We start from the raw sequence: 72,089 nt of genomic DNA, 5'->3' as shown, positions 1-72,089 counted from the left end.
ATTCAATTATGTTTAAGAAATTTTAAAGTACCATAAGCGAATTTAATTGGTAACTTTAAAAACATGTATTCAATTTTAATTGATCCCTGTTGAATAAAATGATTCCAAGATCCTTTATTTGTGCAATAATTGACCGGACTTTGGCCCTACCATCAACCATTACATTTTCAAGGTGAGTAAACTCTTTACTGATTACAACTCTTGTAACTCTTGGTTGAATAATTACCCATCACATGTTTAATTATTACCCTTAGCTTCAAGGTTCTAAACTCTTTAGGTAACCTTGTTGAGTATAACCAATTAAAATAGTAAAATTTTATTTACCCCCACTCCCTAAAGATATAATATGACATCTAGCTTTGGCATGACCCGTCATAAATATCAAAGGTTTCATCGGGTTTTTAATTGGAAAAGCTACCTCAATATTACTGGTACCTAGATTCATTATGTTGTGATTAAATAGTGAACTCTAGCGCATCATCATAAAAAATCTAACATGCATAATAAACTGAATGCAAACAAGACATAGCATGGCCCCTAATCCTAAGGAAACTAATAAAGTAAATGGCTCCCACTTGAATATTCATGGATCTCATCCATATTGCTCCTTTGGGCCTTCACTTCATGGGCTTCTTGGATTTACTGCAACCTGTAATTTTACTCTATTCTATCTACTACTTAAATAAAATGAAATAAAATTACAAAAATACTTTATCGGTACGTAGACAGTACTAAGATTACAAAAATACATCACGATGCGGAGATCGTATTTAGTAATCTACTAGGCCATACTAGTCATTATATAGCAATAAACAACATCATATATTATAAAATTGCCACATAATAAATCACTCATCATGATTTCATAAACTACAACATCGAATGTTCACAATTAAGGAAACATGGCATCTAAATATCTCATATTTTAATTAATGCAATTATATAATATCATATATTATTCATGATTATCAATAAAATATCGTATATTTTAAATTAATCATGAGATAGAATCAAATCTTGTTTTAATCTTAAAAAAGATAAATCATATTTATCCTCATAGATTAACTTAACAAAATTAGGAAATTTTATCCTAATTACTAGCCAATCACAAAATTTTAAATCAATTGTATCCAAAATTAGTTGTGGGATAATCACATTATTTAAATCAATTATTATCCTTTTGGAATATGCTCAGAATATACTAATCAATCTTATCCAAAATTAACCACTTTAATTATGGATAATTACCAAAATAACAACTTTAAATATGGATAATATCAAATATAACAACTTTTGAATATTTGATTTTATCCTAAAATAAAAGATTTTATCCAAATAAAACCGATTTTATCTTTCAAAATAAAAGATCATATTTCAAAATATTTTATCTCATCCAAAATAAATCATATTCATCTTGAAATATTTTTAAAATAAAATAATAATAATATTTTTTTTTTTTTGAAAAAATGTGCACCACCACACCGGCCACTGTGGTTGGCCAGCCGAAGCTAACCACGGTGGTTGGCTGCCAATATCAGCCACTGCCGCAAGGGCAGCAGCGTGACAGCAGCACTGGCAGCCGTAGCAGCAGCCGTGCAACGCTTGCACGCTGCTGCCCACAGCCACCTTGGACCACCGCCCTCCCCTCCCTCCCTCCCTCTTAGACTGCCACTAGGTCAGCAGTCGCCGTGGCTACGCCACCCAGCCGCGGCTGCCGGCCTCAAAACTATTTTTTTTCAATTTAATTAAAATAATATTTGTTAAAATTAAATCAAATCAGTCCAAAAATTAAAATCTAATCAACATTCAATCTTAAAATTAGGGTTCATCATAAAATTAATCCCAATTTAATTTTAACTTTTAAAATTAAATCGATGATCATGCACAAAACATTTTTATGCATAACTCAATCCGATTAAAATTATGAAACATAAACAAATCGAATTAAATCAAAATCAAGCATAAAAATCACATTTTATGGCTAGGAATTTTCGAAATAATTCGAAATTAGGGTTAGGGTTTTGGAAAATCCGAAACTAGGGTTCTAGGGTTCAAAATTTTTGAATGATCTAGGGCTTAATTTGGTCCTCTTCATGGCTATTTTGAGCATTATTAAATCACATTTAATCAATTCCAAGAGTTAAATAACATTTAATATAATAATTGACCCATAATTAAATTTTCTCCCTCCTAATTGAATTAAAATTGTGGATTATCAAAGAATTATTGTCAATATGCGTAAATGCAATAAGCTAACTGATACCACTGTAGGAGTTTATAGGTACTAATTGCGAAATAAACATGAATCATATTCATACAGTACCTAATCCAAAGATCTAATGCATAACACATAAAGAACATATAATTGTACCTTTGAAGTGTGATTCCACGTGCGATCGAGCAAGAACAATGGGAGATAAAGAACCCCAAGCGTGATTCCTCTACTTGGTCCACGGGCACAGATTAAGACCTCCACTAATGCTAGTTAGTTGCAATTGAACCCTTCGATTGACCTTCTACGGAGAAGAGCGAGCAACGAACGACCACGAACCACCACACGCGCCACCAAGGGTGGCCGGCCGTACGGACGAGGGGAGGAGAGAGATAGCCGTGAGATAGAGAGAGGAATTAGGGTTTTGGGATTGGTTTCCTTGATGTCAAAATACACTATGTGTGAATTATGACTGATTTTATGCAACCCTAGGCATGGATCTTATTTATAGATCTCATCTCTAAATAAGAGCCCATATCAAAAGCCCAAACCTAATTCTAATCTAACTATGCTAGCCCAATCCATTTCATGATCAATTAATTACTCATGAGGCCCATTAATGGGCCTCTAACTTGCTTAATTAACCCAATACCCTTGTGTGTGACCTCATAGGATCCATTATAGGGGGCTTTGGACTATTTGACTAGTCCAAAGATCATCTCTCATAGACTAGCAACAGATGAAGACGCCCCAAGAGAATGAACTTATTATCTCCATAATAGTGATCCTTGTTATATCTGGTATTTGCACTTATCGAAGACACAACTCCTTCACTATACACTAAAAGAAAACTTTTTTGGAAGGAATAGTGGGAGATTGAAAGGAATAGTGACCTTCGAACAAGTGTATTATTCCGATAGTGGGTTTAGAATTATTATAAAGCTAATATATTCACTAACGTCAAGTGATCGGAATGCATGGGTGGAGGCCGCTTTCGATCAGTAATATTAATGGATAATTAATATTATAGCTTAATCTTGGCTGAATCCTTTGGGTCACAACCAAGCAACCAACGAGCCGAAGCGAAGAATTAATTTGGAAGGAATTAATGAGTCGACCGAGTAATTAAAATTTAAACGTCGAATATTCAAGCTTAGAGCGTCGAAACCGGGCGTCGAAAATTGAGTCAAAAATAGTAAAAGACGAGATGTGTAAATAGTAATAAATCAACGTATTTCCAAAAATACCTCTAGCATCGGAATACCCGGAGCAAACCGAGTGCTAGGAGCACAACGTAGGATGGTGGCTAGCATGCGCACAAAGCCAAGCCTTGGCTGGCTGGTGCGTGCTAACGCACCAATGCTAGCAGCCAAGTGCACGCACGAAGCAGCAAACCTTAGCACTAGGTCTCGGCAGCAGCCCGCACTAAAGGTACGCGAATTACTGGCCGAGAACAGCAGCAGCCCGCACTATGTGGTGCGGGGATGGCTGGGCCGAGGCAATGGGGCAGCAGCAAATGAGAAGCCCACTTGGGTGCCTTGGTGCGCAAGTGGGAGTTGCCATGTGGCGCAAGGTGAGGGAGAGAGTGGGGAGCAAGTTTGGTCCCCCCTCTCCAAGTGGTCCTCACTTACTCTCTCATGTATAGTTGACACTTGTTGATTTATTACTAGCTTGCTTAAATAATTTTATTTTAGCTTTAAAATAAAATGTGAAAATCTCATTGTCCCACATTTATGGGAGAGATAATCATACTCTCATCATTTCCTATAAATACCCAAGTTGGGGCATTGGAAATGATGCTTGAGTAAGAGTTGGAAAAGGGATCACTAGTTGTGAAAACCTTTAAACTCAAGAGTTGAAAAAGGTATCACCTTTGTGAAAGCCTTCGAACTCAATTACTCGGGTTTTTTCGGTCGGTTCTTGCTAACCCCAAGACATTGGACCTAGTCGGTGAGCGTGTTGCGGGTGGATCATCATTGGAGGCGTTCGTAATTTCGAGGCTAGATTTCAAGTAAGAGTCCTAGTGGTCAGGCGAAGCACGCGTCAAAGGTATATTTATTATCTTAATCTTGTCGGTAAGTTAATTATGTTTATGGTTTTATTTATTGCGAGTGCGGTCTTGTTTTTGGGTTTGTTTCCGCGGTGAGTCAGACTCACCAAACCCCAACAGCAGTATCGGAGCCTCGCTCGTTTATTTTTAAAATCGTATATTTTTCAAGGTGTTTTTATGGCTTATTTTTCTGGTTTTAAGTTGCTAATTAGATTAGTAGTTTGTTTTATCTATTTTAACCTTTTGGTAGAGCTGACTTCAACTCACGAACCCAGATTTTGACCTAAAAATAGTGAATTTTTGGTGGAAAAGGCGTACTAGAAATGGTTTTACCCTTTTTAGAACTCGGTTTTTAGCCCAAAAACGACAAGAATTGCACGTTTCGAGTGGTGTTTCGTTTTTACGTACGAAAAATTTTAAGTCTTTCTATCCTTGAAAATTAATTGCATATTTATGGTGGTTATGTAATTGGTTCAATACATATTTTATATGCAATTTTAAACCTCTTTAGGCATGATTACTTGGTGGTAATTTGTATTTGAAAGTTTGGTTTTATTTTTCACATAATTGCAAATTAATTGCATTAAGTGTGAAATTGTTGTTAGTTCTTTGAGTCTTCTGAGTACTAAAAATCAATCTTTAATTATGTTAAGTGATTGAAACTTTAAGTTACTAAATTCCATGAATTTTTGTTGAACTTTGTTGATTTAATCATTTTTAAGTTGATTAGAATCATAAAGTTTGAAACTTGTTATAGAAAATTGTTTATCTTCATATTGGAAGATATTATTTTTCAAGGATTCACAAGGATTAAAATTGGAATCTTTATTGAACTTATGTTCATTTTTCCAACTCCCTTTTACTTTGTCAGAATCTTAAGATTAATTTAAATTAATAGTAAGTAATTGCCCTCTTATTTTTGTCGCACCAAGTTAAACCAATTTTACTAAAGAATGGTTCTTGGAATAATATTTGGTTTTATGCACTTGGATGAATTTATTTAAGTTGGACTTGTTATATTTTCATATTTCCTCAAAATTAATTGATTCTAAAATTAATTTAGAGTGTGTTAAATATGTCACACAAAATCAAGAATTTTCCAGAGGCATGAGCACCAAATCAATACCTAAAAGCCCCAAGCATGCTCTCGGCCAGCCGGGTTGCTCACACAACCAACATGGGGCTGCCGAGGCTGCTGGACGCCTCGAAGTGGTGCGTGTGTGCGGGGGAGCTGTTGTATGGCACCATGGCTCACCATGGCGTCCGCCTTATGGTTGGTTGTGCGTGGGGCTTGCATTGAGTGTGTATGTGTGCGTAGCTTGGTACAAAGGTAAGGGTAATATGCGTAGACATTGCTTGTAAAGCAATGTGCTGCAATGAGATTGTGCGAGTTGTGAGCACTCCAAATCTTAGTGCTATGCACTTGGATATTTTGGATTACGTAATTTTTTGCTTATTTTGCCGTTTTAATTATTTTATTAATTTAATTTAATTTTGTTTAATTATTTTAATAAATTTTGGAGGCTAGGCCTCGGTTTTATGAGCGGCATTTACGAATTTATTTTGGCAAATAATTGGGTTTTACCGACTTAATTAAGTTGGATGCGGAATTTAGTAGGAGAATCAAATATTAATTGCGCTAGTTTACATAATCGGTTATAACAACTTTGACTACTTTTAATTAGGCGTGTTAATTGGATAAACCACCTAGATAAGTTACTAGTTATCGCGTGTTTATGCATTGTTACTTGTTTTATCCTGTTAAAATGCATGGGTCATTCACAAATAGTGAATGGATGAATGGAATGTATATTCTCTCACGGGATTTATAAAAATGGAAACTAGTGGGCCCGATTAGGATAGAAAATACGTACTGCGATCCGTGATGTATTTTTGTAAATCTAAATACGGTCTGCGTACCGTTGAGTATTTCTATACCTTAATATTTAGATTAGTCCTAATCGTAGATACTAGTAGTTTAATAATTTTGGTCAAGTCTTGAAGACGGAGGTTCTTGGAAGACAAAGCCATGAAGTTGCAAAAGAAGACCTTTTGATGACTTGAAGAATTCAAGGGGTCATGCTAGTTGCCAATATGCATCAAAATGCTTATGCTTTACATATGTATGATCATTTATATATGAATTATATGTTAGATGCATGTTTAGGATTTCAAATGTTGCGATGATTAATGAAGTTCACTTAAATCAACCAACATAGAAACCCTAGGTCCCTAAATATTGAGTAAAATTGTCATTCCAAAACAACACTTATCGGCCTATTGAGAGTAGTGATGGGCTACGCCAAAGAAAGGCATCACCACTACTCCCTAGACTTATAAGGCATACCGTTTATGCAAGTTGGTTTTTGTTGTACTCAACGATATGAGTGATGGAGTCCTAACATGTCGTGGCAAAGTCAATAAATTGTTTGAGAGAGTATAAGATGCGACGATTTATTCATTCAAGAGTGGCTTGGAGCAATTAGCAAAGCGTTGCTTACCTTAGGAGATTGAGTGTTAAGAAAGCCAAACCATGCTTAAACATTCTTTGTTTCTTTGGATCTTGGAATCGACTTATACTCGCCAAATGAGAACAAATTTAATGTGTGGATAAGACGTTTAATAAGATTGAAAATTTGCATGAATACCTTTTAATTTTCAAACTTAATATGTTATTTACTTGATAAATGGTTATACTTTGCACTTATATTTGTAGAAATCAAAATCAAATTGTATTGTTTTCAATGATTGGTAAAAGAAATCTTTGAGAATGGTTCTCAAAGAAAAGTAAAGCATTTCTAAAATACAATTCTCATAAATGATTTTTATAACAAAGACCGAAAGGACGGTTGGACATCATGTATTCAAAATACTACGTAGTTTTGATAAAACATGAAGTATTGAGTTGCAAACTTAAATTGTCAATATTTACAACCAACATATCATTTCACTTAATACATAGATGAGTAGGACTCACTGATGTAGTAATTCAAGCGTGAATTAAAGGAAAAGATGGAACTTTTTTTTACGACGCATTAGATGCTTAATTATGCCTAACAAAGTATAAAAGTTAAAGACTCTAAAAGAACTGGTTCTTAATGATTATGAGATAAAGTATGATAAGAAATATAGGAAACGAGGAACAAAAAAAGGAATGAGATTCCATTTTACTAAAGAATTCATGCTATTGAAGTTAACTTAGCAACTCATTATCTTCACAAAGTATCGGATACTGTTTGATTGTTCCACTTTGAAAGTGACCTCAAACTGTAGAAGATAAGCTAAGTTATCGACTCAAAAGCATAGAATGAAGAAAGTGGTTCTACATCAGTTGTAAGGTCGTATGCTTTATTTAAAGACCTTTAAGCTAAGGCTGGAACAAATAAATGGTTATTATGTTCCATAATCAGCAATTGATCCGTTTACACACGGAAAGACTCACATTCAAAGTAATGAGCAATAGTTGTAATTTTTTTTGAATAGCATGGTTATCTAAGCCATGAGTCAAGAATTCTTGATTATAAACAAACATTTCCTTAACATGATAAACTGGCAAAAGCTTAAAGTCATAAGCATGATTTGCGTTCAGAACATCTTTAGCTATGTCACATTGAAAAGAACGTACTCAAGGCTCTATTAGATAGGCTCTTAATAGTTGATCGATTTAGAGTCGTTCTAAGACAAGCAAGTCTTACTTGTTGAAACCTACAAAGTAAAGAGCTATTGTTCTTGGTATAGACAATTGACTCTGAAAGCTAAAGAGGATTCATTTACTTCAACGTTTCACAAAGAATTTGAAAGAATATGGCTATGTTCATCAAATGTGAAAAAAATTTACCTTGAATAGTTCAAGAGTTTAGTGAAGTACAGAATCGACTTGGCAAGATATCAAAATGTCTAGATTAGATCGAGCGATGTTTTCTTGAGCCAACCGCGATCAACACAAAGTTATGAAATTAAAATTTTCATAAATAACTCCACAAAGAACATAGTGTGTCTTTACGGAGACCTCGATGCCATTAAAAAATGACTCAAACAATGATGGATCACTTCCCTTCCTATAAAGTTCTTAAAGATTTGCACAAATGACTAATGTTACACTAAACAAAATGCCGAAGATAAGAAAGGACGCCATATTCAGTTAAGGGTAAAAATAACTTCTAAACGTCTTTTAAAGTATATGTCTAAGGCTCTTTGTCTCAGTGGGAGCTCACTGGCTCAGTGGGAGCTAAGTGACTCAATGGTAGTTCATCGGCTAAGTGAAGCTAGGTGGCTCAGTGGGAGCTTAATGGATTATTAAAGGCTAAGATAGCTCAAGTAGGAGCTAACTGTTTGTTTCACAACGAACTTTTAAAAAAGACAATACACATGACTCTTTGTAAGTATTCAAGTGAGACTACGGGCATTGCCTCCACAACCTAATTGAGAACATACAGTTTGTTGCTCTAAGTGGTGTCTTTCTAGAAATTAGCACATTTCCAAAACGAAGAATGGGAGGAAAATGAACTCGATGACAACCTATCTTAGCAACAAACTAGAATTGAGAATCTCATAAGACCTTAAAAGGGCTTCGTGAGAATACTTGATCAAGAATACTCAAAAGGACTTTACAAGTGCCTTAAAAGAGAATTCATTTCTCACATAACTTTTGAAAAGTTGGAGTAAGATCAAGAAAATCAAAGGGCTTTGGAATCGCCTTGAAACTCAGTGTTTGATGCAATAACCCCTTATAGGTATAGAATTCACCAAAGGCTTGGATTGAATCCTATAAATTTTCTATTAATTTAGAAATAAACCTAAGACTTACAAGCATACTATTAACTATTATATAGCAAGGGAATAATGTCTTGTAAAATAGCTACAAAAAATCTAAATTCTGAATAATGGTTAGAGGCCATAAAAATCCAAAATAGACTCCATGTTTAAAAATCATGTTTTGAAACTTGATTAATTTGCATAAAGGGTGAAAGACCCATCGATTGCAAATAAGTTTTGAAGGAGAAAACTAACAAATGTGGAAATGTATATGTATACATAGCTAGATTGGTTGAAAAATATACAATTAAATTCACGGAGTTGATTTTAATAAGAACCTATTCGCCAATCGGAATGCTAAAATCTATTCGTGATTGTTCTAGCAAAATTGCACATATGAAATATGACAAAATAGATACCAAAACCGCCTTCCTAAAATAGGATTTTGGAAGTGACTATGAAAATAGTTGTAGACACCCATTTGTGTCTCCCCAAAACCAAACCCAGTGATGAGTACCTTTCACGTCGAATCATAATCGAATGAAGTGAAAGTGTGGAAAGTTTAGTGTTGCGGATAGTTTTAATTTCTTTTCTCTTCTCTCTGTTTTTGAAAACTTATTTTAAGAAAACAGTCAATCTAGTTTGGTTTGTCCATGATATGGGTCCAATATTAATGTAGTTGGATGGGGCTTGACAAGAGCTTTCCAACGATATATTATAAGTCCAATTCTGATGAATATTGAGGAAGTTATGGCCAATTTACTAAATTGGGCCCGTTTTGAGCCTTATATGCGGCCCAATGATCTAGATGAGGGCCTAATATAGATTTATCATTCCTAATGCAATTAGGAATGGTTTTAGTCTTCTAGATTCTTCTAGAAGGTTCTTTTCATTCCTAATTCTATTAGCATTGATAAATTGACTTTTGTTGACTTTTCAGAGTTTTAATTAAAATCAAAGAGCATTTTTGAGGAAAATACGATTTTATCCTCCTGTACGGCAATTTTTATCTGATTTTAGGAAAACACGTAAATTTCCAGGTCAGCGCCAAACGCCAGCTGTAGCGCCTGGCGCTAGCCTTGGCGCCTAGCGCCAAGGTCAGCGTTGGCGCCAACCTTGTTTCATGTGCGCCAGACTCTGTCTTGATATTTTATCTTTTTGGCTGATTTTCTTTATAAATAACGTCGTAAAACTTCGTTTTGATTCACCTACAATCAGTTTTCATTCACAATCATCAATTCTCTCTCATACTCTTCAATAATCATTCACCAACTCTCATCAAGATTCCCTTGATTATTCTCTTATTTTCTAAACTAGCTTCTCTCAAATACAGAATTCCGCATTCATTAGATCTAGAAACACCTAGCATAGTTTGAAGTTGCCTTCGCCTTAGGCGTGAAAGGTTTAATTTCTGAGGGTTTGGTCCCAAATCTCTCTTTCCATTATTTAATTTAATTGTTTTGATTATTATTTTCCTTAAAGTTACTAAAGTGTGTATTTTGTTATTAGAAAGAGGTACGAGGCATCAAAGTAATTACTTTAATGGTTTTTATTGATGTTATTATGTAGAAATCATGTTTAGATTGTTATTTTGATTCCTAGTATCATGTCTAGGGTAATTTTAATATCAAGTATGTTTAAAAGTATGATGCTTCCTATGTTCTTCCTAATATTTATAATTGTTAGTATCATGTTAGGGTTAAAGATTTGATTTTTATTGCTTAGTGACATGCTAGGGTTTGTTATTAATCTTGTTAGTATCATGCCTAGGATCTTGCTATGCTTTAACATGATTATTAATATGATTATTATTTTTATAATTTATTATGTTGCTTGATATTCATTGTTATTGCTTGATCACGCCTTTTATGCATGTTTAAAGGGAATTTTGGTACTTGTAATTTAATAATCTTATTTAGGGTTAATATGGTTATAATTCAAGTGATCGCCAATAATAGTTTTGTTTGTGCATTAATATTCAACCAACATAGATAAACAGGTTTAGGGTTAATCCTATTGATTGCATGTTAATCAGAAAGCGCACATGAATACGATCAAAATAAAGTAGAGGGCTATTATTAGGGCAGGTTCAATCTCTTTTAGGTTGGATTTGTACCTTCATCCCCGAACCCTTATTTGGTTCAAGACCGTATGGAGTTGACGATCTCTTAGATCGTTAAGGGGTGTAACCTTCACCCTGTGAACGGTTTACAAGTTCCTAAAACTTGTTGGCGACTCTTTTGCTCTATCTTGTTCCCTTTTGGACGCCACTGTACTTTAGTGTATGATCACAGTGGGGTTCAAGCTGGGGGATTAACGCTTGAAAATATTCCCTACAGTTTTTTGGCGACTCCATAGGGGAGGATTTCTATTTTAATTTCTTAATTTGTTTCGGCAATGATTTAGAACGAGTGGATGAGACTCGAAACGTTCTAAGTATTTCATGTGCGTAATTTTGATTAACATTATTGTCATATGCGTAAAAAAGATCTCATTAGAAAGACCATCCGTAATGAGTTAAAAACATAGGATTTTTTACGTAGGAAATTTGAGAAATATCTTTCACAACTAGGACCGAAATAACACTGCGCGAAACTGTAAAATTTTATCGAGCACAGAAAGCTGCTGAGGCATGTAGGAATTAACGCCAGAGGCCAGAGCATTGGCGCCAGAATTTTAACTGTGGCGTCAGATGCCAGCATTGGCGCCAGGCGCTACAGCTAAAACCTGGCGCCAGTGTCTATTTGCTGGCGCCAAATTCTTCCAATACCGAGTCAGAAATATGCGTTCTAATTTCGACCAGTTTTTCGTATTGTTTGCTCGATCCTACTTCCTGATTGAATTCACCAAACCATGGAAGCGAGTTTTTTCTAAAACTCGCGGTGTCCCATCCACTCGCGCCAACCCTTCACGTTTAGGCTTCCGCGCGGTGCATCCGGACAATTAACCATGGACCCTTTATTGACTAAACCATATCCCGAACTTTAGAGAACTAGAGCCATGGTTAGGTTGCAAACTCATTGCATCATATTGTGCCTACTTGACTAATTGCGCATTATTTGTTGTGCATATATTATATGTTTTCTTAACCGTTTGTTTGACTTGTGTTGAGATTAAATAAATTAATGACTTAAAGAACTTTGCCTAATTAATTAATTGATTAATTAATTTGAGTCAACAAAGTCTAATATTTTAATCAGAATTGACTTAGTACGACTTTAGGCATACCCCTGTTGATTAATAACACCGAAAACAGTCCCAGATTGAAGCTCCAGCATTGGCGCCAAAATCTGAACTGTAGCGCCACTCTGTGGAGTGTGGCGCCTGGCGACAGCTCTGTCGCCTGGTGCTACGCTACACAGTGCGACGCCAGTCTTGGCGTTTTGCCGACAGTTTGGATTATTGGTTGAGTCATCACCTAGTGTCTAATCAACCAGTTTGCTAATTAATTCAGTTAATTTTCGTTGTCGATAACACTTTGTTAAGTCATTAATTAAGTCTAGTCACATAGTCTAGCCACATGGTCTTACACAAGAGTCCAAACATATCACCCACACTCACTAGTCTTAGCATACATTTCGAGTATGTATCACCATGACCGTGTCTTAGGTTCATACATGAGTTAGTTTTTTCCGTCATTTGAGTTAGGGGTACATTCTACTCCTAATTCTTCACATCCCTCCATCTACATCATTCTTCTTCACATTTTATTCCATCTTTCTTCACTTCCTCCATCCATTGCATGTTGAATAAAGTTTGAGTCAAATAATTAACAATGAATATCCCCAAATGCCTTTTCCACAGTACTTGGTCGAGGAGAGAAGGGTGATTAATCAAGGACAACCTCTTTATTCAAGTCTCACTTTTTGATAAACCGATTCGTCAAAAGAGGAAGGCTAAAAAGATAATGGCAAGTCAAGAATAAGTCAATGAGCTTAGGAACCAACTGGTTACCGTGACTGAAACACTGAAGCTCTTCACACTTAAGATCGATGATCCCGTGAAACAACAACAAATGAACCTCGTGCAAGAAAGTTTGAGAAAGTTGTCTAGTGACTATAAATTTCAGGGCATGAGTTCAAAAGGGGTCTCGCTGGACAAGGAACTTCTTCCGCATAAGTTCAATGCCACTGACATCCCAAAATTCAAGGCAACAGATAATCCTTATTTTCATTTAAGAGCATTCGAAACTATAATGAACATTAAGGGTGTCGATAAGAAGGTTTTACCCTCTCTGCTCTCTCTATCTCTTGAAACCGTTTGCCAACAATGGTTCTTCTCCCTTGACAAAGAGAAAACCTCTACCTGGGAATCGATAGTTTACGCTTTTGTTGATAGGTACAAGTGCAATATTCAAGTTGAAACCGACTATAGACAACTTGAGATGCTAAGACAAAAAGATAATGAAGGATTTACTTCTTTCTTTAATAAATGGAGGGAAGCTTCCGCTAAGATGATTGAGGCGCCCACTGAAAAAGAATCTGTGAGAATGCTTATCAAGAATCTCCAAGAGAAGTATTCGAAGCATCTAAAGTATCAACACAATCTGAATACTTTCAAGGCCGTGTATGACATCGGAATTGAAATCGAAGATGACCTCGCAAAACAAAAAGCTACTAACAATAGCAACCACAATGACTAGAAAGGAAAGAAGAACGACAATCCTTCTTCTTCCGAAAACGCCCACTCTAGTAATAATGTTAGTACCTTTGACCATAATGGTATCTTAGCCATGGACAATCAAGGATCTAAAAGGAAACCCAGGAGAGAACTCACACCCATTGGAATGACCTACGATGCTGCTTTTGATCGTCTCTATGACCAAGGATTAATCAAACCTATTGGCCCTACTGAGGATCCAACGCCAGAAAATCGAACTTCGAGATGGAATCCCAACTCTTATTGCAAGTACCATCGAGGAAATGGTCATACCACTGATGAATGATACAGGTTTCAAAATCTCATTCAAGATCTCATAGAAGCAAACAAGATCCCATTGCCTCAAGCTAGCGAGAAGACTGGGTGATGATGAAGCGAATGACACAAGACAAGAGGCGAGCTTCAACGACAAGATTTCATGACCTCTTTTTTCTATTTCTTTTCATTTTTTCCTTTCCCCGATAAGTCTAGCATAGGCACCTTTCTTTTCTCTTTAGATTTATTTTGTAGGATCATTATTTATTTTCCCTTTTAATAAAATGAGCATTTATTTCCTTGCATATGACCATCGTATTGCATTGCATTAAAAAAATTTTAAAAAAAATCCATGTCAAACTAAGCACAAGGTATACCGATGATTTGAGGCACCCCTTGTAGCCACATCATAATACCTTTCACCCTTCAAATATACGATCCTTTCTTGATACACAACTTTGAGCCTCGTCTAACGATAGAACTTTCTTTTTTCAACCTACATCTACCTAACCTTGGGATGGGATGGTGTGTAACTTATGCAATTCTGAAAAAAGCTTGAGTGATTTCAAAATATCAAAATAAACAATAAAAAAATAATAAATAAATAAAAGTGTACAAAAGGGTAAGTGTTCCAATATCTTTGATATGAAAATGTCTTTGATAAGAACACGTCTCAGATTGCGTCTCTTATCGAGTGCTCGATACCGTGCCTGAGAAACATGAATGCCAAGTGAGTGATAGACTGCATGATCGGGATTGCCCACACTTATAAAAATAAAATAAATTCTAAAGCAAAAAAGAGAGCAAAAAAACAAAACAAAAAAAAAAAAAAAAAAAAAAAAAAAAAAAAGCTAAAAAAGAGTAGAAAGCCTCAAGCATAAAAACATAAAGATTCAAAAGCAAGGTTGCACACCTTGGGGGCTTATTTGGGGTCTTGAGCCTTTATTCCCTTTCTTCTATAACCTTTAGCCTAACCACATTACAACCCTTAAAAAGACCTTTTTGAGGTATACATATACTTGTGTGAGGTTCGGCTAAAGCTACGTTCGGCCTGATTCCTAACGGATACATATGCAACCTCACATCGAGGTGCGGCTGTAATAAAAATGCATTCATATTCATATTCACACACTTACACCATGATCATATCAAGGGATCCCCTGTGCATCTCTATTCATTTAGAACTAGACTTGGGGGCTTGATCCTTACATCATTAGCTTACCTAGCCTAAGAGTCACCATCATTTGACTCTTCTTGAAATAATATTTTTTTCCACACACTTAGCCCTTGCGGTCTAACTTTAGTGTCACTTTCACACACATCACAAATACATGACCAAATATACTTCTCTTAGGAACCCTTTGTCATGAAATCTTAACACAACGTTGAAGCATGCTTTGTCTCATCAATCATAATCATCATTGCATCACAAAGTATGAAGTACTTAGCCTCCGCGCCTAAGTTACCTAAATACTTTCGTTATCAAGTCAACTAGGATAGTTTAAGATGTTACAATCCTTGTACTGTGAGAGACAACGTTAACGGATTAAGCTCATTCAACATGCATCTTCAACAAAAACTTCACTTCGATTCTTTTTCGTGTCTTTTCTTTTTCGGGAGAAAGTCGGTACCCTCCACAAAAAATGACGGAAAATTTTTGCATTTTCGAGTCGCACAATCATAATACAATGCACACACGGGTCACGAGTCACACGTGTCATTTCGCTTCGAGTCGAGTCAACCTTGAGTTAATCACAGAGAGTCAAATTTATACCTTGAGTCGTGTCAAGTCAATGAGTCAAGCGACATTAAACCTTAGGTCAACCCTAAGATGATTAAATATTGGCAAAGTTCTATAGTCAAAAATAAATACAGGTGCAGCAGAATAGGGAAAACCCTACTGCAGCGCCAGACGACAACATCTAGCATATGGAAATAGTTTTAGCGCTTGGCGCTAGATCTCAGTGTCTGGCGGCAGAGTCAATTCTTGGCGCCAGCGATATTCCAGCAGCAACACAGCTCGAAGCCTCTCAGAATGGTTATTTCGACCTCGTACAACAATTTTGGGTTCCTTGGTATGCCAGTTAGCCCCTATAAGCAATTTGACATGATTAAGTAGTCAGTTTGATTAAAATCATAATAAGTGATCGACCTGACGAAAGATCGTCTCACTTAGCTTAAGCGCCTAAAAAACTGGCTCATTACAATCGGTTTAAAAGCAAGCACTTAAACGACAATATTTCCAAATATGGATTGTCGCGCGTTCTTATTATACGACAAATTTTTCCAAAAATTGGATTGTCATCCCCAACTGACAATATTTCCAAAAAATGGATTGTCGTGCATCTTTTTCAACGACAATTTTTCCAAGATTGGATCGTCATCTCTAGCAAGGTTTCCAAGCGTGGATTGTCGTGCTCCTACTTTGTTTGGCAAGTTTTTCCAAGTATTGATTGTCATACGTTCATCGACTCATTGGCAAGTTTTCCGAGATTAGATTGTCATACACCCAGTTCCCTATGGCAAAATTTCCCAAAGGATTGTTGTAGGTATCTATTCATCATAAATTTCGGCAAAGGTTCCTCAAACGTGGATTGTCATTCATTTCAGTAAGTGGCAAATTTCAACTCTTTTTGGCAAATGTTCCGAGATGCAGATTGTCAATTGTGGCAATATTTTCCTAAAAGGATTGTCGCATAGCGTTGGCAAATTTCCAAAGTGGATTGCTTTCAAAAGTTATATTCTGAGATGTGGATTGTCGATCGTAGCAAAGTTCTTATGAAAGATTGTTACGAAGCATTGGCAACTTTTTCCCAAAATTGGATTTTGGCAAATTTTCCGAAATACGGATTGTCGCTTCATCATGGCAACATTTCCAAGGATGGATTGTTACGAAGAATTGACAACTTTCCCTAAATTGGATTGTCATACATCATACAAGAGTTGTGTTGGCAACTATTCCCAAATAAAAGAGGATTGTCATCACAGCAAAAGCACGGACATAATGGTTCACAAGTAACAAAAGCGTCGATGTACAGGCATAGCGGAAGCAAAGTTCAAGCGAGCTTTTAAAGATCGACAAGAGGAGATCTTCGGTAATTTCCTTTGGAAAATTATCGCAACAAATGAGGATGGCTTCAAGCGAGGATATCTTCGACGGCATTCCCTAGATTGTGGAAAGTTGTCACAAACAACTGAAGGTAATTTCAAGCAAAATTTTCTTTGACCATGTTCCCTTAGACGTGGAAGATGGTCATGAAGCGGAAGAAGATTGTTTCAAGCGAAGCAATCTTCGATAGTATTCCCTTGGACGTGGAATATTATCAATGCGGAAGAGGATTGTTTCAAGTGAAACAATCTTCGATGGTATTCCCTTGGACGTGGAATATTATCATAGCGGGAGAGGATCGTTTCAGGCGAAACATTCTTCTATATTGGAAGCAGTTAGAAGCGTAGCAGTTTTCAAGCGGGATGGCATTCTCTTGGCAGAAGGTCATCAAAACAACAGTAAAGCAGCAGCAAATCGGTTACTTTCAGAGACGTGTGCTCGACGGTGCAAGATACGCGTTTCTTAACTCTTTTATTTGTTTGACTAACGCTAGTTTTCAGGTATCGGCGTTACAAGAGTGGTTTAGGATCGTAGAACGTTCTGAATCATTCTCCGTCCCTATCGATACTTTGACTTTTGTTTTCGAAACTAGCGTTTCTCCAAACTCAGTCAAAGTGGGGGCTTCTGTAGACACCCATTTGTGTCTTCCCAAAACCAAACCCAGTGATGAGTACCTTTCAAGTCGAATCATAATCGAATGAAGTGAAAGTGTGGAAAGTTTAGTGTTGCGGATAGTTTTAATTTCTTTTCTCTTCTCTCTGTTTTTGAAAACTTATTTTAAGAAAACAGCCAACCCAGTTTTTTTGGTCCATGATATGGGTCCAATAGTAGCGTAGTTGGATGGGGCTTGACAAGAGCTTTCCAACGATATATTATAAGCTCAATTCCGATGAATATTGAGGAAGTTATGGCCAATTTACTAAATTAGGCCCATTTTGAGCCTTATATGCGGCCCAATGATCTAGAGGAGGGCCTAATAAAGATTTATCATTCCTAATGCAATTAGGAATGGTTTTAGTCTTCTAGATTCTCTAGAAGGTTCTTTTCATTCCTAATTCAATTAGCATTAATAAATTGACTTTTGTTGACTTTTAAGAGTTTTAATTAAAATCAAAGAGCATTTTTGAGAAAATTACGATTTTATCCTCCTATACAGCAATTTTTATCTAAATTTAGGAAAACGCGTGAATTTCCAGGTCAGCGCCAAACGCCAGCTGTAGCGCCTGGCGCTAGCCTTGGTGCCTGGCGCCAGGGTCAGAGTCTGGCGCCAATAGCCAGCGTTAGCGCCAACCTTGTTTCATGTGCGCCAGATTCTGTTTTGATATTTTATCTTTTTGGCTGATTTTCTTTATAAATAACGTCGTAAAAACTCCGTTTTGATTCACATACAATTAGTTTTCATTCACAATCATCAATTCTCTCTCATTCTCTTCAATAATCATTCACCAACTCTCATCAAGATTCCCTTGATTATTCTCTCTTTTTCTAAAATAGCTTCTCTCAAATACAAAATTCTGCATTCATTAGATCTAGAAACACCTAGCATAGTTCGAAGTTGCCTTCGCCCTAGACGTGAAAGGTTTAATTTCTGAGGGTTTGGTCCCAAATCTCTCTTTCCATTATTTAATTTAATTGATTTGATTATTATTTTCCTTGAAGTTACTAACGTGTGTATTTTGTTATTAGAAAGAGGTACGAGGCATCAAAGTAATTACTTTAATGGTTTTTATTGATGTTATTATGTAGAAATCATGTTTAGATTGTTATTTTGATTCCTAGTATCATGTCTAGGGTAATTTTAATATCAAGTATGTTTAAAAGTATGATGTTTCCTATGTTCTTCCTAATATTTATGATTGTTAGTATCATGTTAGGGTTAAAGATTTGATTTTTATTGCTTAGTGACATGCTAGGGTTTGTTATTAATCTTGTTAGTATCATGCCTAGGATCTTGCTATGCTTTAACATGATTATTAATATGATTATTATTTTTATAATTTATTATGATTTATTATGTTGCTTGATATTCATTTTTATTGCTTGATCATGCCTTTTATGCATGTTTAAAGGGAATTTTGGTACTTGTAATCACGCTTAATGAGATAATTTAATAATCTTATTTAGGGTTAATATGGTTATAATTCAAGTGATCGCCAATAATAGTTTTGTTTGTGCATTAATATTCAACCAACATAGATAAACAAGTTTAGGGTTAATCCTATTGATTACATGTTAATCAGAAAGCGCACATGAATACGATCAGAATAAAGTAGAGGCCTATTATTAGGGCAGGTTCAATCTCTTTTAGGTTGGATTTGTACCTTCATCCCCGAACCCTTATTTGGTTCAAGACCTTATGGAGTTGACGATCTCTTGGATCGTTAAGGGGTGTAACCTTCACCCTGTGAACGGTTTACAAGTTCCTAAAACTTGTTGGCGACTCTTTTGCTCTATCTTCTTCCCTTTTGGACGCCACCGTACTTTAGTGTATGATCACAGTGCGGTTCAAGCTAGGGGATTAACGCTTGAAAATATTCCCTACAATAAGTCTAAGGGTTTTGAAAATCTAGATAATGCTAGATTTTAAAGCAAGCTCAAGGAATCCATTATGGGATATAAGGAAGCATTGCATATAGGAATTGGAACATGTTTTCTCATGAAGTTAATAAGAGGATTGACTTATGGAGAAACATAGAAATTCTTATGAATAAGAAGTTTAGTGGGAGCAAAAGTAAATTATATAAAGGTCCAACAAAAATTTTACGAACTCTATTGTGAAATAACTGTCAAATACTAAATGTTTAGATTTGAAAGTATTTTCGACAATGGAACAAACAAAAGACGATACTTAGTACGTATTGGGTATTAAGATCTATTGCATAGACTTAAAAAAATGTTTGAACGTATAACGAAAGTGTTAAACATGAACTTAAGGACTTTGAAAGACTTTCGACCCGTATGTATAAAACTAAGTAAATGTTTGAACTAAGTATAAGCTAGGCTAAATACTAAGTCAAACAAGAAAGACTCTAGTAAGAGACTTTCTATCGTATCACATAACGAACAATTTAAGCAAGACTCAGTGAAACTAAATGAGCTAAAATGTCACATGGATGGGATAAGATTGAGAATTACTCTACAACTTAATTCATCATGTACGCCATGATATGGAATTGTCGCAGGACTTACTTGCTTAAAGCATATGAAGTATGTATGTAGTACCAATCAACTTGAATCTATGTAATAGATCGTTAAGTTATGGCCAAGAACATCCAAGTACTTGGATAATTAACAAGATGAGTTCTTGACTTGTGGAAACAAATACAATTTGAGAATTGATGTTGCAAGCACAAACCTTAACAAGTATTGGATCCTTAACAAGGAAGTTGTTTATAAGCACGAGCTAAAAATGAGTCGTGGCTTGAAAATGGTAACATGGACGTGCATCCATGTGTAATGTGCAGGAATTTAAGAAAAAATTTCCATGATCACAAGTGATTAGGGTATCCCAAATCATTGTGAGTTGTTTGGAGTGAAACCCAAGCAAAGCATCATCAGGAAGTCTACTAAAATATATGTTGAGAATATTATTGTCTTAAAGGCAATAATAAAGAAGATGTTCTATGGAAAGTTCGTTGTTGACCGTTAATGATTGTAGCTTGTCAAGTATAAGATCTCAATCATGAAAATGAGTGTGAGCCATCACGTGGACAATAAATCCTAAATCACATATAATCCATGGCACTCTTAAATTTTATCATGTTATTATGAAAGTGATCAGTAATAAAGATGCTAAGATTAGCATAGTAATTATAACTAAACCTATGCAATAAGTGAACGCCAACATTCACAATTGCATGAAAGAAGTCAAGGATATTAGATATGGGTGTGATTTATATAAATGTTTTATAAAGAGTGTTACTCTTAAAACATTCGGAAAAACCATTTATCATAAGATGAATCATTCAGGTTTTGGAGTAATTCAAAATTTCATGCAATTTTATCACACCGTTTGCTATTTAATTATGGTTTAGGATTAAATAATGAGTCCATTCGATTCTGAGAATATTTAAAAGAGGGTATCAAGACCAGTCTTGATAAGGAAACACCTATTAAGTGAACGTTGAACATTATAATCGAAAATTATCCCTAATCGAGGTCATTTAAACGATGGACGATTAATGACCATTTGAGATTAGTGTGTAGTTTGATTTATAGCACCATTTCTTGTGCTACAAGGACATGATCGTCATAAATCATTTACACAAGTATTGGTTTAGAACCATACTGGATCGACCTATGAGAATACTTTAAGAGATTAAAAATCTTCATAAGTATACTTCTCATTATTGCTGTCGAAACCTTTTTCCACGACCATGAGTATTGTGAGCTTTCTTGTTTGAGTACTAGTCCGCTTTGATGATTGTCAAATGATTGTCGTAATAGGGGATTAAACGGCATCACTCGGACGGCTAGTCCTCTCAGTAAGAAAAGCTACATTACAAGACTGGAAATGTCCCCCTACTAAAATAGGATAGATGTCTTTGTTGTTTACAAGGCCTCTCGTAGAGCGAGACTGTAAAATGCATGGATGTGCTCGGATGGATTTTAGAAATCATCTGTTTATTGACAGTCGGACTTGGGATCGAGAAATACTTCAGGACGTAATTAGGATGACAAATAAATCTTACCTTATAGTTCATGAAGAGGAATTAAGCGACATAGGAAAAGGGCTATACACTAAAAGCACACTTGTGCGCAAGGACAAGTGGGAGATTGAAAGGAATAGTGTCCTTCGAACAAGTGTATTATTTCGATAGTGGGTTTAGATTTATTAGAAAGCTAATATATTCAGTAAGCTAATATATTTTGAGCTTAATCCTGACTGAACCCTTCGGGTCACACCCAAGCAACCAACGAGCCAAAGCGAAGAATTAATTTGGAAGGAATTAATGAGTCGGCCGAGTAATGAGAATTTAGACGTCCGAAATTCGACCTTAGAGCGTCAAAACCGAGCATTGAAAGTCGAGTTGAAAATAGTAAAAGACGAGACGTGCAAATAGTAATAAATAAATGTATTTCCGAAAATACCCCTAGCATCGGAGTACCCCGAGCAAACCGAGTGCTAGGGGAACAATGCGTAGCATGGTGGCTAGCATGCGCACCAAGCTGAGACTTGGCTGGCTGGTGCGTGCTAGCGCACCAATGCTAGCAGCAAAGAACACGCACAAGGTAGCAGACCTCGGCACCAAGTGTCGGCACCAGCCTGGATTTGAGGTGCGCGGCTTAATGGCCGATAACAGCAGCAGCCCGTACTATGTGGTGCGGGGATGGCTGGGCCGAGGCTATGGGGAAGCAGCAAATGAGAAGACCACTTGGGTGCCTAGGTGCCCAAGTGGGATTTTCCATGTGGCGCAAGGTGAGGGAGAGAGTGGGGAGCAAGTTTGGTCCCCCTTCTCCAAGTGGTCCTCACTTACTCTCTCATGTATAGTTGACACTTGTTGATTTATTACTAGCTTGCTTAAATAATTTTATTTTAGCTTTAAAATAAAATGTGAAAATCTCATTGTCCCACATTTATGGGGGAGATAATCATACTCTCATCATTTCCTATAAATACCCAAGTTAGGGCATTGGAAATGATGCTTGAGTAAGAGTTGGAAAAGGGATCACTAGTTGTGAAAACCTTTAAACTCAAGAGTTGAAAAAGGTATCACCTTTGTGAAAGCCTTTGAACTCAATTACTCGGGTTTTTTCGGTCGGTTCTTGCTAACCCCAAGACATTGGACCTAGTCGGTGAGCGTGTTGCGGGTGGATCATCATTGGAGGCGTTCGTAATTTCGAGTCTAGCTTTCAAGTAAGAGTCCTAGTGGTCGGGCGAAGCACGCGTCAAAGGTATATTTATTATCTTAATCTTGTTAGTAAGTTATTATGTTTATGGTTTTATTTATTGCGAGTGCGGTCTTGTTTTTGGGTTTGTTTCCGCGGTGAGTCAGACTCACCAAACCCCAACAGCAGTATCGGAGCCTCGCTCGTTTAATTTTTAAATCATAATATTTTTCAAGGTGTTTTTATGGCTTATTTTTCTGGTTTTAAGTTGCTAATTAGATTAGTAGTTTGTTTTATCTATTTTAACCTTGTGTTAGAGCTTACTTCAACTCACGAACCCAGATTTTGACCCAAAAATAGTGAATTTGGGTGGAAAAGGCGTTCTAGAAATGGTTTTACCCAAAAATGGTTTTCAGGACTCGATTTTTAGCCCAAAAACGACCAGAATTGCACTTTTTGAGTGGTGTTTCGTTTTTACGAAAACTTTTATGTCTTTCTAACCTTGAAAAATTAATTGCATATTTATGGTGGTTATGTAATTGGTTCAATACATATTTTATATGAAATTTTAAACCTCTTTAAGCATGATTACTTGTAATTTGTGTTTAAAAGCTTTGTTTTATTTTTCACATAATTGCAAATTAATTGCATTAAGTATGAAATTGTTGTTCTTTGTGGCTTCTAAGTACTAAAGATTCAATCTTTAATTATGTTAAGTGATTGAAACTTTGAGTTACTAAATTCCATGAATTTTTGTTGAACTGTGTTGATTTAATCATTTTTAAGTTGATTGGAATCATAAAATTTGAAACTTGTGATAGAAAATTGTTTATCTTCATATTGGAAGATATAATTTTTCAAGGATTCATAAGTATTAAAATTGGAATCTTTATTGAACTTATGTTCATTTTTCCAACTCCCTTTTATTTTGTCAAAATCTCAAGATTAATTTAAATTAATTTAATAGTGAGTAATTGTCCTCTTATTTTTGTTGCACTAAGTTAAACCAATTTTATTAAAGAATGGTTCTTGGAATAATTTTTGGTTTTATGCACTTGGATGAATTTATTTAAGTTAGACTTGTTATATTTTCATTTTTCCTCAAAATTAATTGATTTTAAAATTAATTTTGAATTGATTAATATGTCACACAAAATCGGGATTTTTCCCGATGCATGAGCACCAAATCGAGGCCTAAGAGCCCCAAGCATGCTCTCGGCCATCCAGATTCCTCACGCAACCCATATGGGGCTGACGAGGTTGCTGGGCGCCTCAAAGTGGTGCGTGTGTACGGGGGAGTTGTTGTGTGGCACCATGGCGCGCCATGGCAGCCGCCTTATGGCTGGCCGTGGGTAAGCCGTGAGTGAGGCTTCCATTGAGTGTGTATGTGTGCGTATCTTAGTACAAAATTAAGGGTAATTTGCATAGACATTGCTTGTAAAGCAATGTGGTGCAATGAGATCGTGCGAGTTGTGAGCACCCCAAATAATCTATTTTGCCATGCTATTTTCATGAAAAACACACTTTCCTAAATGCTATTATTCTTAATCACCTTAATATCAAAAGTTTACATATTTCTTTATTCACTTCACTAAGTAATTTCCTTAATTCTTTTTACCATAATTCATCCTACATTATCCTACCACAATTCTTTCTTTCATGAGCTTATAAATACCCCTTCATACCTCTAATATTCTTTACACCAAAAACCCAATTCTCTTCTTCTCTCTTCTTCTTCTTTTCCCTAAACCTTTTCATATTTTTCTTCTCCTCTTTTTACACAAATCATCCCGTTTATCTTTGAAGCTAGTTTTCTTTCACTTCTGCTCAGTTTTTTGGGTATTGACATTTCACAGAAGATTGTTTCTCTCAAAAAATAATTGAGGTTAGGCTAAATAATAACCCAATGCGGAGTTATATTGAAGGAGTTATGACCTCTACAAGTTCTGCCTATTCTTTCCAACGAAAATTCAATTCTCTTTAAACCTATTCCTTTATCTTCTTCATGGTTAGTTTTCTAAAATACAAATACCTATTTCAAAGCTATAATTTTACATTAAAGTATTATTTTAAAAGAGTTTTATAGTCCATGCACATTAGATTTGAGTTTATGTTGTGATAACCTTATGGTTATGTTATTTGCAAGGTGTATTTGTGATTGAACTTTGAAAGTGGGAAGTGTTGATTGATATTCGGAATCAAGGTTCTTAAGGTTCTTTTAGTGTGGTTTTTCTAGAAAGGATCAAGGTACGTTTTGGTGGCTAAATACCTTTGAAAGTGAGTGGTTTGAATAACATGTTTTACATGATTTGATTGGTAATTGAATTAAATTGATTTGAATTATGATTTAGAAATAAATTATATTTGAAGGTATTTTTTTTTAATAAAAGTGTTTTGAATGATTGATTTTTAAATCATGTTTTGAATGGTTTGGATTACTTATCGTGTTTAAATAAAGGAATTGATTTTAAAAGGTTTGTTGAATTAAATAAAGGTTTTTCAAGGAAGAGTTGTGTGATTTTGAAAAGTTATTAATATGAGATTTTATTCTCAAGTATATATTTACGAGGTTTGATTTTGAAAGCATGTGAAATTAATTAAAAAGGATTTTCAATTATATTGGAACTATTGGATATTAAAAGGATCTATTGAACCATTGAATTATTATTATTATTGCTTTATAAGCATGTTAGTACGTAATCCCAATATGTGGATTTGGTTTATTGATAAGGCCTTGGACTTTGTATGACCGGGTCTTTCCTCAAGAATAGCCTTGTAATGTAAGGAGACTAGATTGGTGGGTGTGCACACTAGGGTGAGGAATTGGATTAAAAGGAATTGGTTCTTAATAAAGGAATTAGTTTTATTAACTATTATTTTGAATATGAATCATTGGAATCGGTTTTGGAATAATGAGTTTTGAATTTATTGGATTAATTATTGGAATTGGTTTTAAAGGCATGTTTGCAAATAAATTGAGTTTACATTATCTTGCACTTATCGTACTTAGCATAATTTGCTAATCCGTATTTCTTATTTGTTTGGTTCGCCCTGTTTACCGTGATGGTAAGCAGTGTTAACTATTTTCAGGTGGAGTCATGAATGAGCATATGGGAGTCCCGGGATTTGCTTCACCTAGTTTAGGAATGTTGGTCTTGTCTTTATTTTGAGTACTCATAACAATGTTACTATTTTTATAAGTATTAATAAAAGAAAGTTGAGTTTTCGCTGCAAGTTTTGTTGTTGAGTTAAGTATTTTGAGTAGCCTTGTGTAATCACACGGTGGTAATATGCCCATTTCTATCTCTACGGTATAATTATACGTATTATACTGGTATTTCCGTAGAGGGAGATTTGGGGGTGTTACATATCAACAGCCTCGACGTCAACTTTAGATGTCTTTTACAACTCATGAGCATTGGTCTTCTCACTTATCATGAGCAACTAATATGTCCGCCAACGTGGGATATATCCATCTTCTCCAAGCGAGAAACATTGATTGAACATGATCGCTACATGAAAAAATGATCGTTATCGCTATCACACGTATACCTCACTGCCAAGTCATCATTAGGATTCAAATATTAAGTCAATGATCCTTGCTTTTCAAAAACATGTCTAATTCTCTTTCTTTATTCTTCTATGGGAAAGTTGGATTCCCCTTCCTTTTTATACAAATCCGTCTTTTTTGTTCATTTCTTTTTTAGGGGGTAAATCGAGATGAACCCTCCCATTTGACAACTAAATTCTTGAAAAATAGTATAATTTTTTCGTTCTTTGCCTTAAACTAGGGGATAATAAAGCCTGGACATCCCCACTTCTCTCTATTTACTGATTTGAACACGCTATTTATGCTGCGAAATCAATGTCATGCAAAGCTTATTACGAACCATCTTAATAACTTTAAATGACAAAGGGAAGAATACCACTTCCTATTATTTAACCAAGATAATTAATTATGTTACTTGATCTGATCATACAATTCATGATAAGCATATGCAATATTCCACAAATTAAAAATACAAATCTTAGGGCTTTAAATAAACATGAGAAATATCCCCTAGCATGTGTATACATGAATTGCAAAAGCCACCTAAGGTTGCACTTGGGGGCTACAAAAATATAGGTCTCACCTCAACTTTCGTTTTGAAATAAGACCATATTTTGGAAACTGATTAGAACAATTTTATAAATTATTCTAACACTCCACAAAACCTAAGTTTGATAAACATTCATTTTCAAACTACGGTGCTTATTTAATTGAAAGAACTTCACTTTCAATTAGCAAAATATGACAATGATGACAAACACTAAAAATAAAAACATAAAAAAAAAATCAGATATACGAAAGTTTGCTCACATTTTCATTTCTTTGTTGAAAAAAGTTGCAAATTACAACTTACCTTCATCAATCTTGAACAAAAAAAGTCACACTCAATTACCAGCTAGACTTTTCTTTCCATTTTGGGTCCAGTTTTGAAAATAATATGATTATGTATTTTGCCTACGTAACAGAAAAAGTTGCTTTTCAAAACAAATTTTCATTATTGGTCCCTTTTCAAATTTTAAATTCTAGTTTGAAATAATATGTTTCTAACAAAAAATAGTATTCAAATTTCCTTTCTGAATTTTTGTTTCATTTTCTCAAATAAATAAATTTCAGATTTTCAATAACCGTTTGGATAATGCATGTATATACATAACTATTTCCAAAAGAACTAAGATTCGACTTCTTCTTGACTCGAACTTGTTCTCATTGGCTTAGGGATGGTAAACAAACCACCTGCAAGACCAAAATCAAAAATAGATAAGAACAAAGTAAATATTTGATGTTTTAAATCAACTTTGAGAATAAAATCACCGCAATGATCTTTACAAACCTTTCGACATTAGATAAGATTGCTAAACCTTAAACACAATTGTTTCTAATTTATATACGTAGACAAGCAAAGAACTAACTTGCTTTCTTGAACATGACTTTAACTAAAATGCGAAAGCCATGTTATTGTCCTAAATATCCTAAAACAAAAATTGAATATATACATAGGTCCATCTCAATATCATGATTATATGAATGGCCTAAACAATAGCAAGTCATTAGAACTACCCTGAATTGGGGGCTCCAAGACTTGTGAAATAGCAAGAATGCACATAACCTGACACATGGGGATTCCAATATCCACAAGAAACAAAATAAGATATTCTATCATTCGAGCTACTTTTGAGAATCGCTTAAACTACAAATGGTTTACGTAGATCTCAAGCCCTACAATTTTCAAATGCATCACAATGATTTAATAATCATTTTGTTCCTTTGAAAACTAAATACGCAACTAAACTTGGCCTTAGAAACAAACTTCAAACATATTCTAGACATTTTCAAGTTCAACTTCAAAAACTAATCTTAGTGCATAATTATTATTCGATACTTCAATTTACTCTAAAGGTTAGAGAGTATGACTGGTATAGAGCAAAAGAAACAAAATCATGAGTTTCAAAATAGAATTCAAATGCACACAACATACTTGCTCATACGAAAGTTTTGTACTCTGTCATTTATCATGAAAATTGTATCAAAACACTTCATTAACATAAGACAAACAATTTCATGAGTTAGAACAAGAGACTCCTAAATTCTAAATAAGAGCTCTTCCTTTTTCTCCATTTTTTCACACAAGGAGAATAACATCTACTTTCTCGAGCTTCAAATCAGTAGAAAATTTGAATTCAAAAGAAAAAATTCGTAAGTAGCGAGAATAGAGGAAAAAATTGAACAATACTCCGTATCTCATTTTCCCTATTACTTGTTTCGACGAACAACCAATAATACTAGACTTAGAAAATTTTCTTTGTTAAAACTATGAATGGTCAAAACGATCCAAACACACTAGTTTAATCGTTTCCAAGATCCTAATTGTTATCATAATAAGACGAAACACAGGATTTCTAAACCCTTTCCATTTCAAGAAACATGAACTAATTATTAAAAACAAACAAGTCATCGAAGTCACCCAACATTGGGGGCTACAATATTCGAAAACATAAAATGGGGGCTTAAAAGCCTGAAGTATAGCCAAACTACTCTAGTTCAATGATGTCTTCAAGAATTTCCTAAACTAACTAGTTTTGTACAAATCTTGAAATCACAGTTTTATAAGTGAATAATAATAACCATCGGATATTTTTATTATTAATAAAACAAATTTTGCAACTTACGCGTGAAAAATAAAATAAAATAAACATGAGTTGAAGAACAATTCCATGCTATTATCAAAAGTTCAAAATTTCATAATTTTAATGCATAATTGTTGTTCTAAACACTTCAATTTACATTAAAATTAACAAGTATAATCTATGTGCGCAAAAAAATGAGAAATAAAGTTCAAGCACAAATTCAAAATATGCTTGTACATGCTCATACAGGATCAATACTTTACCACTTCACATGAAATTTGTTGCAATATATTGCTTAAACATGTCACCACAACAAACAAACAAATTCATGAAAACAAGTCGAATCGAAAACCCCAACTTCAAGTTAGGATTCTTCATTTGATGTCTCCATTTTATTGACCAAAATCAGATTTTGGTAAAATAAAAGGAGCAAGATTTACTTAACTTAACTTTAAAACTACAAACCAAAAAATGGAAAGAGGTCAAAATTGGAGAAAGAGGAGAAGAAGAAAGTGAGCTGCAGATCGCGGTTCTCCAACTCTTTTACTAATTCAAATGTTGCGCGCGACTCATCAAGTTGCACGTGGAATCCCAGCGCAACCTAGTTTCTTGCCCACGAGCCTGGCCAGCGTGACCTACTAAGTTGTGCGCAGATACTGATCACTTAAATGGCCGGTATTAAGATTTTGATCCATTTGATCAATTTTTTTAACGGTTTTTTGTTCTTCATTAGACGTAATGGCGCGCAAGTTATCAAAATCTTTTTAATTGATTTTCATCCAGAAGTTTCTTTTATTCTTTGATAGTTTTTTTGCATCATCCTACATGGACACCGTGCTTTGTGCCTTCCCTAAGCATACGTTTTTCATAAGAGTGTCTAAAGACATTCCGTAGTGGTGCTTTACGTAAAAGCTCCCATAGACATGTTTGTCATTTTACTGTACTGACTTTGTAAATGTCCGGTCTTTTCTTCCTTTTTCACGTCCAAAGCAAAAAGGATGGTGTTATCATACAACGTAAAAATGTATGGTGCAGGTGTTGCAAAAAATTTCACCTCTTCCCATCTTACACGGGATTCACCTCTCGTAGCTAAAAGGTAGAATTTCTTTACTTTACTTTAGGCGTTAGCTCACGAGTCGATAGGCGCGCCGAACCTTCGAGAACAGACACTTCTTGATTGGAAGCAAATACAGTAGTTAGTGAGCTTACTGGCTTACCGGACAGTTAGGGTGTCGTCCACCCCCTGTATAAAGAAAGCAAATACAGCAGTTAGTGAGCTTACTAGCTTGCCGGACAGTTAGGGTGTCGTCTACCCCCTGTATTAAGAGCGATGTGCTATGTCGCATCCATGTAGGCACGTGCCCCCAATCTTGAGACACGTGTACTCATCTTGTGGACAAAACTGCTAAGAGAGTTGCCGATTTTCTTCTCTCTCACTAGATTTGGATATATGCCTCCAGTTCTGAGACATGTATTTCTATCTTATGGGCACCGAGTATTGCGTTTTGACAAGCGAATTTTCGAGAACTTTACTCAGGCTGCGAAAGCCGAAACACTTAAGCTGCGAAAGACAAAACACTCTTTTTATCATATTTACAACTTGTTAAAATCAGGCTAAAGTTTCAATGACATATCGAGGGACTTTAGACCAACGATGACACGAATAAGAGGATATCATCCTCTTTAATCCTTTTTAAACCGATTTCTTCTCATGACATAACATCACCTTTAATTGTAAAAGCTTTCTACATTCACAAAGGTCCAATCTAGATTCTTTAGCGCGCTAAGACTATAAAATACTTTTTCTTGCCTTAATAGCTACTTGTCTTGAACACTTAGCGAATCAAGGATCGTTTCAACGTCCTTAAATATTACTGAAAGATTCTTTATTCTTAGGGAACTTCGCAAAATGAGTCTCAGATTTATTTCCTTGACTACTTTGATAATCGTCTATTCTAGACTTGATAAAAGTTGGGGCTAACTATAGACACCTACTTTTAATTTCTTGTCCCTAAAGAAAGTGCGATGATGTTACAGAAACCCGTTCTTCATGCTAGATCAAAGTTCAAGTGTTTATGGACTACGAAATGTATTATGAAGTAAGTTAAACCCCATATTTGAGACCAAGTTATCTTAGAGTCTTGTCCAATTACTAATTAGGCCTAAAACGTTCACATACATGTTTAAACTTGATTAATAACGGACCGAAATGCGGCAAATGCAATGATTCGATCCAATGGATCTTACATTGTTGAAAACCAAGTCAAACAAATAAACCAACCATCATATTTCCATTCATGGCCTATACAGATGGATATCCCTTTCAAAGAGCTTTCCAACGGTATATTATAAGCCCAATTTCAAGCTAAAACGAAGAAGTTATGATAAAAAAACACTAAACTGGGCCCTAAAACCAACACCCTTGCACTCCAACGGCCATTTTTTTTAATCCATAAAATATTTTAACCTAATTCCTATGGCATTGGAAAGTAAAAATTCAGAGCTTTCCATTGATATATCACACGCCTAAATCTGACTTTGAATCAAACATTATGGAAGTTTTAAAAATGCGTTTTCGTATAAGGCAAACCGCATCCCAACGCAACTCAGTAAGTTGCGAGCGCCAGGAGCGCGACTCATTGAGATGCGCACGGCACCCAGCGCGACTTAGAGAGTTGAGTGAGCCACCTGATGGCGCGACTCTAAAACCCTAAACCTAGATTCCTACGCCTATAAATAGGGCTCTTCGTTCAACATTACGGGGACATAAAAAAAACAAAATTTAAAACCCTAAATTTTGAAAACCCTAAATTTTGAAAACCCTAATCTCTCTCAAACCCTCTTACTATCACACTACTTTTTCCTCTTTATTCCCAAATACTCTTCAACCATAATCCATCCATTGAAGTTCTTGGAATTACGAAGAAGAAGAAATTCCATAAACGCATAAGACGGAGATTTAGCATAAAAGAAGAACGGTTAGTTTCCTGAGCACTTAGATAAATCATTTTTATTTTATTGTTTAAATAACTTTAATTGATTAATTAGTGTTGTTTTATCACTTTAAACAAACTTTTAATTAATTAATTTACATAGTACTCTTTCGTTAATCAAGACTAGAATTTGATAATTAATTGTTGTTTTATCACTTAAGACAAGGCGAATATTGTTTATTTCTTGTTCTTCTCACGAATTTCAATTGAATAAAGAATAACGACTTTGCAATGTAATTCCTACGTGATCAATGTGTCTAAATAAAATCAACTAACTTAGTCTTTAGGTATCACGTTGTATATATTGTTTGGTAATGAAATTGTGAAAAAGGAAGAGCTAGTAGAGGTCGTACTAAGACTAAGATAGAGATTCCCCTCTAAAGAGAACGTTATCTTAGTACCCTCGCTCCCGAACTCATTTCTGGTTTATGTAGACCAATTTGAACATGGGCAAATGTTGAGTGTCATTTATGGCACTCATTTGTTCTCTTTTAGGATGATTTTAGATTGCTTTTATAGTTCTTTTCTTTCCTTTTTCCTTAGTTTTGACTTTATTTCTTTCATTTGCTCTTTACTTAGTTGATTTTCCATTTTCATGCATTTCTTGTTTTTCTTGTCTTTTTCCCATTTATCTGTTTGTTTTCTTTCATTTTTCAGGTTAAGGTCGTTATCCAAAGATTCTCGAGACCCCTTTCCAAGTTTGGCATTGGTTAGGATGCCTAGAATTCTCTATTTGAAGCTCAAGCATGGAGAAGTGCAAGTTCCATCTGACCTTAGGCCGTGCATTCAAGTCGTGGGGGCATGAATTCACGTGTTGAACCCACCATCGAGGTAATTTTGGGTCTGCCATGTCCCGTATTTATCAAGTGCATCGAGTGGAGTGCACGAGGAGCATCAAAATGACGGTGAAGGGGGGCAGCCCTGTTCCCAGGCGTGGGCGCGCGCGACTATGGCGCGGACGCACAGCTTGGTGGCGCGGGCACGCGTGGCCTTGGCGCGGGCGCGGTACCTGCTCTCCCTGTTTCATACCCATTTTTGCGCGGCCGCGCACTCTCTTGAAGAAGGTCGCGCCTATTCGGGTCTTTTTTGGACGATCTGACTAATTTCTCTTTGTTAATTTTACTATATATAGACTTTTCTTCTAATTTTAGAGATAAAAAAGGAATTCAATTAAAAGATAATTAGAGATAGTTTTGAGATCAAATTTTAGAGAGGGAAACTCTAGTTTGTAGAGAGAGAAGTTCATGGTTGATGATTGATGATTGACGATTCTAAGCACAATCTCTATTGCTTTCACCAAAGTTTGTAAGGATTTCTTTTACTTTAATGCAATCTTTAGCTTTTGATTTCAATTTTTTGTTGATTGTTCAATTTTAATTGATTAGTGATTGAATTTAGTTCGATTAATATATAAAATGATGATGAACTTGTTGATTATCTTAGTTTTGATTTTTATTTCTTTCATGAATTGTGAGTAGTTTACTTGCTAGGGTGATGGTGAAGCATACATGAGTAATGATCAATACTAATTGGGGGGAAATTGATTGAGTTAATTGATTTTTTTCATGTGTGTGATTAATTGAAGAGTAGCTAACTTTAATTGGTGCACTAGATTGCATTGTGAGTTCACTTTGATACGGACAATTGATTTGTGGCTTGCATTTGTCAATTGAGTTGGTTTGTGAAGTTCCTAGCTAGAGTCTCTCGTAGTTGGCGCTAGTCAGACCTCTAGGAGAATAGCTTATCATACTCTTTTGATTGCATCATCGATTTTCCCTCGCAATACTTGACTTAATCAATCCCAATCCCGATTAGTTTGTATCCATTACGAGTATATGCAGATCCTAATCCCTAGTTCTTCATATATCGATTTACTTTGTGTTGGCGTTGTTGTTTAGTTGAATCTAGACATCTCACTTTCCCATTTTTTATTTCGAGATAGCTTAACCTTAGCAATAGTTAACTTCCCTCCATTCTCTTGGGTTCGACCCTTGACTTGCCTCTATACTAGTATTTGGTTGGTTAAGTGTTTACAAATTTAGTTTTGACCGTGGGAGGATTAGCTTCAACGATCTAGTCTCATCCCGCGTCAGCAAACTTACGATTCGTGCTAATTATCCCTTGAACTCTACTTGAGAGAAAGGCATGAACGAGGTTTATGAGTTTTCCTAAAACTCATTGGCGACTCCTACTTGTTTCTTACAAAAAAGCGTGATGAGAGTATCATTTCTAATTCAAGGTCTCCCAAACATTCAGGCATTCAAATCCTAATACACCCTAACACGTGTAAAGTCCTAGGCTTTTAAAGGGCTATGGGCATCTAAGGAGAAAGATCCCCTACGATGGGAACACCGTCCTTACACATAATAATTGCAACACTTTTTTATTTGGTAAAGACCCACTATTATATTACTCCGTATTATTTCTTCTTTCCACTAATCCCACTTTCACAATTATTTATTACTATATTTTTCTCTTCTACTAACTCCACTTATATTACTTTTTTACTAATTCATTATGCTGAACATTAATTATTTTTACTGAACTTAAATTATGTTTTACTGAACTGAAATTACTTTTACTAATCTCTATTATATTTCATCCTTGAAATTACTAAATCTATTTCACTGAACTTATTTTTACTAATCTCTATTATATTTCATCCTTGAAATTACTAATTTTATTTAACTGAACTTATTTTTACTGACCTGCAAATTATTGTTACTAAACTAAAAATTATTGTTACTAAACTAAACTAATTTTTACTAAACCGAAATTATTTTTTTTAGTATGATATTTTTATAAGGTGAAATAAATAGAGATTCATTACTTCCTCTCTCACAAAATAAAGGACACATTAAACTTCTTTTCACTATTCAAAAATAAACTTTGACTATAGTTTTTTATTATTCCTTAACATACTAAAAACATATTTCATCATTAAATATGTATTGATACAAAGTTTCATAATATAACTTTGTAAAAATTGACAATAATAATCCCAACTTTTCTTCATTCGCCCAAAATAATCCCAACTTTTGATTTTTTTTTAATAATCTGAACTTTAATACGAATTTACTCTCAATGGTCCCAAGTGACCTGCAACCAGTTGAATAGGTAAGTTTTTTTTAAGTTAATTACACGTGCCACCACGTGATTAGTCAACAATTTTAATTAACACTAAAAAAATTACTCCCTCCGTTTCATAATGTTAGTCCCATATACTATTTTGGGAATTTCAAATAGATATACCCATATTGAATATATTTCATCTATAACTTGTTTTTTTGGAATTAATTGATTGTGGATTGATGACATGACTCTAAGTAAGGAAATTTTTACCTTAAATTATGCAATTATGACTCGTGTGATTTCCTAATGAAAAATCAAAAAAGTTAAATAAGGTAAACTAATTATGAAATCTGTTGTACTTTAATGTTAGATTCCAAATATATTTGTTTCCTTATTTTTATGTGATTGATTCCATATCGGACTAATATTATGAAACGGAGGGGGTATTAATTAACACTTAACTAACTAAATAAACTAATACTAGGATCGAAACTCATCACTCGCCCTTGTGGCTCATCTAGGTAGCCACGCTCCCTGACCACGCCCAAGCCTTAGCCCCTGCCCCTGCCTTCGCCGTGCCCAGGTTCTACATCCCCCGCCATGCCCAGACCTCCCTTCCCCCACCATGCCCAGTCTCCCCTTCCCCCTTACCAGAGTTGCCCCTCACCCTACCCCTGCGTCGTCACCTAAACCACCATACCCAACGATGGCGAGATCTTCAATATGCTCCCCACCAATCCCAAAATCCATCATCTCCATTCTCCGTTGGTAGTGATGCCCGCGTCAAAGGAAAAAAAAGGCTCTCAATTGCAGGATTTTTTTGCAGTGTGGGAAGAGTTTTTTAGGGCTTTTTCAATGGAGGGAAGAGGGTTTCGGGATAAGGTAATGGTGGTTTAGAGGGCAGTGCATGGGTTAGGTGGGGGTTGGTGTCAGCGCCTGCGCAGGATCTGGGTGCGGCAGAAGGGGATGGATGAATGGCGGGAGAAGGTGGGTTGGCCGATGGAGGAGTAGGTGGTTGGTTTTTAGTTATTTAAATAAATTTTTTTTCTAAATTTTGTTTTAATTTTTATTTTATTTTTCGTTTTTAACCAATTATAAGGCGACATGTCAGGTAACTTGTTATAACAAGTTAGATTACCGGTTGGGATAATTGAAAGCAAATTCGTATCAAAGCTCGAATTAATAAAATTATCAAAAGTTGGGATTATTTAGGGCAAATGAGGCAAAGTTGGGATTATCCTTATCAATAAATTCTATAACTTTTTTAATAATAATAATAATAATAATAATCATAATAATAATAATAATAATAATAATAATAATAATAATAATATATATATAATATTAAAAAAATATTTTTAAAAAAAAGTCAAACTAATGCATTGACACGTGTACAAAATTTGACCATGTTAGTTATATACTTTATAATCCTCTTTTGGTCCACACCATATCAAGTTTCTAAGACTTAATTTTTGCATATCATATTTGCGATTATTACGAAATGGAGATAGTGTTGTAGTTTCCTGTGATAAGGATGTAAACTATCTTAAGATGAGTTGATGAATAATATCTTTCAATTAGAGAATTTAATCAATGAAAAAGTGTTGAATTTATATACAAGGCTAGAGGTGTCAAATTGGGTATTCAAGTTGGGTTCTTGTCAATCTAGATAATACCGATTATCAAATCATATTCAATCGGATCATGCCGTGTTTTTCAAACTTCCAAGTCAAGTTCAGGTCGAATTAGGTCAAGTACGATTCTAGTTATAATAGGCTTTATACCTTTTTGTTACAAAATGATTTCGATTCGAAGCAATTTTGGGTTTGGTTATTTATTGGTATCAGAAAGTTTGAAGTAAGAAAATTGGGCAGGATGAACTTTAGGTCGAGTCAGTCTTAGACTCGGTTCAAGGCATGTTTGGATAAATTAAATCAAAATCAGCATGTTCATTTTTTAGCTCGGGTCAAACTTGAGTCATCAAATTGAGTTGAATTAAGTTGGTTTAGTAAAACACAATAACAAAACTAAGATTTAAATCAAGTCAAATCAATTTTTGAATGTACAAGTGTCTGAACGACAATACTGATGTATTTAAATATGCATAATTCAAACTATAGTAAGATTCACTTGTATATCATTGATAATAGAGATGTATGAAAGGAGAATTTGACTAATGATTGCGAAAGAAGTATATAGTATTGATCTAATAGTGTATTATGAATCATGCAGATAAAGTGAGTTTCTAAGGAACTTATACATGATGTATGTAAATGGAAATAATTCTTCAAATGAATCATATAACAATTTCACGAATTGCTGCAAAAATTTGGAGAAATTTGGAGATTTTTGAAGTAAGTTAATTAAGGGGAGTAGTTATACAAGAAAAAATCGTGGGGAAGAGGTAATAAATAGAAAAGGTCAAACTAGCTGTTAGATAGGCCCCTCAATTGGAATCAATACCGGAATCAGGCAAAGGGTGATGCTACATTTTTTAAGAGGTAGTAATTTTATAAAAAAAAATTAAAAAGGGTGGTTGAATAAAAACATTGGGTTATTTTTGTGCAGCGAACTCCTAATCCATTTGGTAATTTTGGCATTTTTTTCATTTAGAGATGACGTGTGTTACTAATTTCACTATTAAACTCTTATTTTATCCAAATTAATTTTTTTTTTTTTTTTAGATACGAATCCAAATTAATTCAATACAACTATACAAGCAATGTGGCCTAATATTAAGTAAACCTAGGTCCCGTCATAAATAATAAATTAAAAAAATTAAAAAAATAAAAATAAAAAGTAAACCTAGGTAACATTCATCTGAGAAGATTTTCAATTTGGACACATGTGGTTGCAAAACATGTCATTTCCAAATCTATTAGAAATCAACTTATTGTGAGGTGTAAGTCATTCCGTAGATATTTTCTGAATTTGTTCCAAGCACATAGATATTTTCTGAGTTTGTTCCAAGCACCTTCTATCGTTCGATTTCGGATAGACTCATATTAGGTTATATTTCCTCTTTTTCTTATTAATCGCATCATTTGGACTTTTAACGATTCACAACCCCCTCTTTGACTGCCATTTGTGTTTTATTCTTTAGGAAAAATTTATTGAAAGTGGCATCTTATTAAATATATTTTGATTCATGCTTTATATTGGCGTGTATGAAACTCCAAATAGTAAAATTCAAATAAAATAAAATAATAATAAAAAAAAACGGCGGACATATGATTATAACTTAGGCCCAGTTGTTCCAAGTAGGGTTGTACACCAAATCGAAATGGACCGCAATCGGAATCTATGATTTTAAAGACCGGAGGCTGCACCTGATTCAACAGGTCCGGTCCGGCTTTGGACTTAAATACTCCCTCCGTGTTTTTTTTAAGTGTTACAGTTTGATCGGCACATAGTTTTAGGCAATTTAATTGACTTAAATAAAATAAGAGGTAAGTGGGGTAATTGGATTATTAAAAATTGTAAAAGAAAAATAGTGGGGTTAATAGTTTATTGAAAAGTAATGAATGTGAGAGGAAAGATAAAATAATAAAAAATAAATAAAATAAAAATAAAAAAAAAGTAGTAGTGAGTTTGGGTGAGGATCATGAGAGGAGAGAGGATATTTTTAATGTAGTTTTTTGCCAAAAAAAAGAAGTGTAACTCTTAAAAAATACGGTCGGAAATGAAAAGTGTAACACTTAATAAAACACGGAGGGGTAGTGATTATGCTTTGTTTCTGTCTTTTAATTAAAAAACCTGCTGCACAGAAAAAATCAAAGCAATACATAGACTGTTAAAAAATTATTATAAGCTGTTGGAACATGAATAAACTTATAAACTCTTTAAAAAAAATTATAAATTCTTAAAGTAAATTCAAAATTTTGAATAATTAAACATAATTAGATTTAGATTAAAAAAAAAATGGGAACTTATAGTGACCGCGGGAAGGGAAGTCACGCGTCGGTGGCTGGTGCAGGATGGTTGTCGCGCGCCGGCTGATGAGTTCGATTGTCGCATTCTGATGCAAGTTAATGACCTCGTGAGTCGTGAGGCCGACGCCCATGGGAGTGAGGGGCATGCGTCTTAGGGAGTCACTGACTCACTGGTGACTATGGTGGGTATTCGCACTGGTGGCCGACTGGCCGATGGTTGCTTGGCTGAGGGGAGTGAATGGCTGCGTGAGGCAAGGGTTGGGGTGTGGCCAAGTGAATGAGGGAGTTGGGATTTTTGCAATTGAATTGAAAAATGATTTGAGTTTTGAATAAAAGCTATTTAAAAATAAATAAATAAAAACCTAAAGCTTTACCTAGTTTCAAGTCCAACCCAATATATACCGATTTTTACCTGGACCAGACCTGAAGCCCAGAATCAAAGATTTATAAGGACCGGGACCGGACTTAAATCCACTAGTCCGGCTCCAGTCCTAATAGAGTAATAGGTGCAATTCCGGTCAGTTTTCAGGTCAAAGTGCTACACATTTCTAGTTCAGGTCAGATCAACTTGCATCAAGTCAACCTACAGCTTCTATGAAAACTACACGGGTAAATTGTTTGAAGCATTTACATGTGCAATGGTAAAACAAATGGATGGATGGATTGATTGATTTGATTCTTTACTTTGACATCCTACAAAAGTAAAGACATGTCAATAGACTAGCCACACCTTTATATGTTTTAAAGGGAAATATCAAGAGAGCATAAAACAAGCATATGGAATGCGAAAAAACACAATATATTGCATTTCATAATTAACTATCTACTTCTAATTTCTGCTACAATAAACGTCCCAAGGCATGTCACAACATTACATCAATTGATCCTCATCAGCAGCCATGCTAAGTCTTAGCTACTGAATTTCTGGCCGGCCAATCACATAGTAACAGCCTTGTCAGCAGTTCAAGGGCACCAGTAGCAGCTTGACGCCCATTTTCACCTCCAAAGAAAATCTTCGAGCCTCAACAACTAAACTAAACCCCACCTCTCAGAAGAAAAGCTTAATCGTGAATAGAATGATTACTCCTTTGCTGGCCTGACAAGTTAATGCTCCTCTCTGTATTCTGGGTTTTCCTTCAAGATGACAAAGCCTTCGAGTATGGACGATAAAGGAATATACCTAATAAAACACCAACCAAAAAAAAAATTAAGCACACATGCAGAGTAAAAATAGATGGCCAAAGCATATATACATAAAATCTCTTACTTTTCCGTGGCAAGTTCTGCCCTGTCACCAGCAGAAAGAAGAACTGGGGTTGAATGAGTTTGGAAACCAGTAATGGTCTTGGGCCGACCCGCCTGGCCAACAACATCAACTGCTTGACCAACCCGGACAGGTACTGAAAGGGGCTTAAGGTTTTCATCAACAGTCAATAACATTCTTGGCTGCAAAATCACAGACAAACAGACGAAGCAGCTAAGTACACCACTCAAAAAAAAAAAAAAAAGGCAGAGGCCGGAAAGAGTGGGACCAAACGCAAAAAGAAATGCATCCCGATATTATGGCTTGTTTGGAAATTTAATTACTGAAGTAACATATGGATAAGTAAAACTGAAGAAAATAGTGTTCAGAAATGAAAAACAATAAAAATTAGGAAAAATTAGAAATAATAATCCCAACTTTCATCAATTTTGGTAGAATAATCCCAATTTTGAATTATACTGGAATAATCCAAACTTTAGGGGGTGTTCTTTTTCTTCAATCCCTAACCGGTCAACAAAAGTCAATGACTTACTATATCAAGTCACTTGACACGTGGCAAGCTTTGATTGGTCCAAAAATAAAAATAAATAAAACAAAAACCAAAAAAACCAAAAATAAACAAAACAAAAAAAAAAAAAAAACAGAAAACCCAGCCAACCTCCCTCCCCCACCGTCCCCTACCCCTTCCCCATCCACCATAGCCAGATCGCCACCTCTCCCCTCTCTGGACCGCCGCCTATCCCCCACCCCTGGTGTCGCCGTTTCCCCCCATTCCCGAAACCCCTTCCTTTCCCCCACGCAACCACCGAAACACCACGTTCGCAGCCATCGAAACCCCAAAACGCAAATTCAGGGGTGATTTAGGTGATTTCGGAAATAAGGGAGTGGTTTCAAGTGAGTTTCGTGACCGGATTTCGTTTGGTCGTAAGCCCACGCAACCACAAAAATCACCCAAACCCCATGCAACCACTGTAACCCGAAAATCGCATCTCGAAACCCCTAAATCGCAGCCACCAGTCAAAACCTCAAAAACCCACCAACGAAAACGAAGGTTTCAGGGGGAGGGGTTTCAAGGGAGTGTGCGAGCGGCGGCGCACAGGTGGCCGGGTTTAGTGTTTGGGGGCAATTGAGAGGAGAGAGAAAATTAAATGAAAAGAGGTTTCGTGCGTGGCTGAGGCAATTGGCCGGCGGGAGGAGGGGAATTAGTGGGCGGCGACGTTCAGGCCAGAGAGGGAGAATCCAGCGGAGTTGGGGCGGCTTCTGGCGTTGAGGGGTTGCCGGAGTTGGGAGTTTGATCGCTGGGTCCTGGGTGTTTTTTACTTATTTATTTTGTTTGTTTTTTAATATTTTTTTTTGTTATTAATTTTTTTTAACCAATTAACATGTGACACGTGTCATTTTTTTAAAAAAAATAAAAATATTAACCTATTCAACCGGTCACCGGTTTTTGGGATTAAAGAAAATGAACACCCCCTAAAGTAAGTTCGGATTATTCCAGTATAATTTAAAGTAGGGATTATTCTACCAAAATTGATGAAAGTTGGGATTATTATTTCTAATTTTTCCTAAAAATTATTGATTTTCACTTGTTTGATTGTTTAATGAGCAAAGGTCTGCCAAGCTTGAAGTAAAGTATTAGTAGGCTTTTGTTTGTTTATTTTAATGAAGAAAATTTTGAATTCAGTACGATTCCCACTCAGTTTATCCACTGTATTTGAAAGAAATAATATGGAAAACTAAATGGTGGAGTTGTAAATACAAGGTATCCACTTGTACATAGTTTTCTCACCTATCAAACAAACATGGTAAAATTAAATTCAAAGATTTCTAAAGGAACTGGGATATAAATAACCAACCTGCATCGCAAGGACAAGAAAGTAAAGCATATAATGATATTTTCCCAAGATGATGGCCTTCATATCCAGACATGCATGAAGCGTTACTACTAAACCAGCAAGTGCCATCCTGTCAAAAACAAAGTGACATTACATAATTACAACCAGCAATTAGAATGCAGGCAAAAGCTTTACCAATTTGGCGAAGCAAGCGTCTGTTGCTAGACCTGATTTCAAATATGAAAAACAGACACTTACGGGGATAACAAGAAGCGGTCAGAATGATATGGGTTGAGGGTCAAAAGACCTTTCCCCATATGTACAAGACCTTGAGCAATCCGAACCTGCATTAATCACAAAAAAGTTTTATCCAACCAGAACAGCCGCGACATAACTCTTGACACAGGGTAGATGTGCTAAGAGGCCTTACACAGAAGAGTGCACTGGCATCCTTGTAGTAATAACTGGACAAATTTCTGAGCATCCCAGCAATTCGGGCATTATTGGTACCAGCACCTATCAATCCCAATGAAATAATGGCAGCCTGCATGGTGAAAATTAAATTAGACATGACAAGATGAGAAGTATACACTTGAAAAGAAACAGGAAACAAAATTTCCAATTACCATAGCTACATCTGAGTCAGAATCATGGCTCAGTCTACTTAAGGTATCCATAACATTTACCTGCAGCATAGGTAATTAATCAGTAACATGGGCAAAAACTTTTCATATGTACTAAAGGAAATGCTTGGGAAAAGATATTAAGTGCTAACAATGTGTTCTGATGGAAAAGAATCCCCAATTATTAAAATTAACCATTCCAAGGCTAATATCTTCCTTCTATAATTATACATGTTTTCCCTCAACTCACACCAGTATAATCAAAATATCAAATCTAATTAAAATCTCAAGGTCTGTATTTCTTTGGTATTCCATTTTCCAGAAAATTACTATAGGTCCAATTTATATGTAGACAAAATTCAAATGCAAGCAATGCATGCTTCAAATTTCATTAACATGTACAACATTCACTGTTAAAGAACACATAAATAGCAAGGACATTTCAGATAGACACCTAACTCCTCAAGAGTTTGCTTAAAAGACCAAGAGTGATACTTCAGAATCTCACGACACACAGAAACAAAATAAAAAATTCAAAACTAATAGAACATACTTTAGGGTTCGATATACATAAGAGACCAAGTGCCAATGGAACTGCACGACGTATATTCTGCTCTCCATACTGCAGCAGATGCTCTAGTGAACGAATTGCCATCTCAACACCCAATTCTTCTGCCATAGCTACCATGGCAATTCCCAGAACAGCTGGTCCCTGGTGCGTTTCACCTTTGTCAAGATGTTGTGCGCAGTGACCTAGCAGACTCTGTACCTGCAATAAGGAAATCAACAAAATTGAGAAAGCTATTTGACACATTACAACAGCTAATGGAAGCCATGTCTTTAAACAGAACCTTGAGAACATTTCCAGTTCCAGCATAGGCACAAGAAAGAAGAGTCATATCACAATGTTTCCTGATCTTTTCATTGAAAGTCTTAGAGACCTCTGCTGTTGCTTCTACACTTTCCTGTAAAGGAGATACAAAAGCAAATATGATCAAACAGAGTCCACAATGTCATTAGTGATATTCAGAGCGGGTACATAAAAATAAACTTGGAATTATAGTCGGGATTATGTGAAATTTTGTGGAGCACAAGTCCTCAAAAAAATGTCAAATGCTACGAAGCAATAATCAAATATATAAGCTCTAACAGCTCATTCGGTACTGAATCATAAATCTTTGGATTACAGTCAGGAATTGGTGTGAAGTTTTTAGTATATATCAATGACAATCATAATGAACACCAACTTCTGAAGGGAGGTTACCTTTCTAAACTTATTTCTACTAGCTACTACCATTCATTACCTACTTGGGCTTTAAGATGCTATTATCTTTACATGGGGTGTTGCATGTAAAGATTAAACACAAAATCACCTTAATTTGTAACCTTGAATCAAACCAGCCATAAGAGAATGCTTAAAATAGTGGGCATCTACTCAGTATAAGGGGTGAGGGGGACCAATTAAATCATTAAATTATAATTGCACTAATTAAAAGTTACCTGCTTCCCTAAATACAAAAGACCAAGGCCCAAAGGTAGAAGCCTCGCAAGTGGCTCCCCTAAATCAGACTCGCTCCTATCCATTAATGCAAATATAATTGCCTGTGCAACCTCTTCATTACAGGAACCAACAAAAACCAAACCAAGGGAAATTGCAGTGAAGGCGATAACATCAAGAGAAGCCTTCGTGTCCCCAAGAATCGGAGTCAGCTTGTTGCGTATCTGCGGATGGCAACTATAACATCAGATATTTATTAAAGCATAGATAAAAGCACATCAATTCATAGAAGGCACTATGACACACTAACAAATACAACTACAATATCACAACCAGACAGCATTACTGCCACAGCCTGTATCCTGTCAGACAGCCATAACGAGTTAGACAACTATGATGACAGCACGTTCTTGGTAACGAGTAAGTACAATTTTTGCCAGTCTACTCTTATTCTATTCTTTAGATTCAAAATTCCACATTTCTATTTCCCGCTTCGGTTCATAAAATGTAGGGTGAAACTGGCTGCTGCTGTGAAACTCTGATAAGTATTGCTATGTTGGTGTAGGCAATTCTCTTGGTCTAAAAATTATGCCCAACAAAAAAACTAAAAAAGATGATTACATCCCAAGAAATGCATATTAGTCAACTGTGATAATCCATTGTTCCATTTTCTTTGTCAGGTGCACGTTGCTTACATGAATGACACCAGCGAACGAAATACACCACAAAGCAGGTAACTCTAGGTGCACACGAGGCACATTTTTTAAATACAAGCTTATAACACCCAAAACTATAAGCACATTAGCTGGGATGGAAGGAATAAGTAGTTTTGCATTTTGTAATCATGATCAACATTGATGCAATGTGAGACTTTTCCATTTCTATTTTGTTGATAGAAAGAAAGTCTAATTCTGTTTGAACACAGTAAGCCACTAAGACTCGATACATGTCCTGAATCCATCAATTCAAAAACAACCTTTAGTCTTCTATTTTCTTTCTCCGTATTAATACAGCAGGTGCACAAACACACAGAACATACCTGTTCATTCTGAGTGTTTGCATATGTAATGCCCAAACCCATAATGGCACCAATCCGAATAGCTGGATCTTCTTTATCAACATAATCCCCCAAAAGCGCCAGAGCCTACAAGAAAAATGGATATCATAAAACAGCAGATACTTCAAAAGTTGCTCAAGTATAATGATGATTCTGCTTAAACATACTGGATCACAATCATTCTTTACACCACAGTTCACAATTCCAACACCAAGTAATGCACCCGCTATAACGTGATTGTCAGTACTGTGGAAGTACTTGTCTAGTTGTGCAAGTCCAGAATCAACATCCCAAAGCAAGATCATACCCTGCCATACAAGAATTATTTAAATAAAAAAAAAAAAAAAAAAAAATTGGCAAACAAATGCATAAAGAAAGAGGGAAAAAAGGTAAAGCACATACCAAACTCGCAGCAGCGCTAGTTTTCCCGTGTTCTTTGTTTTTAAATAGCCAATTCCCAGAAGAGCCCCCGGTTGAGGAATCAGCAGGGCCAGTCATCAGTTTGTCCTGTAGCAACCACCACAACATGCCTTAAGCACTATTTATAGGGCATAAAGCTGTTAAGACCAAATAATGGAATACAATACCTGTCCAAAACCGGCATTTACAAATGCATTCACAAATGTAGCTGCCAGATTTTGTCTGGCAGAGTCAACAGTCGCACCAGCACTAGCACGGCCATCAAGTAAATGAGCCTAACAGCAAAAAAATTGGATACAATCAGCATTTACAACAATTAAGCAATTATTCAGAGAAATGTTAGAGCAACAAAATATGCATGTATAGATTGCCTAAGACATAGACAGGCACACACACACACACACACACACAATGCTATGATAGCACAATCAAAATACATATCAGAGAGCAGCACTAAACAGCATGAATAAAAGGACATGATATAATATCAACATATTTGTTCAAAGATAAAATTGGTTAAGAAAAGGGTAAGCGACAACTTGTGTAAAATAACCTCAAACGACATATCATTTAAAGAAACAAAAGGGGGTAGATTACCACATTTTTCAGTGACATTGGTAAGAAAGACAATATGAGTTCCAGAAACATATATTGATGGTGACAATTAAGCCAAAACTGGGCCAGGTGTTGGATCAACGGATTTGACAAAGAATTTAATTTATATTTTAATAAAAATAATTAAGGAAAAAACAAAAAAAAAAAAACAAAAAAACCATGTGTTCCCTTTTTTCTGTATTTTAGTTAAAAATTTATCACCCCGCCCTTTTAATGTCAATAAGCTCTTACATTAACCCCCTATTCCCCATTTTTTATTTATGGCTTCAACGAAGAAGACATAAGGAATAAAAAACAACAATTAGATGATTTCTAATTCACCATAAACAAAATTGCCAAAAATAATACAACATTTGACCGGTTCTTTTTTAATAATACAACCTTTAGATTATTTTGTAACAATACAACCTTTAGGGGTGTTCATTTCAAAAGAAGACAAAATCGAATTTTGGGTGGATTTTGAGGTTAGGGAAGGGGAGGTGATGAGTTTTTGGTGGTGTGGATAGGGAAGGGGGGAATATCCCCTCCCCTTCTCCCACCTCAAAACCCATTGAAAATTCAATTTTGTCTTGTTTAAAATGAACACCCCCTAAAGGTTGTATTATTACAAAATAATCAAAAGGTTGTATTTTTAAAAAAGAATGGGTCAAAGGTTGTATTAATTTTGGCAATTTTTCCAATTTCTAATTGCTGATTAGGGACATTTTGGATTATTAAAGAACAAAATCAAAAAAAATAGCAACTATGGTATATTGAGGAGTATAAACGGCTTATGTGAGATAATAAAAGTAATTGCAATGCCATACGAGTGCAGTAGACAATAGTACATGAAGTTTTAATAAAATAAAGTGATAGAGAAAGCCACAAATGAAATAATGTATTACACTAAAAAAGTGAATTGAATTCACACCATTATAACAACTAACAAGTGTGAAGATGTTGTAAGAAATAATGTTAATTACTAAACAAAAAGGACAACTGACATATACCTCATTTTTGGCCCATTTTGTGGCTTACATCGCTAGTACTTTTTCTACCTCTGTCACTAGAGCTTTATTTATATTACCAAATTGTCAAACTGAGAATTAATTTTCCCCAAATTGTCACATACCCTCACTATTTTTAAACAATTTGGTTAAAAGGAATCCTTCTAATTTACATCACAATAATTTGTTTACTACATATAAATATAAATATATAATGCATTTAATCCTCTAAATAGAACCCTTTACTTAAAAATAAGAAGCAGCAACCTAAAACGCATAGTTATAACAACCATAAGCACAAAGATAGAAAGAGAATAATCCACATGACTAATTAACTAGCATCAGCTTTATGGCTTTTGACTGCATTTTATGATTTATATTAACAAAGGAAATAAAAATGTGGGACCTTATTAGAATCGTCTCGGTATATATTTAAAATTTCAACATTTAAAGTTTTTACTTTTCGTAATTAAAAATATAAACGGTCAAATATGTGAATTTGCGACTGCAAAAGCCAAAGCAGGAATGAATGGAGTATATTGCATCAAATGGATGTAAAAGCACATATAAGATATTACCTTATATATATCCTCAGGTGATTTGGCTTCCATAACCTCTATATCACGAGCAAGGGTCAAATAACCTTCACTCAACTTAGAATTGTTGATAATATCTTGCATTTGCTCCCTTTCATCATCATCTGAAACCATGTCATCATCGAGCTCAAATAAGACACCCTGCATGATAAAAAAAGTTGCTCAGTAACAGAGAAAATATACAAGCCTGAAAGAGGCTCATAAGTATCTTCAAATCATAATCAACTAACTCCACACTAAACACCAATGACAAAGAAAGAACATGGGTGAGATGCAAACTGTACAAGACAAAACAAAATTGCTACACAATAATCACCTTACAACAGAATCAGGAAACAGAATCCAAAATTGAAATAACCCATAGAGCACATTCGTAGATGTCAAAAGGGCCAAAATAACCAAGACATAATATTATTTTTATTAGCAATTAAACCAAATCAGTAACATATCCACTGATCTTATATATCTGATGTGTACAAACTCAAGACATTCACATCAAATTAGTAGTGTGCAAGGAACAGAATCTGATAAAGACCTGAGCACAGATATAAAGCATTGTCAAAATAAGAGACTAATACTGGACTACTCTTTTGAGCGGTATTGCCTTCGACAGACAAAAGCCAATAGAGGCCTTCAAGATAATGGAGAATTCAACACTTACATGTCGTGCAAGGATGTAACAAAACTGCTTCTTCCGCAGGAGGTCCTCACAAGATGTGAAAATCTGCTTAACATACTGCAAGACAAAATGGACATAAGAGTCTATACACAGTCAAAGTGGGAACACAAATACGCCATCCAACCTTATACCAACTTTTAGGGTTAAAAACCCGTCAAGACATAAAAGGCCCTATATACATTTGATAGTTTGCTAGTCCGCTTAATCAAAATTAACATTCCACCAGCAAACACAAGGACTGTTGAAAATAATGAGCACCCAATATTAAGTTGCACAATACTAAGTCCAAGCCATTTAATTAAGGCCCAAGTTTTTCCACTTATATCCACATTGATAAGAGTTGATTTGCAGTGTAAGAAATACTTTTTATTTGGGCTAATTGAAAATTTATGGGCAGTTTGGCATTAATCAATGATTCTTCTAACCCACGAAGAAAAAGGTAGGGGAACAATAGAGAGAAATTTTTGAAATGATAGGAAAGGGAGGCAAACCTGCAAGTTGTCCAGGAATAATGAAACCTGGAGTGCAGAGGGATACTCTTCACATTTCATATATATAGAATGGGCAATATCAAGGACCAGCATATCATCAGGGCTAGCAAGATATCTGCCAATGTAACAACATAAATGTGAACAGCAGTAAAGAAAACATGTAAAGATAATAAATAAATAAATAAAATACGTATAAAAGCACGTCCACAACACATACATAATCCAGGCAAAATTAATGGGCCAATGGAGCTGTGCAAGCAAAATCTAAGGACCAAGGTGATACATATACCGATACACTCAAATGGTAATCAATTAGCATTAAAATCACAGTTTAGACAACTCACATCTTATGATTCTAGTCTACAAACAACATTTTGATCATTCATAGACGATATAAGGAATATGATCAGACTCTTGAATCAAAAATCATATGGAGACAACTAAAGAGGAAGGTGTAAATATATTACTTGGCTGCAGCAGTCAAATAAAGACACGTCCTTTTGTAATTTTTATCATCGACATGCTCTTGCAACAAATCAAGATCCTCCACCTAAACATTACAGACCGACATTGTATTAATGTTTTCAAGCACAGCTGCAAATCCAAACAAGATAAACATGTACCTCCATGAGAAGATCAACTGCTTCAGGCTCAGCATTGTGCTGCAATACAATGAAGATTTATCATTAGTAAAAAAAATGTTTAGAAAGGGTTGCTGAAGAAAATGCCATAGCAAATTCAAATATACTTCTTCAAACATGCAGGAAAATACCTTCATGTGAAAAGCAATAATTTGTTGTACAAGATCCATGAGATCATCAATAGGGGCATCCTCATTCTGAAACCATTAACACATTAACATTAAGTTCACCAAGCTCACAAACACCAACAGGAAGCTCCTTAATTAAAAACCACATAATAAGGGCAGCTAGAAGATGCACAGAATGAGATCACACTAGCCAATAAGATGTAGACTCAATTATAGATCAAAAATTCAAAAACTTTTATAATGCAAAGTATAAGATCACACCATCAGATAATTATTAAACCAAAGAAGCTTACCTGACGCTTTGTGTATTCTTGTGCAATCTCTCCAGCCAAATTTCTGCACACACCACACCAAGAACACAAAGAGATATTAGTAAACTAAAGATCATAGAAGTATGAAGTAGACTGCAGATGACAAGTATTGCTCATTTTTAAGCAATGGTGAAGTGCAAAGAGTGATTAAGTTGGGACTGAACATTGAACAAAATTAACATCATTTAGAATATAATCTTTGCACTTGTCTCCAGTAATTACAAACTCATCTTTGGCTTAAATGTTCCCAGGAAAAATACGATATTTAAAAATATTGTTTACCAAAAGCATGAAGCAGAATAGATGACATTTGTATTCACATTGTTAAGCAGTTGTAAAATGCAAAGGGTGTGGGCCAGAGTGCTGAACCAATTGAACTTTGAGTGGTGAAGTCTTATGTTACAAAATGAGGATACGATATGGGTATGGATCCGAGTACCCAGTACGTCAATTCCAGAATTTTAGACACGGAAACCGCCATCACTTTGGACATGGTACATAGCGTACATACAACAATAAAGACATTAAGAACCCCCCCCCCCAAAAAAAAAATAAATAAATAAATAAAAAAAATAAAAAAAAAAAACCAAGCCCCATCACCCCTTAAATTGTACACAACCCACAGTATTGTACGAGTAATGTTAATAAAAGGGGGGGAAAAAATACAGCCCACCCCCACTTACCAATCCATAACATGTAAAACTTAAGGGAATAAAATAAACTTCAGGGTTACAGCCACCCCAGTCCCCACCTTTATTCCCCTATCTGCCTTCTTGTTAAGAAGAACTACAAATGACTTCTATGGAGTTGCTTCCACTCTAGGATCCTCAGACTCAGGTCAAGGTTTAAGTGTCAGACTCGGAAATTTATAAAATTGAGGATATGGGAACACTAAATTAAAGAGTCCAAATTTTAGATATGGACTCGTGGACTTGAATGTGTAAAAGCAAACTTAAAATTTGTAGTTAAATTGTGTTTTGGTTTTTTCTAAGGTATGCCCTCAAACTTCCTCGGTTTCTAAGTTGTGCCCATGCTTTTTTAAATGTCTAAGTTGAGCCCTCAACCTAACTATTTTTATTAACAATAACCTTTGATGTTAACAATAACATTTATTTTTTTTTTTTTTTCTGATTTTTAAAATTTTTGTAAAGCGTTAAACCAATTAGAACACGTGTCAAATTAATAACGCCACGACACCATTGTTGATAAAAGAACTTAACTTTCGTGAACGAAAATGGCTATCAAAGAGTATTGATGATAAAATATCGTGAGGTGGAGGGCAAAGCTTATAGCTTTAAAAAAGCATGGATACAGCTTAGAAATTCAATAACTTGGGGGTATAGCTTAGAAAAACCCTTGGATTTTTTTTAAAGAGTAATTTAAATTGTTAAGTAATAAAATCATATAGTAAATAAAGTAGAAAAGGTCAAAGGAAAGCCTTTCCCAATTGTCATTTCATTTTGACAAAAGATAATGTAAACGCACAAAATTGAAAATGGAGAAATATCAAAGCATTCATAATCTCATTGCCTGATTAAAAAAACCAAAGTCTTCCCGGTGGTCGTATATCCCTTCCGATCAAAAGACCTAAGGTTTTGGCTCTTGTTTTGCTGAATCTGACATTCTATTTCATAGCTAGGGTTCATAACTTCCGAGTCCCCTTTCTCTTCAAAGGATTCGACCCGAACCAGGGTTAGTCATGCGTGTCATGTCGACACCGGTATAGAGGAGAGGTGGGCTGAGTCCAAGCATCACAGCTTCCACTTATCCCTGATTTCGTAATAATGACATGAAATGTCCAAGCCGTATTGGATTGCGATACAACTTAGGTATGGAGGTTTTTTGCAAGTATTTGAAATAAAACATTTGCAGCTATCTCTAGTATTTAACATTTTCTTCTTCGGCATGAAAGTTTCCAAGTCAAAATACAGCATCAACCAATATTATGTACCAAGAGTCAAGTACACTAACATAAAACACAAAATGTATGAAAATAATGCTATTACCAAAACATGAGCAGTAAACTACACATCTCTAATAGTAAATGCTCTAAGATCATGAGCCCCTAGATAATCGGTCTAAGAGATACACTTCTAGTAAACCAAATAAAAATATTAAAACAAAAAATGTTACCTCACATATTCATGACCCCATGAACCAATATCACCCTCAGATCCCAATAGCCTGTACTTCAAACTCTCCTGCAAGAATAAAAGAACAAATAAATCTCAACACTTTCAATTTAAGCTTACATTGCATCATTATCAGAAATCAAATAAGCACTCTCATTAAATACATAGTCCATTTGCAAGCATGCTTCGAAAGAAGAAAAACCATTAAATAATAAACTACTAGTCGGATTGCGCCACCTGTTTCTACATTATACTATTAAAAAAGCATTGCATTCAGTACTACCTTGCCATATAGCATCCTACCCTATGACACACCCCATGGATAATTGAAAACCCAAATCAGCTATTCCACCCAAGGGATTCTATGGCAAGGAAAAAAAGGAGAAATCAATATTTTGACCTATGCTTTTGTAGTTCATAAGTTTAAGAATCTATCACCAACCACTACCACCGTATTAAAAAGGCATAGCCTTCAGTACAACCTTGACAAAAGGCATACATAACTTAAAATAGTTTTTCTGATTAACATTGATTTATACAGAATAGAACTGAACTTAAAATAGTTTGAAAATATATACATAAACCACTAATACAAAGGAAGAATGATGAGCTTCATTTTTATTTTATTTAAAATAAAAAGTATAATAAATCAAAACAGTCAAATATATATTTCTCATTTCCAATGAGCCATATTACTTTCTGACTAATCCAAAAGAAGAGAATATAAGATATATTATCGCTCAATTATTGAAATCTTTGCTTAATTGTATAAAATCTCACAATATATAGCAATAAAAATAAAATAAAAAATAAAATAAAAGGCATGCACACACATTTAGGCAATTGGAGAGAGAGTGTTGATGTGTTAAGTGGGTATAAGAAAATTGTGAAGAAACTACGAGACTATGTAAAAACATTGGTGGGTGTAAGAAACAAAATGGAAAAAGTAATAGAAAGTAAGTGGAAGGGTGTAAATATTGTGAGGCAAGGAGGTAATGTAGTAAAAGGAATCTGCCAAAATAGAGTACAGCGTAAGTGTAAAGAACTTTCAGGAATAGGTAAAATCGTAAAACTTCTTAAATCAAAATCTGTAATTTGGTTTTAAAAAAGTGTCTCTTTGCTTACATATATCAATTAGAACAAAAGCCAAATTTACAGTATATAATCTCATGAATCGACATCCATGCATAATGGCCTTAATGGGACCTAAGACAAGTTTAGTAAGCCAAATGCTGTCAAGTCCCTGACCCTGCTTACAAAACACTAAGAAAAAAGATTAGAAAGCACTCACCCGTTCACCCTCTGCTGACATGGTCAATGCCAAAACAGATAGTATATCAGCTAGAAATTCCTGCGTTCATCAAAATAAAAGCAAAGTCAATCAATTTTAGAATGATGGCTACATACAGGTAATAAGAAAGACCTACCAAGATTCAATAGAGCAGTACCTTCAATTCAGAACCACTCATTGTTTCATAAAATGCTTTCAAAGTCCCATAGTGTGGCCGGAGAAATTTCAAAGGCTTTGGGACAGAAGTCATAGAACTTGTCGCGGATCGAATCTCCTGCCTACAAAATTGAAATTTCACATAGATCAAATAACTTATCACAAAATTCTGTCAACATATGCTTCTTCCATTTTGCTTAGTGGCATAATACTCACTTTTTATATTATTTGTGTACTACACTATGATGTGATCACATAGGATCTAGTTATATTTGTCTCAATATGGTAACTTACTCAGTAATTAAATATAGTAACTAGTTATACTTTAATGTTGGCAATATTAAAGTTAATAAATTACAATTACAATTAAAAAAAAATAAAATAAATAAAAATAATAATAAAAAACAAAGTTGAAACCTTGCAAAATTGGAAGCCATACATAATATGTTCAAAATATAGAACAAAGAATAACTCTAATTTAACCAAATAACTGATAAAAATAACCTACCATAAGTTAATTGTAAAACAATACTAATATAGTGAATACCAACAATACAAAATATAGTGAATTTCAAAATCATACCTGCTACAACATATTCACAGACTAGCGCTTATATGGATAAAGATATTTCTTGTTCTAGGTTATTTTCAAAAGCATCTATCTAAAGAAGGTGACTCTAGAATCGATTGGTGCTATATACTTCCTCTATTCTCCAACACATTCATTTACAGAAAGTTGCTACAACATATTCACATAGAACCTCTTTTCCAGATGATGATAATATTGTTCCCAGCTACTTTCAGAACCTACAATTTTTAAGTGATATGTACGTTTCATTTTTTTATATATACTAGGTTAGGTCCGTGCTACACACGGCTATTTTAATTACTCTATATGTTTTTTAAAATAGATTAATTACTCTGTATCAATGTTATTTTTTAAAATAGTCACAATTATTTTTTTCTACGGTTTAATAAAATGAAAAAGAGCGTATTATGTTGGACTATTTAATGCGTCAAAAAATGTTGGACTATTTAGTAAAAGAAATAAATAAGAAGAATGCAGTCCATTTATGTATTAAATTAATTTATAATTTTGATATTTCTCAATTTTTATAATATAGTGATTTCTCTATAGAAAAATATAAATATAATTTTTTGCAAATGGGTTAACGTATATTTAATCGAAATTATATTCTTAAAAATATTCCATCATAATTACATTGTTTTACAAATGATTATTTATTATTTTATTACTCCGTAGTTATTAATTGTACATCAACATAAGAAAGGCAAATATTATTGCTCGTATATATTGTTGACAAAAACAAACTTTTTGCAAAATAACTTTCTTAAATTAAAAAAATTATAATAAAAAAAAAAACCTAAAGACACACCCGCAATGACACATACAATTGACACATACGTGTCATTGCTGGTGTGTCTTTTAGAATATAGTTATTGATTGATAATACAACACTTTTTTAATAGTTAGTTTCAAACAATAACAAATAACTAAATTTGGGCATGGATTCCCTCTATTCTCTTATTCTCTTCCCACACTTAGGGGATGATTAGTATGAATATTGGAAACGAAATGGAAAGGAAACAAATAAAAGGGGGAAAGGAATCATTTAACCCTAAGCTTTTCATTTGTTTGGTTAAACCACGGAGAGTAATCACTTAACTTTCTTTCTTTTTGTTTGAGAAGGGTAAGGGTAGTTATTACCTTAGGTTTTAGAGAAATAACAAATAGGTGGAATCCATTACCTCTAGTTAATGGTAACTGTAACTCAAACTTTCTAACCAAGCATTAAGAAACGTTAATGTTTAATTGAATCCGTTTACAAGCAAAAAATAAAATAAACAAAATTTTTTTTAAAAAAAAAAAAAAAAAAAAAAACCTTACCATGCATGCTATTAGAAGGGCTATGAATTTCAATTTCATTTAATATCAATACTACTAAAGTAATCATTGATATTATCCCCTAATACACGTGTCACTTTCCTAGCAAAAAAAATTCCCACCCAAAGTTTGTTATTTGTTTTTACATTTTTTTTATCTTCTAAAAGAAAGTTTGTTACAATATGATTGGCTATTGTTTTTTAAATTGGTAATTATCTCTTAAATTATTAAAAAAAAAAAAAAGAAAAAAACAATTTTTACAATTAAAAAATTAAATAAAAGGTTTGTTACTATGAACTTTTGATAAATCATGTATCGCATTAAATGAATTCAAATTTCAAAACAAAAATTTAAATAACTCATTCTATTTAAACTAACTTTATTATAATTGACTTTAACCAGTGAGAAGTCCGGTGCCCGAGTTGCTACTATTGTAGACGAGCAATTGATCATATTTTTAAAAAGTTTTCAAAACTGCAACTGTCATTCATTCATTCAAACCAAAATAGAATAATTCTTTGAGCTTTTTTTTTTTAATTTTTTTATTGAACCCCGTGGTTTGCACTTATATGATTTTTTTTTACATATTAATAACATAATTGATGTTGGCTTAGATGGTTAAATAGTCATCTTTATTATAAGAGGTTGAAGGTTAGGGATTACGTGGCACATTGACGTTCTTAGAAACACCTTTTAATATATTAGTATAGATTTAATGATTTACAAGTCTTACTAATTGATATTAAAATAAAATTTTATAATGCTGATTTTTCATTATTTCTACAATTCTAATAAATGGAGAACTACTAGATTTACAAGGAGTCTACCTTAAGAGGATCTAAGATGTAACAAATATTAGAATTGATAAAAAGAACTCAGGGTCATAATAAAATGAGTCCTTTTATTAGCTGTATGTTGCAATTAAAAGAGGGGAAGAAATGTATTAAATTTCCAACTTTAACCGAAGTACAGCTCTTTCTTTGCTTTCCTTAATTCCTAATATGTTCAATTGGGACAGACGTAGAAAATACATGATTACATGACATTCAACAAGAACCACTTTCTCCCACAATAATGTTTCTATGTGCTAAAACTGTCAATCAAGACACCATCATTACCACAAAATCAACCATTAATCTAATTCCTGCAGTTTCATTTCAATGGAAATCCCCTACACATTCATATTACATTCTGTTTTCACTAAAGCTAACTAATTTAATAATGTCAATGGAACCCCACAATCTATCCTTGAGCACAACACCTACTACAATGAAACTGTCGATCAAGACACCATCACTCCCACAAAATCAACCATTAACCTAATTCTTTCGGTTTTTCAACGGAAATTCTCTATGCATTCATTACATTCTCTTTTCGCTAAAGCTACCTAATTTAATTATGTCAAAAGAACCTCACAATCTATCCTTGAGCACAACACCAACTATAATGAAATCAGTAATTCCTTCAAACATAGTTCTCCACTTCCATAGAATTCCACTAGTACCGACTACCAGAAACCGAAAACTACAAAACAATTTGCAAAAGGAAGTTACCTCATACTCTCTAGAGCTACTCTTTGCAGCCCGGGATCGGGATCCTGAACCCGCTCGACGTATAACTCCAACTGCTGCTTCAAAGCCAAGTCCTCCTCCGACTACATTCAATAGCAACATCAAATAATTGCAACAAAATAACAAATACCCAAAACAACTTATCGATTAATTCAAACACCAAAAACACAAAATTAGAGCGAAATCAACAATTGAAGAAATAAAATTACGAGATCTTCCTCCTTCTTGTCATCCTTCTTTTTAGGGTCCTTCGAAGGAACCTTGGTTGAAGCTTCATTGCGATTGGCGCTAGGGTTGCCGGCTCCAGTATTGCTCGGCTCAGGGTCCATGATCGCGAGTGAAACCCTAGGAGAGAGAAAATTAGGGTTCGAATCGAATTGAAGATTGCGAGTGTAGGAAACTTGAGGAGTTTGAGTTCTGTTAGATTCTTTCTATAGACTTTATCGAGTTCAGAATTCTGGGAGGAGAGAGAGAGTGTGTGTGGAGAAATTGGGAAAGAGGCGGAATTAATAGGTACGGAGTTTGGGTTTCTTTTTGCTCAAGCTGCTATAAACTGTAAATTTCTAGTCCTATCACTAGCAAGCACCAAATTTACTACTCCTTAATTATTAGGTTAGGTCTCGTGCCACGCACGGTAATTTTTAGTATTATTATCTTGTCTAATAATATTATTGTGAAATAAAATACCAAAATATTTATTGAAAGAGAAAAGCTAACGAACGCTTTGAGGCGTTGAATAAGCTAGCTAAAAGTAGAAAGATTAAATTAACATTAATTACACTGATCGACGCGTGATTTTGTCATGTTTTCCTAAATTAATACCACTTTAGGTAATATTTTAAATGCTTATCTGAAGCCCCGGGGGTGTTCGTTAGCAAGATCCTTATTGAAATAATCATAGAAGATTTAATTAGCTTTTATGCATTTGATTGATCATATAATTATATTTATGTAATTCAGTTTGGTGTCGTTAAATTAGTTTCTTGGTAATTCAATAAATTTTTACAACTATATGTCTACCTCAAGAGATAATTCGATTCCCTTCGCACTCATTATTAAAATCACGCTATTATTTTATCTCAAATCAAACCATTTACAATATTAATCAATATTTTCCGAATAATGTATTATTTCTTTATTCAACCTTTCTCTTGTTATGAATTCTAATTGAATATCGATATGTTTTATATTATGTTTGGCAACATCTTACACAAATATTCAAAAAAAAATATTAGTAATCAATTAATATATCATGTAGTTTTTGGTTAATGGTTATTACTTGTATGTAGTTATTGATTATTAAGGTAATTAGTTTTTTATTATTATTATAGATTGTATTATATCTATGATATTATTAAAGATTTAGAAAATAATTAATATTTAACAAATAAGGCAATAAGACCTATTAGTCAAAATTTTACCTCATTAAAACTTTACTTAATTAGTTGGTTGAATATTAATACACAAACAAATCTATTATTGGCGATCACTTGAATTATAATCAAATTAACCCTAAACAAGATTATTAATTATCTTATTAAGCGTGATTACAATTACCAATTCCCCTTAAACATGCATAAAAGGCGTGATCAAGCAATAATAATAAATATAATCAAGCAACATAATAATCATAATAATAATAATCATAATCATAATAATCATTATTAAAATAATAATAATTAAATTAATCATGTTAAAGCATAATAATAACAAGATCCTAGGCATGATACTAACAAGATTAATAACAAACCCTATCATGATACTAAACAATAAAAATCAAAACTTTAACCCTAACATGATACTAACATGAATATTAGGAAAGAAAAGGAAGCATCGCAGGAATCACAATTGTCATTTTTGATATTAGATATTATGGTTATTACCCTAAACATGATACTAGGAAGATCAAGCATCCTAACATGATACTAGGAATCATAATAACAACCTAGACATGATTTCTATATCATAATATCAATGCAAACAATTAAAGTACTTACTTGGATGCCTCTATCTCTTTCTAATAACAAAATACACGCGTTATTAACTTCAAGGAAAATAATAAACAACAATTAAATTAAATAATTGAAATATCAATTAGGGACCAAACCCTCAGAAATATCAAACCTTTCACGTCTAAGGCGAAGGCAACTTCAAACTTGGCTAGGTGTGTCTAGTGCTAATGTATGAGGAATTGTGTTTGTAAAAAGCTAGTTTAGAAAAGAGAGAGAATCAAGAATTTCTTGATGAGAGTTGGTGATTATTGATGAGAATTGATGATTGAAAAAGGGGAGATATGATCTCTATTTATAGAGAAAAAAGAGGGTCGAAGAATAAGAAAAGAATCCGAATTCGAATCGACATAAAACTCGATGGACAGCAGTTTTTGTGGATTTTGTTTTTAGCATATCTTTTGATCGAGAAGTCCATATAAGGCATATGATATGTCGTTGGAAAGCTCTTGAAGTCTACTTTCCAACCCAATCGAAATCAAATTAAAATATTTTGTATATAAAAAGATATAGCTGAAATAGTAGGACGGGTCAGTTTTGGATAGAGTTTCATATCTCATTCATATCTTTTTCGTTATAACTCGGATTTAATTATAATATATCATTGGAAAGATAATTTCAAGATCTATCCAACCATATAAAATTTGGATAAAGATTATGAGGCACAAAAATAATATTTGACTGTCTTTTAACATCTTTAAATTCGAATAGAATTAGGATTTAAAAAAAAAAAGTTTTCATAAAAGGAAAGTTTTTATTTAACTCAAATTCTTAGATCTTATCTTTTAAAAAAAGATAATTAATATCTTTTAAAAACTTATAGAAGCTTCTAATTAATCCTAATTAGTTTAGGAATATGATTAGACCTTTGGACCCTCCACATGATCATTGGGCCGTAGGTAAGATCCGGTTCGAGCCAGTTTAGTATTTTGGCCATAACTTCCTCATTATTCATCGAAATTGGGCTTATAATATATCGTTGGAAAGGTCTTTTCAAGCCCCATCCAACTACACTATTATTGGACCCATATAATGGACCAAACTAAACTGGAATGCACGTTTTTAAAAAATAGGGTAAGAAAAGAAATATTTTCAAAAACAGAAAGAAGAGATATTTTAATAAAAACATCCTCATCATTAGACTTTTCACACGTTCGCTTTGTTCGATAATCAAATGACATGAAAGGTATTCATCACTGGGTTTGGTTTTGGGGTGACACATTTGGGTGTCTACACTTATATATAGCCAAATAATAGTATACATTATTGTACTACATGCAAATTATTGTACTTGGTGAAATTACATTAACCGGTTGCCATATCATGTTTGTATTTTTCTCAACACTCCACCTTTGAACGGTCACATGGAATGGGGTACGAGTTGCCTCATTAAAAACCTTGCTAAGTAAAACCCCGTGGGATAAAAACCATAGCTAGGGAAAAAGAGTACAACTATATTGTATTATATGCTTTGGTATACTGCCTCGTTAAAAACCTTGTCAGGAAAAACAGTGGGATAAAAACATGATCGAAGGGAAAAAGAGTGCAGTACATATAATACTCCCCCTGATTTCAGCATAGTTCGTGAAGATGTCGCATTCCGATTTTGTGAACTATCTGTTCAAATTTCTTCAACGGAAGTGATTTGGTGAATAGGTCGGCAAGGTTGTCATAAGACTGAATTTGATGGATATCTATTTCCTCGTCCTTTTGCAGATCATGTGTGAAGAATAGTTTTGGGGCAATATGTTTTGTTTTATCTCCCTTAATATATCCTTCAGTTACTTGAGCAATGCATGTTGTATTGTCTTCAAATATGATGGTTGGGTCTTCTCTTATTGCGTTCATTCCAAACTCCTTTTGGGTATTACTGATCATCGACCTCAGCCATACACATTCTCGTCCTACTTCATAGAGAGCTATCAACTCTACATGATTCGATGATGTCGCGGTTAATGTTTACTTTGTTGATTTCCATGATATTGTAGTGCCGCCATAAGTGAACACATATCCATTTTGTGACATGACATTTTGAGGATCCGATAAGTATCCAATGTCTATGTACCCAATGAGAGCAGCATCTTGTTTCGGTTGATAATATAAACCAAGGTCTTGTGTCCCTCGTAGGTACCGGAGTAAGTGTCGAGCTCCCTTCCAATGTCTATATGTTGGTGCATTGATGTGCCTGGCTAACAAGTTCACATAGAAAGCTATGTTGGGTCTAGTGTTGTTAGCTAAGTACATTAAGGCTCCAATTGCGCTTAAGTATGGTACTTCTGGACCTAGAATATTTTCATTTTCTACTCGGGGTATGAATGGATCATTTTTCATATTCATAGAATGAACAGCCATTGGGAAGTTGGTTAGAGTTTCTTTGTCCATGAAGAATCTTTTCAAAACTCTTTCTGTATAGTTTGATTGATGAACCAAAGTACCATGACTCAAGTGCTCAATTTGTAGTCCAAGGCAAAATTTAGTTTTCCCAAGGTCTTTCATCTCAAATTCTTTCATCAAGTATTTTGCAGTTTTCTCGAGTTCATTTGGGGTTCCAATGATATTCAAATCATGCAGACAGCTTAACCCAACAAAAATAAAGCTAAGTTTAAAATTTTAGTGGCTAAAATAAGGCCAATGGCCGGATGACATCAAAATTTATAAATCTGTTTCTTTAACATGAGTACGGCGTCTGGCGACGCCCATTCGGGTGAATTCGTCGTAGAGAGCATCTCCTATTTGGGTAGCACGTTGCTCTATAAACATATACAAACGACCAAGATTGATCGACCTAATTAGCCCACTCAAAGCTTTCTGACCTAAGTAATCTAAACAAGAACGCAACCGAGCTTATAACAAAACCGTGTGTCTAAAGACACAGCCGGAGATCAAGCGTAGTTCTTACTTAGATTATAACTTGAAATTATGTACCTTTAATAAGTCCTCCCAACAGGGCAGGACCTAGAGTATATAATTGGATCACAAACACCCCAGACGGTAAAGAAAGTAGTTCATTAAAGCTGCATAAACCGCCTGGGATAACGGTTTACCCACCTGCAAGGTGGTCGGCTGTGTACTTGGTTTGGGGCAATCACTACTGTGGTTGATTGACCTGGGAACATGTCATACTCTTTAAAATATCGAAAGTCCCCAAGTTAACCAATCCAGGTTTGAAACCAACCACACAGCCGCCCATAGGCAAAAAGGTCAGACGATTTGTCACACTGCATGCAATCAATAAGTTGAGCAAATTTAGGCAAAACGCAAAAATTAAAGAAAAATTGAACAAAACTGACTCAGTCGGCATTTCATAAAAGAAAGCTGACTAAATGGCTAGGGGAGTAATTGTTACACCGGATTCACATTCGGTAAGATAAAAATGTTGACCCATACATTTAAATTACTCGGTACATAGGCCGAAAACGAAATTGGCTTATAGCCAAATTAAAAATAATAATAGAAGCTTGAATCACAAGGAGCAGACAGGACATCCTATCTATTCTTTCCAAGAATGGTAGGGTAGAGTTTGTTGGGGCAACCTTCTCGAGCTCTTGCTCTTTCTCTCCCTTGCTTGCAACTTTAACTGGCTCCGTCCTCATCCTCGACCTCTTTTTATTAGCCCAGGCATCAAATGACTGCGGCTCCGGCTTGCTTTCCTCTCTCGCAGACAGGACCTCATCATCATATTGATAAGCCAAGGACCAGATGCCGTGCTCTTGCCCCGGATGTAAAACATCCTAGGCTATCTTCATCTGGTCTTTACAGCCAGTCTTGTTTTCTTCGATGAGATGGTCCTGTTCCACTCTCAAAGTGACCTTGAAGTTTGCCAAGGCTTGGGTCATCTCATTCTTCAGGCGGTTGACGTCTGCTCGGAGGTCAGCGTTCTCCTTGTCAACCCCCTGTAAAGCTTTCACTACAAAAAAAAATGAGAATAGGCAACACTTAAGATTGCAACACTTACAAAAATGTTACTCTTAATAATCTAACGCAACAATATTTTTTTGTTACCTTGATCTAAAGTAACAGAAAAAAAAAGTGTAGCTCTAGACTATACTTCCTCCGTTCTATTAATATTGCAACAATGGACTTTTTGCACAATTCATCACTCTTGTTTGACCATATAAAATGATTTATACGTTAAGCAAAATATAGGCATGTGGGATCTTGTTGAATTCATCTCATAAAATACTTTCACTTATCAACTTTTTCTAATTTTTACTCTTACACAATTATAGATATTTAGCATATAAAATGTGCTTTGGGATGCGTAATTTCCTCCTTGTTGCAATATTAATAGAACGAAGGAAGTATAAGGCAATAGTCGCATAAAGTGTTACCTTTTTCTTGTCTAAGACAACAAACATAATAATTGTTGCATGAAAAGATAACAATAACAAAACTATTGTTTGAAAATATAACATTAATATCTATGTTGCCATCTATGGCAACATTTATATTAAAAAGACAACATAATTTAAGATGTTGCTTTTATGGCGAGTGTGTGATATATATATATATATATATATATATATATATATATATATATATATATATATATATATATATATATATATATATATATATATATATATATATATATATATATATATATATGTATGTATATATATGTATACAAACAAGCAATTTTGGTGGAGTTGGTGGAGAACTCACCTTGTGACTTTGAGGTCACAAGTTCGAGCCTTACCAACTGCTAAATGCTTGGGAGTGGTAACATTTAGAAACATTTTTGAATATTTGAATAAAGTTGTGTTGCCTTATGAATAGACAACGGGGGCATATACTACGTGTAGGGAATATTTCAAGCATTACCCCAAACTTGAACCCCACTGTGATCATACACTAAAGTACGGTGGCGTCCAAAGGGAAAGAAGATAGAGTAAAAGAGTCGCCAACAAGTTTTAGGAACTTGTAAACCGTTCACGAGGTGAAGGTTACACCCCTTAACGATCCAAGAGATCGTCAACTCCAATAGGTCTTGAACCATGACTGGTAGTTCGGGGATGAAGGTACAAATCCAACCTAAAAGAGATTGAACCTGCCCTAATAATAGGCTTTTTACTTTATTCTGATCGTATTCATGTGCGCTTTCTGACCAATATGCAATCAATAGGATTAACCCTAAACCTGTTTATCTATGTTGGTTGAATATTAATGCAAAACAAAACTATTATTGGCGATCACTTGAATTATAATCAAATTAACCCTAACAAGATTATTAATTATCTTATATAAGCGTGATTACAAGTACCAAATTCCCTTTAAACATGCATAAAAGGCGTGATCAAGCAATATAAATCAAGCAACATAATAATAATGACAATAGTAATCATAACAATAATTAAAATAATCATGTTAAAGCATAATATTAAAAGCAAGATCCTAGGCATGATACTAACAAGATTAATAACAAACCCTAGCATGTCACTAAACAATAAAGATCAAATATATACCCCTAACATGATACTAACAATCATAAATATTATGAAGAATATAAAAGACATCATACTTTTAATCATACTTGATATTAGCATTTTTTTAGTTGTTACCCTAAACATGATACTAGGAAGATCAAAACACCCTAACATGACGCTAGGAATCAAAATAACAACCTAAGCATGATTTCTACATCATAATATCAATAAAAACCATTAAAGCATTTACTTGGATGCCTCGTACCTCTTTCTAATAACAAAATACACGTGTTAGTAACTTCAAGGAAAATAATAAATCAACAATTAAATTAAATAATTGAAATAGAGATATGAGACCAAACCCTCAGAAATTAAAACCTTTCACGTCTAGGGCGAAGGCAACTTCGAACAATGCTAGGTGTTTCTTGGTCTTGTGAATGCGGAATTTTGTATAAAGGTTGGTTTAGAAAAGAGAGAGAAAGAAAGCTTTAGCTTCGAGAGAGAAGAGAATTAGAGAATTGGTGATTGTAGATTGTAGATGATTGAAAACGGAGTTTTTAGGAGGCTATTTATGGAAGAAATCAGCCAAAAAGATAAAAAAAAAAAAAACAAATCAGAGTTTCGACGTGAAAAAAGAAGTTAGCGCCAGACGCTAACCATTAGCGCCAGGCGCTAACACTAGCGCCAGACGCTAGGCTCAGCGCCAGGCTCTGATCAATTTTTTTTTTACGCGTTTTCTAAATTCAGATAAAATTTAACCGTACAGGAGGATAAAATCTTATTTTCCTTAAAAACACTCTTTTATTCTGATTAAAACTCTAAAAAGTCAACAAAAGTCAATTTATCAATGCTAATTGAATAAGGAATTAAAAGAACCTTCTAGAAGAATCTAGAAGACTAAAACCATTCCTAATTGCATTAGGAATGATAAATCCATATTAGGCCCTCCTCTAGATCATTGGGCCGCATATAAGGCTCAAACCGGGCCCAGTTAGTAATTTGGCCATAACTTCCTCATTATTCATCGGAATTGGGCTTATAATATATCGTTGGAAGCTCTTTTCAAACCCCATCCAACTACACCATTATTGGACCCTTTCCATGGACCAACCAAACTGGATTGGCTGTTTTCTTAAAATAGGTTTTCAAAAACAGAGAGAGAATAAAAAAAAATTAAAACTATCCGTAACACTAGACTTCCCACACTTTCACTTCATTCGATTATGATTCGACGTGAAAGGTACTCATCACCGGGTTTGGTTTTGGGGAGACACAAATGGGTGTCTACACTACGCCTCATATGTGTTGCCTTAGCTACAAGGCAATACTTTTCTTATATTAGGCAATGGTTTTACAGTGTTACCTTTGCTTTATTTTGTTGTAGTGTTAAGGTCCGCTTGAGCATTTTTAGGGCAGCCTCGAAGTCAGTGGATGGCCTTCTTATTAGCGGTCTCCAAGGCAGCCGTTAAGTTCCGGATGTTTTCTGCCTGCATCAGTTCGAACGCTTCAAACTCAAGAACATTTATGGTATTTTGATATTAAGCAACGTTTGCGGAATCTCTTGCCGCTTTATTTGCTCGCTTTACCTCTTCTTATTTTCAGGTCCATGGCTTCTTCATCCCATCAACCCGCAACATAGCCCGTGTGACACAAACGGTGAGTTATGAACGTAAGAGGAAATTCACTAGAGAAAATAAATGAAGATGGCATAGCTAAGACAGGTGGCCTTGGCCAACATCCGTTCAACATTGAATGTCTGTACGCCAGGGATGGCGTCCTTCTCCTTCTTGGGAATGGCCCCAAGCATAGACTTTGCATATTGCTGCACATCCGACCATCGGGGGGATTGATATGCACCATAAGAAAGATTGGGTGAGTGATCTATATATAGTAGAATAAATGCTATTTATAACTGGCGTAATTGAATTTTTGTAACTGGCATTGTTGGTTGCGAATGCCACCGTTACAATTAGTGAAAATTATTCGTAACCGACTAATGTTAGTTACAAATAATGTACTATTCGTAACTGGATTAACCTAATGCCTGTTACAAAAAGTATATTTTCCAAGTTAGAAAGCATACTATTCGTAACTGGCATTAAGTCATGCCGGTTACAATTAGGGTATTATTAGTATCTAGCAAATCTTAACGCTGGTTACAAATATTTTTGTAAATTTTTTAAAAAATACTATTATTATCTAGCATTAGATTACGCCAATTACTAATAAATACATAATTTTTTTTTATAAATATTTTATTCGAATACGAGAATGGTGGTATATCCTACCAAACGACCCATCGTCAAATGAGTTACAACTTGTTACAATTCCACCAACAAAACACGTACTCCGAATACTTTCATATAACTTAAATTCACCCACAATGTATACAATACAAAAACTTCAAATAATTCCACACAACTTGAATTCATCCACAACAGTACAATACAACAAAATTAGCTATACTTTCCAAAAAAAAAAATTACAACTTGAATTAAAAAAATCATTAGGCTAAATAAAAGTAGATATATAGAAATGTGTTATATTGTTTTATTAAGCTAAATGCGATTAATCATAACATAAGTCTTTCAACAAAAAATTAGGATTTTTTTTACTTTTACCACAAAAAAGCACGAAATTGTTTTTTACTACCTAAAATTATAAATATTTTATTTCACCACCAAAAAAATTTCTAAAAATTCATTTTTACCACTTATCGTCAGGAAAACCGTTAAATTTAACGGTTAAAAAAAAATTCTTCGATTATCGTGCACAAAACATGTTGTTCATAGGATTAGGGGGGCATTTTGGCCCTATGCGTCCAATTTGAATTCAAAATTGACAAAAAATGATCGGAAATGTTTCGTTTTGTGTGTTTCATGTAAATCGAGGTATTTTTAAACATGCAAAAGGAAGCATTTCCGATCATTTTTGTCAATTCTAACCTCAAATTGCACCAAAAGGGCCAAAATTCTTCCCAAAGCCCCTAAAGCTGATGTGTTTGGCACGAAAATTGAAAAATTGAAAATATTCCATTAGGTTTTTTGACGGCAGGTGGTAAAAATTAATTTTTAATTTTTTTTGGTGGTAAAATAAAACTTTTAAAATTTTTGGAAGTAAAAAACAATTTTGTGATTTTTTTGGTGGTAAAAGTAAAAAAAATCTGAAAAATTAAGTCTAAAAACTTAGCCAATTGTTCTCAAATCTTGGCCAATTCTACATCGTTGTAGGCTGCAGGTCTTGCCAAATACTCTTGCAAATAAAAAAAAAACATATACGTATTATAGTTTTTAAAAATAAAAATCGGACAAAATACATGTATAAAAAATTTTAACTTCTAAAATAATCATTAACTAATTGATTCAAACCACGCTTTAAGGATTAAGAATGTAATGATCAAATTGTTATTATCACATATCCTATGTCAGTTTCCCAGTTTATAAGTCAAGCAATGACATTTTGGGCAGCTTTACCAAATATTTGACAGATACGTCCAAAGGAATACCTCTAATTGATGGGTCACATAGAAATAAAAATTTTACAACTAAGATAAAGCAAGATCTTATCTTACCAGTTGAAGTTCATAATAATATCACAACTTTAAAATAAACATAAAAATTCCAAGACAACGTACTTCAAGCAATGCACGAATAGCCAGCTTGACAAACGCAAAATCATCTCATGCTTGCAAGCTTCACTAGCCAGTGATTTGGCATTAGCACACTATCTTTACTGTGTCAAAGAAAGGCAGTCCCTGAATTTCTACTGTCCTAAGTTTTTTCAACCCAGCTACTAGTGTGCCAGCAAGACCATGCACCCTTTAAGAAATAGCTTTAAGACCTTCAGGTCCATGATAAAACACAATACATTGGGCTCGTAGCCATGTTGGCCAGCCTTCATAATCGAAAATAAAGCTCATTTAATCACAGCAGAACCAAAAAAAAAAAAAAAAGCAGAAATATTACATAAACGTGTCTTATGATTGTGAAGATCACTAAACAAAAATACCCAGAAAAAATAAGAAAGAAACACATCACATCTCAATAGTTTTGCAAAACAAAACTTCTTGCTTCCCCTAGAACATCTTCCTCAAAGCAGGAATAAAAGGGGAGCAAGCTCTTATTTTCATCCCTAAACTATCAACACAATACAGTCATGCAAGCAAGAGAGAATATAACATAAGAAAAATGTAATAGCACAACACAAGCAGGCCAAATGTGATATTTAAGATGAATTGAACATTGATTAATAACCTGTCAAAACACACATACACAAACACACAAATATATAAAATGAATAACTAAATAAACAAACTGATTCATAATTCAGGACAAACAACATAATCTATCCATCTCCATAAACTATGTATAGTAAGAGAAGCTCTATACTTGAGTAGTAAGATGTTGCTAGTAGCCCTGTATCTCCTAATGTGTTGCTCCCTTATCTGCATTCCATACGAAGGGCAGACTTGACAGACGAATTATCACTAACATCAATAATACTTCCTAGCATAAAACTTTTGTACCCTTAAGAGGTGGCCAAGAAAGCTACATGAGGACCTCCATAACCCGTAGGTCCTCCAAATCTCTGAGCTGACCCAACAACTATATCAGCCCCTAATTCACCAGGTGGCTTCAACATTGTTAAACCCAAAAGATCAGTAGCCATAATTACCTATTCCCCACTAGCTAGCATGTGCCTTCTTAATAAACTCTCCATAGTCAAAAACCTCCCCTTCAGTACTAGGATACCGAATATGAGTTATATACTCAACTTATTCAACTGTTACTGGATCTTCCAAGGTCAGCTTGTAATTTAAACACTTAATACTTGCCTTGTTTACTATAGCACGAGCATCTTCTTTGAGCCTAGCACAAGCTAAAGCAATATGATCGTCGAGGTTTAACAATTTTTTTGGCCGACCTGCAAATGAGAGGAACACAATGTTTTATAAAAATAAAATAGAGGAGACTTTATGTTTAAGGCTATTCTGAATTAAGCACAAATTATTGGTTACAGATCGAACCAGACTGCTAGGGCCTAATCGAACTGATGTGATCCAGTCCTGGTTCATGCAGAATAGGTTGGACTAATAGCTTAACCCGCGCACTAGCCACCTGTTGGGTTTCGATGAGTCCAACTCACCGCAGAACAAAACCCGACCTCAAGACCGCTCACAATTAATATAACTAAACAACATAAATAACAAGAAAAAGAGAAAAGACGATCTTACCCTTGCCGCATGCTTTGCTCTCACTCAGAGCTGTTACTTCAAAGCCAAGTCTTGCAAGCGTAGAGACCTCTTACGGTATCCACCCGCAACTCGACCCCGACCGGTTTCTTACTTGGAGTTTAGCCAAGTCGGACCAAAACACTACTCGAGTAATAAATGAACTTAAACGTTTTCTCTCAAGTGGAGATGCCTTATTGAGCTCGTACTCAATGAGTTTTCCCAATTCCCATGGGGGATATTTATAGGGAAACTCAATTAAGGATTCCACTCTCCCATTAATGTGGGAGAGTTGGTAAAATCACTTTTCCAACTTTATTTTTAAATCAAAAATAAAAGAAAATAACAAGCAATTAATTAATCAATAAGTGGCAATCATAGGAGGAGAGGTTAGGTGAGGACCACAAGGGGAAGGGACCATTGCCTTCCTCCCCAAGCTTCCCCAAAACCGGTCCAAGCAAGCAACATGTGCAAACTAGCTCGCGCCAGCTGGTGCTGCCATAGCTGCTGCTATGTGTGTTGCTAGTTTGCTGGCGCGCCATAGCCGCTACTACTATGTTCGTGCCTTGCTAGCATGCTAACGCGCCATAGCTGTTGCTGCTATGCGCGTGCCTTGCTAGCATGCTGGCGCGCCATAGCTGCTGCTGCTATGTGCGTGTTGTGCTAGCATGCTGGTGAGCCATAGCTACTTTTGTAGACATATACTTTTAGCCTCCTGTCCCGACAGGAAGTGCAATGACGATAAAAAAAACCATCTTCGTGTTGGATCAAAGTAAAGAATGCTTATGGATAACTGGTTAAGCCACAAAACACAAAAGACTAGCCTAGATAAAAGAACAAGGCCAACACAAGGTCCAAATTAACTAAACCCGATCATAATTAGGCTTAAGCCCGTGCTTAAAACCCAATAATGACGGATTTAGGAGCGTCTAGGTTAAATAAAAGCTGTCGCGGAAAATATCGCGCGCCTCTCACAAAGTCGCACTCGGCAGTCGCGCGCAACTTATTAAGTTGCGCGCGGCAGGCCGTGCAACTTTCAGTGATGCGCTCGCGTAAGATTCAGAATATTAAAATATTGGGAAATCGAATCTTACCATAGAGCTACGCGCAAGACAAATAGTTGCGCGCGTATACCGCGCGCGACCTATTCACTTGCGCGCGACAGCAGCGCGCAACCTACTCAGTTGTGCGCGACACCTGCTGCGGCAGAATGCTCAAAACCCTAAACCTAATCATTCCCTATAAATAAGACCCTAATCCGAGGCTTCAAGAGAGAGAAAAATTAACCGAAACTCTGGCAGAATACTTGTGAACTTGTGCATCCAAGCCCTCTTGTCCTAAACACTCACCCTTTTCGATATTTTGTTACTACGGTGGAAGTTCCCCAACAAGAAGGAGTCCATAAGTGTTCTAAATGGAGATCTAGCAAAGAGAAGTGGTAAATTCCCGAGCACTTAGTTAAATCACCATTATTTTTATTGTTTATAAGAACTTTAATTAATTGATTAATGTTGTTTGATCGCCTTAAAATAATAAATTAATTGATTTCACATAGTATTCTTTCGTTAATCAAGATCAGAATTGAATAAAATAATTGTTGGTTGATCACCTAAGTCAAGGCGAATATTGTTTATTTTATTGTTCTTTTCACGAATTTGATTAAATAAGAATAGCGACCTTACGATGTAATTCCTATGTGAATTAATGTGTGTAAATAAAATCAATTAACATAGTTTTTAGGTATCACGTTGCATATATTGTTTGGCAATGAAATTGTGCAAAAGAAGAGCTAGTAGAGGCTGTACTAGGGCTAGGATCGCGATTCCCCTCTAAAGGGAACGTTATCTTAGTACCCTCGCTCCCGAACTCATTTCTGGTTTTCTAGACCAATTTGGGCATGGGTAAACTTGTGATTCATGCTAAATATACCTTGAACTCTACTTGGGAGAAAGGCATGAACAAGGTTTATGGGTTTTTCCTAAAACTCATTGGCGACTCCTACTTGTTTCTTACAAAAAAGCGTATATGATAGAATCATCTCTAATTTAAATGTCTCCCAAACAGTCAGGAATTCAAATCCTAATACACCCTAACAAGTGTAAAGTCTTAGGCTTTAAAGGGCCATGGGCATCTAAGGAGAAGGATCCCCTACGATGGGAACACCCTCCTTACAGTGGCGACTCC

At 34.9% G+C, this 72,089-nt stretch overlaps 1 protein-coding gene across 1 annotated transcript; it reads right to left on the bottom strand.

Moving 5' to 3' along the window:
- Positions 1 to 39,674: 39,674 nt before the first annotated feature.
- On the bottom strand, positions 39,675 to 57,760 carry LOC145558525 (26S proteasome non-ATPase regulatory subunit 2 homolog A). Its single transcript, XM_081619794.1, has 25 exons — positions 57,450 to 57,760; positions 57,223 to 57,323; positions 53,765 to 53,885; positions 53,608 to 53,667; positions 52,318 to 52,385; positions 50,167 to 50,209; positions 49,877 to 49,942; positions 49,728 to 49,766; positions 49,572 to 49,654; positions 49,105 to 49,219; positions 48,596 to 48,670; positions 47,917 to 48,075; positions 45,905 to 46,012; positions 45,720 to 45,824; positions 45,485 to 45,625; positions 45,300 to 45,404; positions 44,263 to 44,484; positions 43,614 to 43,727; positions 43,316 to 43,531; positions 42,766 to 42,825; positions 42,570 to 42,683; positions 42,398 to 42,483; positions 42,161 to 42,269; positions 40,308 to 40,486; positions 39,675 to 40,220 (listed from the first exon to the last, which is right to left on the bottom strand). The coding sequence occupies exons 1-25, from the start codon at positions 57,567 to 57,569 to the stop codon at positions 40,145 to 40,147; spliced, it is 2,685 nt and encodes an 894-aa protein (XP_081475920.1). The 5' UTR covers positions 57,570 to 57,760; the 3' UTR covers positions 39,675 to 40,144.
- Between the last annotated feature and the right edge of the window lie 14,329 nt (positions 57,761 to 72,089).

Source organism: Chenopodium album, chromosome 9, assembly GCF_948465745.1.
Source record: "Chenopodium album chromosome 9, dcCheAlbu1.1, whole genome shotgun sequence".
Taxonomy (NCBI): Eukaryota; Viridiplantae; Streptophyta; class Magnoliopsida; order Caryophyllales; family Amaranthaceae; genus Chenopodium; species Chenopodium album.
This window is presented reverse-complemented; position numbering and strand designations above follow the sequence as displayed.

Excerpts from the sequence above, each read along its gene's own strand:
- LOC145558525 (XM_081619794.1), bottom strand. The coding sequence starts at position 57,569 with ATGGACCCTGAGCCGAGCAATACTGGAGCCGGCAACCCTAGCGCCAAT. Across the intron at positions 53,668-53,764 it reads TGAGTGGTTCTGAATTGAAG|GAATTTCTAGCTGATATACT; the intron begins GTACTGCTCTAT and ends TGATGAACGCAG. Across the intron at positions 42,684-42,765 it reads CTGACTCAGATGTAGCTATG|GCTGCCATTATTTCATTGGG; the intron begins GTAATTGGAAAT and ends TTCACCATGCAG.